The following is a 60,948-nucleotide window of genomic DNA, read 5'->3' as shown; positions in this document are numbered from 1 at the left end:
CTAGTTAGTAAAAACACTTTGTAAAAATGTTCCACAAGGTTGTATCATGCTGGAGAGGTAAGGACAGCTGTAGACCACGTGTACTGTAGAGAGTAGACCACAGCCAAGAGACACAAAAAAAGATTTTCCCCTCATCAACCTCCCCACCACCCATAAGTCAGGGAAAGGGATGTCTCTGATGAGGACACCCATGCATCTCCTGCACAATAGCATCATCATCGTGCCTTAGGGGGATGGATAATGAGATTAGTTGCTGGGGCCAAGCCTGCATCAGTCCAAAGGGGTCAATCGCTGGATTATCACTGCTCTTGCTAAGGACTTAGACATCACTATCACGTACACAACATTTTGTAGTACTCGTTGACTTCTTCTACACCTGACTTTTCTTTTGGAGGGGGGATTATTAGGTGGAAGGTAAGAGTGGAAGACCTCATGTTTGCCTGTTTTGACGTTGCAAAGTTTTGGAATAAGAATTATGGTGCATGACTTTGTAGCCTGCATGGCCATGGGATTCTGACTGTCCCAGGTGCAGAGTGTTGAATGAGGGGTCTGGCTGGGAAGTGAGTGCAGGGGTGACCGGCGGACTGAAGGACGGGTGGGCTTTGTGCTCGCCTGCTGTGACAGGGTCTGCAGCTCTCGACCAGCAGCCCTCATGCCACTCATCAACAACAAAGTGGGTGACGATGGCACTACCAGTTCACCAAAGACTCTGGAAGAGGGGAAGGTTCTTATCGACTCACTCATAAAGGTGAGATGCTCAGGTTGGCAGTTATGGTTTTGTCAAGTTATGGTTTTATCTACAAAGTACTCGTTCAAATAATCTGTCCTCCATTCTTTTCACAAAGGGGTCAGTCAGTCCAGTTATCTTGTGATTAAATGAGGATGATAGACTAAGACTTCTGGAAAAGTTCATGTGTAACAAAGCTTTAATGCATGTACTATCATTTGAATGATTTGGTCTGTTGAGCTCATATTTATTAAGATATCACGATATCTTAGCCTGCTATGTATATAGTGTATATATATCCAATATTTTATTGCAGATAGTTCTTAAATATGTAGAAATATATTCTCCTAAACTGTTACTTGTACTGTATCTGCTTTAGGTTCATTCGTCAGAGGTGAAAATTATTAAAATTCAATTCTAGTTCTGTTAAATTGAAAGACTGAATATGCCAAATGATTTACTGTAATATTCCAAATGAACACTGAGCATATGGTAAACAATGCAAATATGCATTATGTGAGTATTCCGTATTAGTCTGTATCAATATAATAAGGTATTAATGCAATCCCTGTATCACATAACACCCTGAGTTCACTGAGCACAGATTATTGTCATCCTAATGTGGCTATGTTAAGAGCTGAAACCAGGCCAATGAGTTCTAAATACACTTAAGATTTTCCATCCATAGGGCATAGGACATCTTACCTTTCTCATAATAACTGAACATATTACATTCTTAAACTATATACTTTTTTCCAGAAAGGTCTAATTTATAGGATGAAATAAACATTAAATAATCTGCAAGTTCTCATTTGATCTATTTTACTATAAATACAAGGAATCTTAGTTACTGATCCTCCCATGCACTACTTCCTTACAAAGCTGCTGTTATGGTAGACCTAGCAATGTACTGAACCATTAGGCCATATTTTCAGTGAAAGTGCTTTTTTACCCAAAGGGTAAAAGCACATGTTTTTTTTGTCTTGGTCATAGATTGTAGTAAGTGCCTGACATCCTTACACAAGAAGTACAATAGGACAGCCAGGATGGCACTGTGACTACAAAATTATATCAACATGTCAACTTATAACAACTTGTGAGCTCGAGGATTCGAACTTGCAACCTTTCGGTTACTAGTCCAACACTCTAACCACTAGGCTACCCTGCCGCCCATAAATAGCTCAAGCAAGAATTTTAATAGGACTGTCTGGGTCTGTTATTGGCAGAGAGGTTTGGAACTTGCTTTCTATCTAGTGGGCACACACTGGTTGAATCAAGGTTGCTTCCACATAATTTCAATGAAACTACATTGAACCAGCGTGGAATAGACATTGAATTGATGTCTGTGTCCAGTGGGTATTAACTATTTAACACATAGTGATGTCACCATGGAAGGTTCCAAGCTCCATCCCACCAAAACAGGCTGAAATTTCAGGCGGCCTATTCAAACAGCTCTTACACTAAAAGGGCATTATCATCATTTCCACAATTTCACAGTATTATTCCAACCTAATAGTGTGGCAATATATATAAAACAATTGGAAAATCATGTTTCTGACTGCACTGGGCCTTTAAGTCAGTGCATTCGGAAAGTATTCAGACCCCTTCCCTTTTTCCACATTTTGCTATGTTACAGCCTTATTCTAAAATGTATTAAATTGTTGTTGTTTTTTATATCAATCCACACTTATACCCCATAATGACAAAGCGAAAACAACTTTTTAGAATTTTTTGCAAATGTATTAAAAATTTAAAACAGAAATACCTTATTTACATAAGTATTCAGACCCTTTGCTATGAGACTCGAAATTGAGCTCAGGTTTGTGCAACTTGATTGGAGTCCACCTATGGTAAATTCAATTGATTGGACATTATTTGGAAAGGCACACACCTGTCTATATAAGGTCCCACAGTGACAGTGCATGGAAGAAGTTTGGAACCACCAAGACTCTTCATAGAGCTGGATTTTGCCAAAAGGCACATAAAGGACTCTCAGACCATGATATAACAAGATTCTCTGGTCTGAGGAAACTAAAATTGAACATTTTGGCCTTAATGCCAAGCGTCATGTCTGGAGGAAACCTGGCACCATTCCTACGGTGACGCATGGTGTTGGCAGCATCATGCTGTGGGGATTTTTTTTCAGCGGCAGGGACTGGGAGACTAGTCAGGATCGAGGGAAAGATGAATGGAGCAAAGTACAAAGAGATCCTTGATGAAAAGCTGCTCCAGAGTGCTCAGGACCTGAGACTGGGGCGAAGGTTCACCTTCCAACAGGACAACGACCCTAAGCACACAGCCAAGACAACGCAGAAGTGGCTTCGGGACAAGTTTTTGAATGTCCTTGAGTGGTCCAGCCAGAGCCTGCACTTGAACCCTGTGCAACGCACCCCATCCAATCTTACAGAGCTTGAGGGAATCTGCAGAGAATAATGGGAGAAACTCCCCAAATACAAGTGTGCCAAGCTTGTAGAGTCATACCCAAAGAGATTTGAAGCTGTTGAAGCCAAAAGGTGATTCAACAAAGTACTGAGTAAAGGGGCTGAATACTTATGTAAATGTGATATTTAAGTTTTTTATTTTGAATAAATTTGCAAAAATATCTAAAAACCTGGTTTTGTTTTGTCATTATGGGGTATTGTGTGTAGATTAAAAACTATTTAATCATTTTTAAAATAAGACTGTAACATAACAAAATGTGGAAAAAGTCAAGGGATCTGAATACTTTCCGAATGCATCGTAGCATATCATAATGAAAATATCAAGATATTAATACTGATAATAAATATGACAGTGTGTGATTGAAGAGTGGATACTGTGTCAGAAATGCACAGTGTAGTAGTAGGTTGACCTTTGCTGCACACCTGCAACTCTCCCATGCACTCACTCACTGCCTGTAATATCTCCAATCTGGCTCTACCTTACAGATTCCTATGATGACTAGAAAAGCCCCTATACAAAGTCCTTAGGCTTATCCAAAAATAGATCTATGGCAATCAGATTATTAGTCATAGTTGTCATGTAAACCAATCTGTCAGGCTAAGCTCTGAATGCTTATTAATAACCACTCGTATGATTCAAATCAATGAAACTGTCATACTTTGTTGAAATTTGTCTAACCTGGTGTCTCACTCAGAGCTAGTTAGGGGATTCTGATTTTCAGAGAGACATTAGGTAACTAATAATTACCTCAAACTATAGTTGTTACTTTCTAAGTACCATCGCACCCAAGCAGGCTTTGGTTATCATAAATAGTAGAGCCATTGCGCCTCCTGATGGCCAAAAGGGAAATGACAGTATTCATAGAAAGTAGCTTGGCCACTAGCTACATTCCTTTCACAGGTTTGAGAGAGAATAGTTGCTGAACCAATGATTGTTGTTGACATAGTCCTCTCAAATATGCCAAATTACTGGAACTTTGTGTGGAGGACCACAACAAATTAAAAACCAAGTTCCAGGCTTTAAAGGTGCTAGTACAGACATGACAGTATACAGTCAAATGACTTCATTTGTTTAAAGTCGCAGTTCAGAATGTGTGATTTAGCTCAATGGCAGCCCAGCTTCTAAAGCTGAGGGATGAGGTTGGAGAAATGTATGTGGCATGGCCTCATCTAAAGGAGGGAGCGAGAGGGAGTGGGAGTGATTATGAATTATCAAATAAAAATTGAAGTGAATTGTTTACCAGTATTTAATAGTCATTTCTGCTACTTACCTACGCCGATCTTAAGCATCATGTCCGTCAGAAAACTTATATGTGACACAGTATTAGAATAAGGCAACAAAAAAAAGTGCATCTTGTTTCTGGTTTTAAACTGAAACCCTCATACGTTTTTACACAATCGACCACTGTCTTTTGTAATCTCACCCACACCACAAAATTACGCAGTTTGTAAATACATACATTTAACCTAAGACCATTTGCAGACCAGTGGTTTTTACAAAACACACCACATTTTTCATGAAGGACTATTGCTTGTCTCCTGACCTACAGACGCAATGGATTTAGACGATATTGTGTTAATATCCTTGACGACAGATTTTGGTATATGTATCTGTTGCCAGGTGTAACATTGTCATGTCTTTAAAATGGTCAAATCAAATCAAATCAGCAGATCTAAGCAAAGACAACAATTCACCCCCATTGTGTCTCTCTATCTCCTATAGTCCTACAATTGTTTCCAGCACACATGATCTATTCTCACAGATTTAGACAATACAATACAAATGCTGTATATTGTGTCTAATCAGTCAACCCTTTGTAATTGTATGAAAATGATATTACGGTATGAAATGTTTCGTTTTTACTTGAGTGATCTGTAAATAATATTTTTCCCCTATTGGCCAACAGGTGGTGGCATGTTACCGCCACCTGGCCTCGTGTGTGGGTGGGTGCACGGACAGCTTGCACCTGCGTGACGAGCTGCGGCTAACGCGGGAGAAGGCCCAGAAGTTAGCGGTGGCCAGCCGTCACCACCTCACGGCACGGCTACGGGATAAGACACTGCCCCAGGGGGAGAGACAGGAGATGGAACTGCTCTGGGTGGCCTTCACCTCCAGTCTGGAACTCCTCCACGCAGACATGTGCAAAGTCTTCAACATGGGTTCCAACTTCTCCCTGATCAATAACAACACCTTAGTGCAGACTGGCATACAAGGTTAGCAAGTGCCACACTCAGATGGGCAATTTGTCGTATTGTTTCCACACAAACCTATCCTAAACTGCAGTTAATAAAAACCCATCGGCCGCTGACTCTTTAGCTCTATAGCAGGGGTATTCAAATCTTAACCTACGACTCTTTAGCTCTATAGCAGGGGTATTCAAATCTTAACCTACGACTCTTTAGCTCTATAGCAGGGGTATTCAAATCTTAACCTACGACTCTTTAGCTCTATAGCAGGGGTATTCAAATCTTAACCTACGACTCTTTAGCTCTATAGCAGGGGTATTCAAATCTTAACCTACGACTCTTTAGCTCTATAGCAGGGGTATTCAAATCTTAACCTACGACTCTTTAGCTCTATAGCAGGGGTATTCAAATCTTAACCTACGGCGGTCCGAAGTACTGCTGCTTTTCTCTTCTACCTGATCATTACTTGCACCCACCTATTGTCTCAGGTATACATCAGTCCCTGATTAGAGAGGAATAATGAAAAAAAAGCATCCGTATAGTCTACAACCATACAGTCTACATCCATATAGTCTAGATCCTAGTCTGGGCATCCACAAGCTGTGGTAACCTTATTAACATTTGTGGCTAGCTCTTCTTCTCACATGTCTCTTCTCCCACTTTCCAGGGGAAACCATTGAGGTGACAGCGCGGGCCCTCAGCTTGGCAGACCTGACCCGTGCCGAGGACCAGGTTCCCGCCAGCCTGGAGGATCTGGAGCAGAGCCAGCTGGAGGAGGAGATCGCCCATGTGGATGTCATGCTGGAGGACATGGAGGAGAAGGTCAACGTCCTGCGCTGGATGGTGGAGGCCCGCGGTCCCCAGTACGCCGAACCGGCCAGCACGGACAGCGCCTCGTTGGGCCTCTTGTCCACGGACGAGGAGGCAGGTCCCCAAAGCCAGCAGTGCTGCGAGCGCAGCCAGATTTTCATGGTGCTGGTGCTGTGCAGCGTGGCAGTGGTGATGGCCGTGCTGTCCGTCTGCGTGGTCTATCTCTCATGAGGAGGCTTGTCACCAGTGGATTTCACCCAGATTTTGTTGAGCCGCTAAAAGCAGTAGGACCTTATGTTGCCATAAATTCCATCCTCATGTCAATTGATATCCGAAAATATGGTTGTTGGAAGAAACTGGTGTTGTTGAAAGGGCGGGGTACTTGACATATTTCTTTATTTGAATAAAGAGCCCCATTTAGAATGAATACACTCCAGGTTACACAGTTTGACGCTCCCATTTCTGTTAGAAAGTTAATATAAAACACATTCAAAAAGAGTTAGATGCCCTGTGCAATGTAGTTTAGCTAATGTTAATGTATTGTAGTGGAATGAAATTGAACCATTTATGCTCTTTACTAATGTATGCTGACTACTGTATATGACAGTAAGGTTGATGAATTTTTATTGAAATGCATTGAACATAATCTGTTTACACAACTTGACAGTGGTTGACAAAGTACACCCACCACATTTAGGTCCATGTTGTCATTGACACTGAAGGTGTTTGTGCTGCCAGATTACAATGAAGATCTTTGCACATGAGTGCAATGTGTGGGAGCATGTCAGTTTGCTGACCTGTTGTGAACATTACATTCTAATGAAGAATTTCATGTGAATATTCTCAATATTGTGGCTTCCATGTCACTTCAACCAATAGGTTAGCTTACTGCATTACTGATATTGCATCCAGGCTTTCGCAATACAGTAATTATTGCAGGAATATGTGTAGTTCTTGTGGAGTATTCTGTTTATATTCTGTCTTCAGAGTCCTCCGTAACCCAAATACCATAAACCTGACCCGGGTCTGGAACGGCTTCTACAATAAATCAAATGGAACATGTGTTGCTGTGTCCCCAGGTTCAGATTCAGGCTAGCAGTTGTGCCAGCAATGCAAGCAAACAGGGAGACTTTTCCACTCAAGGCACATGAAAAATACAAACATTGTAAGAGACATACAGTAGCTGAGAATGTGTTTCCTAAACACAGTGGACGGCCTGTGCACAATTTCATATATTACCAAGGATACACAGGGCCGGACTACCACATTTGGGGCACAGAGGCGCTGACCTGATTTTTTGTGTTGACATATTTTTCAGTTTTATAGCTAATGCTATTGTAGATATTTTGTCAAGATAAAATGTTGTAGTTTTAAAGTTCATTTCCTGCAATTCTATGCTATTTGCTATGGGTCAGAGAGAAAAATGTGCTGTTTTATAGCTCATCTAATGCTATTGTTCACATTTTGCCATGAGGCTGAGAGAAAAGGTTGCTGGTTTAAAGCTCATTTCCTGCTATTCTACACATTTTGCCAAGAGACTGAGAGAAAATGTTGCAGTTTTTAAGATAATTTCCTGCTATTCTACACATTTTGCTATCATATGCTATCTGGGGGGCCCCCGACTTCCAGCTGGTCCCCATCCCTGTTCGGTAATCCGGCCCTGAGGGTACAGGTCAAGGTATTAACTAATGTCTCTTAATTCCATATTACAAAAGTAAAACCAAAGGTTTGTGTAGCTTCTGCATTAAATGGTAATCTGCTAAATTTGTCAACACACAAGCTGTGGTGTAAAAACTGTGAATACCATATTATATTTCATTAACAGTGCATTACAACTTTTAATGAACTGCAGTAGTATAGTAATAGCTTATGTAATAAATAATATGTACATGTTTATTCATACCCATCAACTGTTATTAGTAAACTCAGCAAAAAAAGAAACGTCCTCTCACTGTCAACTGCGTTTATTTTCAGCAAACTTAACATGTGTAAATATTTGTACAAACTTAACAAGATTCAACTACTGTGACATCAATAACTGAACAAGTTCCACAGACATATGACTAACATAAATGGAATAATGTGTCCCTGAACAAAGGGGGGGTCAAAATGAAAAGTAACAGTCAGTATCTGGTGTGGCCACCAGCTGCATTAAGTACTGCAGTGCATCTCCTCCTCATGGACTGTACCAGATTTGACAGTTCTTGCTGTGAGATGTTACCCCACTCTTCCACCAAGGCACCTGCCTTACAACAGGCCTACAAGCCCTCAGTCCAGCCTCTCTCAGCCTATTGCGGACAGTCTGAGCACTGACGGATGGATTGTGCATTCCTGGTGTAACTCGGGCAGTTGTGGTTGCCATCCTGTACCTGTCCCGCAGGTGATGTTCGGCTGTACTGATCAGGTGCAGGTGTTGTTACACGTGGTCTGCCACTGCGAGGATGATCAGCTGTCCGTCCTGTCTTCCTGTAGAGCTGTCTTAGGCGTCTCACAGTACGGACATTGCAATGAATTTCCCTGGCCACATCTGCATCTCCTTGCAACATGCCTAAGGCACGTTCATGCAGACGAGTAGGGGCCCTGGGCATCTTTCATTTGGTGTTTTTCAGAGTCAGCAGAAAGGCCTCTTTAGGTTACGTTTTCATAAATGTGACCTTAATTGCCTACCGTCTGTAAGCTGTTAGTGTCTTAACGACTGTTCCACGGGTGCATGTTCATTAATTGTTTATGGTTCATTTAACAAGCATGGGAAACAGTGTTTAAACCCTTTACAATGAAGATCTGTGAAGTTATTTGGATTTTTACAAATTATCTTTGAAAGAAAGAATCTGGAAAAAGGGACATTTGTTTTTTTGCTGAGTTTATTAGTGGTGAGTAATTCATACATGTTCTGTGGCAATTATAGCTCAACATTACTTTCCTATCAGTTTCCTCAGTCTTGATCACACATGTGCATTGTGCACTGACTAGACTATTGACCCTTCAGGGACATTAGACATTAAAGAAATGCAGCATACTGTAAATACTGTGTACAACAGCATGGTCAAATCTACTCAAAGACCACTCTGCAATAGAATTTCTAATAAAAATCCAAAGAAAATGCAAATATCATTTATTGATTGTTGACTCAATTGGCCTACAAGAACAGCTGTTTCCATCCTGATCGTTTGTTATCGTTCTGCTTTGGTCATCAATCCCAGAGAGAAGAAAAGTCAGGGGTTCTGCTCTGAGGAGGTGCCTGTCCATCCTGTACCAATATGTCCAGTCCCGCTGTAAATTGAATATAACTTTTAAGGCTTAATGAAGCGTTTATAACCCCTGTATGGCCTGCTTTAGAAATCATACATAAGGCACCACTCATTCTTGCCAGTCACACCACACCTCAAAATAATAATTTTCATAAGAGTAAAATAAGATATGCAACATCCATATGCATTTGCTTCACATACAAAAATACACATATTAATTTGAACAAATACAGGGGAAAAAATTCAGGTGCATCAGGACTAGCTTTTACAGTTGTAAGAAAATACAGTAAACTGTCGCTTTAAAGTCAAACTGACAACCCTAGTTATGTTATCGTGTCAAATTCGGGGGCTTGATTGGTGTCACAGTTTTGCCACAGGCCCAACTAATACACCTGACTCCAATAATCACCTAACCAAGAATGCAATTTGATTAATCAGCTGTGTTTGCTAGGGATGGAGAAAAAGTGTGACACCAATCAGGCCCCGAGGACTGGAGTTTTCCACCTCTGCGAGATCAAGTGAAGTCTCACTACAGCAGAGAGGAAGAGGAAGAGGAAGAGAGAGACACAACTCCATCCAGCAGGTGGTGGGGGTTTTTTCGCTCACAAAGCATGGAGTTTTTGTATGGAGGGCTTATTTGCTATGTGAGGTTTATTTGATCAAATACAAGTTTTGTAACGCTTAAGTTGTTATGAGTGTACTGATATAAGTAGGACACGTGACATCCCGGCAACTTTGAGAAAGAACACCTTATATTGGAGTTGTATCGAGATGGCTATGCATATTCATGGCATGAGGCTAGTAGCATAGCATCTCGCTCCATTGAATACAGGCAGTCGACATCTACAACCCTCATCAAATATATATATATATTTTTTACAATAACTAGATGTATTCACCAATCCAAAGAAAGAATAGGCGGGAGCTAGACAGCCCGTCGTGCCTCTTTGTGGATAACGACTCCCATTGTTAGGGCGGAGAGACGTATCTTGTCAGTATATCCATAATCTCTGACTAAAGTGAAAGTGAAGTAAACTGAAAGGACAGGTTTGACAATGTCATTGAATCAAAGACTTGCATTTCACTCGCAGTTGAACAAATGTACTTTAAACTGAGTATTTTGTATTTATTTTATTTTACTTTTATTGTACTAGGTAAGTTGACTGAGAACACATTCTCATTTACAGCAACGACCTGGGGAATAGTTGCAGGGGAGAGGGGGGGGGGGGGTCAATGAGCCAATTGGAAGAGTATTGGCATACTAGGCGAAAACAAAATGATACGCAGGGACCAGTGGCGGTCGGTGTTGTTTAATATGAGGGAGGACGATTATATTATTTGTTAGCATGGCCTTATTTCTACTACAGCATGACTGTCATTCATATTCCATTCACCCAGTTCAATGTAACATCGATAGGTTTAGGCTACTACATGATACTCAAATTATCCCTATTACCCATCATGAGGTTGCTACAACCTAGCCTATAAATCAAAGTTTACAACTTAGGTGCACACAGATCGAGATAAATATTTGAAGTGACAGACGTTGACACATGGACAGAAAGTGACACATTCAATACCGCCTTGCACGCTCTTGCCTGCATCTAGCTGATATAAGGCTTAATCATTAGTCCAACAGTTGCAAATGAGAACTTCTATTGGACAAATTCAGGTAGGTTAATCAAGGTTTCGTAACGTTTGCAACAGAATCGGCATAATGAATACACCCCTGATCACACGTAAACAGTTCACTTTCATAGCCATATACAAACAGCTCGTTGTATTCCTTCTCGCATCTACACTTTGTCATCCTCTCACCTTTTTCCTTCGCTTGTGGACTTCAACGCAGAACACATCAGCTGTCTGTGACCATGCAAAAAAAACTTTCCAAGCCAAACCTTCATATAATAACTGCTACACACAGCCTACATCGTTGTCACCATATTAGATAAAGTAACATTGTCGTCAACAAAGCTAATAGAACTGACACGTTAGTTAACCCGCTACAATCATGCAGTACAGTGTACAGTCAGTAAGCAATTTAGCAGTTACACCGTCAGGCCCCGGTGGCAATAAATTAGTAGATCCCAAAGCTTACCTTGACTTGGAAGAGTTCCTGTGTTTGATAGTCATAGGCAGGTGTGAGCCGGGTGTTTGAGCCGAGTGTTTGAGTTGGCTATACTAGCTCTATGGATTTGGTAAGTAAGTGAAAGTGAAACTAAATGACGAAATATAGCTAGCCCTCTCTCTCTCTCTCTCTCTCGCTCTTGCTCCTCCTCCTGTACAGGGATCGCAGCCATAACAGGTTTTAAAGATGTGAAGCACCACCTTCTGCCCAGTTTCCCTGATGTTGCTACGGAAATCAAGCTGTTTTTACCATCCCTGAAACTGTCGCTTCTGGGGAAAGATTGTTTTCTAAACTAAAACTAATAAAGAACTACATAAGAAGCATTAGGCTCGGTCTGATATGGGCTTTTGGACACCTGAGTAAGCTCCACTCATTGCACTGGCCGACGTAGCCTTGACCATGGCATTTGTTTGCCGATATCACCCTTTACCTTTCAATCAGTTTAATGTGTTCTTTGTCAAGACCTGGGGCACTTTTTCCAGTCACATTCCTAAAACCCAAGAAACAACCACTTAGCTTTCTAGTACATATGGAAATTAAAGTGGTTTCTGAATGAATGACTTTCGCCTCTGATAGATTATTTATTTTACTTTTAGAAAGCAGAGAATGAGAAGAGACTTCTGGTAAATCAGACAGAGTTTATGGAAATGGTCAGTATATTGTACATCATGATCGAACCATTCCACTTTAGAGCTCTTAAAGTATGCTTCATTCACCATACATGTGTAGCACCCATATTTTCACTATTTATTTGTTATTTATGTCTTATGATCAGAAACATATATGTGGTTATGTGACTAATAGCCAAGTCTGCCTGTTATAGAATGCTGAGCAAGATCGTCATTTGAAGTGGCAGGACTGAAAATCCTCATTGAATTTCACAAACTTGACACTATGAAATAAATACCTTGCAGAAAAGAAGGCTTTGGAAGTGGGAGGGATATTATTATTTATTTTTTCAGATAAACACTCCAAATAGCCTACCTGACCGCTCAGAGGAATCCGCATGGTCCTAAAGCACACCTCTGCTTCTTTTTGTATCACAATCCAATGATAAAACTGGAATGCAATTTCACAATGTAGGGGGAACATGTCCCCCCACGTCCCCGGTGAAAGTTGCACCCCTGCATAATTGTATCCATGGATAATTGTCTTTTCTCATTTGCTCAATAAAAATACACATGGAAAGGGCAATAATATAAATTCTGGATAATGATACGGTGGTCCTTGGATATCAGCTGTAACTACTGATATTTCCTCACTCCTACTAATTGTCTAACTCTGATTTTGGTCTACTAAACGTCACTTTTGGCCATAGGCCATAAACAAGTTCTGACCGATGGACTCCCCCCATGTCTTTCAGGTTCAGTCTTCATTTGTCTCACTGTGGTTCATGGATTCTATCGCGTCTGCATGTGACACCTGAATGTCGTGGAAGAGCTGGTCATCTGTACCACTGCAGCTCAAAAAGAACCCATTTGGACAAAGGGTCAAACACCATTTTGTGTTTGATAAAAGTCAATCACTATAGGACCAAACAACCACTGACCAATGACATGAAAAGCTGGCAGAGAACATGCTTGGATGTGTATTGACATTGACATTTCTAGTTTGAGGACCAAACCATGAAATGGGGAAAGCTGCACTGTCCAACTATCTCCTGTATTTATAATTTGCCTGGTGTCTTTTCATATTACAGAGTACCCTACAAAATGAATGAAATGTAATGTAATTTATAATAGGATGTGACAACAGATATTCACATATTGCAAGTTATGCTAATGCTTTCCTTTCATTCAGAAAGAAACCTGTGTATTTTGTGTTTGAGTATGCTGTAGAAATCCATTGATATATTTGCAATGCTGTCCAAAGTGTGCATTTACGGCTATGTACTCACAGTAAATAAACTTGATATGATGCAGCTCCATATTCTAACTCAGTTGTTTTAAATACTAGGGGAGTCTGGTGAGTCATTGAACACACATTCAATTTCTGTACAGTCCAATGGATGTGTATAATGACAAGATATTACAAAACTGTTTGAAGGAAAGCATCACTTAAGTATTACTTAAGTATATAAAATATAATTTTGCCCGTATCAGATTTGTTAAAAAAAAAAAAAGATTTACTATCCCGAAGGAATAATAATCTTTGCACAGGGGGCCTTTATTGTGAAATGTGACGGAAACAACCCGGAAGTTATTTCCTGTCGTCCTACGCGTGTGTTTACACGCGTCTACACCCGTAAGCTTAGCCTGTCAGATATAATTTGTTATCTGAATTATTGACGAATACTTTATTCTGGTGGTCATGTCTTTATGAGAAAACTTGCATCCAATACTGTCTATGCTTGGGTCACCTCTCTAAAATATTTAATTTGACATCACGTTGGGTCATCATTTACGAGCTAGCTAGCACGCAGCTAGCTAGCTTGATGTACAGTAGCATGTATCGACACACATTAATAATACACAGATAGGCATGTTCTGTTGTAGCAGCATTATTTTCTTGCTACATTTCAACGAAGTGCATCCGGTGATTGTGTGGTCCTTGGGATGACATGTTAATTCCACTAGCTATTTTCTATTCCTAGATGTTACAATGACTGATGCATTCAGCACCAACAGTGAACTGGTTCTTCAGCGCGTGCTGGACGTAACAGCAGAGAAGGATGTTTACTGTGGGAATCTAGATGAGCATTATCAGATAAAGGCGACATGCCATTTCATCAATGATCATCAGTTCAAAAAGGTATGAGGGTTCAACAACGCTGTGTGTGTGTGTGTGTGTGTGTGTGTGTGTGTGTGTGTGTGTGTGTGTGTGTGTGTGTGTGTGTGTGTGTGTGTGTGTGTGTGTGTGTAAAAATGATGAATCATTTGTGCTTTAGGTTGCCTTGCAATTTCCAGATGAGGTGCTGGTTGATTCAATAGCAATTGTTGCAGAGATTGAGAAGGGAACCAAAGCAAAACTATTCATCCTTGGAGACACGTCCTATGGCAGGTAGGAAAACATTGTTGTGTTATTATCAAAAACATGAAAGTGATAGAAAATGTAAATGTATTTAATTATTTCTTATTGAATGAGACTAGTGGATTTTGGGGTTTGGGGTCAGCCAGAATGTTCTGGAGTGGGTGTACAGCAGCTTGGGGGAGCGCATCATCACGTTCAATATGACAGTCTGGTATGGTATTCTGAGCGTGAGGAGCAATAGCAAACTGACCAGAATAGTAAACACAGCCATCAAAGTAATTGGTCGACCACAGGCACATTTGAGCATTCTGTTCCACAAGGCAACCAAAAGGAAGACACTGGCTGTCGTTGGCGACCCCTCCCACCCACTACACCCTCAGTTCAAGAGGCTTTCCTCTGGCCGGCGCTTCAGAATGCCCATGGCCAAGAAGAACGTGTTCTAAAATGAATTAGTTGGATGAAAAGTAAATTGTATCGGTATATGTACTTGTCTATCTAATGCAGTTGGGACAGTGGTCGTTTGTGAGTGAATGTATTGATATCCTCTATGTTGTTAGTGTATGCAGCATGATGGACTGACTGGTTTAAATGTGTCTGATGTGAGAATGTATGCGTTTGATTATTTTAATGGTAGGTGATGCCAAAGAAAAATGTCCATCCGGGATGGACAATAGTTTTATTCTGTTCTATTTGCAAGCATTATTTTGGCCATTATTTGTTTTATCATTTGACATTCGTCACCATATCCTTATTGTCAATACTCTTGATATTTCCAGTTGTTGTGTAGATGAAGTTGCAGCGGAGCATGTGGGCGCAGACTGCATCGTACACTACGGGAGGGCTTGTCTCAGCCCATCCAGAAGACTCCCTCTGATGTACGTCTTTGAGAGGAAACCTGTGGTCCTGGAGACGTGTGTCTCCTCCTTCAGAGAGCTATACCCCAACAGACAGAGTCACGTCATCCTCTTGTACGATGTCAACTATGATCACATTAATGGTAAACCTTTCAGCTTCACACTATGATGTATGTCCCTTTTGTCCCATTGTGTGAATGTTTTTTAAGACGGGTAACTTTCAGTTTGTGATATCCTTACAAAGGAATGTGAGCGATTTATACATTTTCCTCAGGTTGATTTGCGACATAGTTTTAGAAATATATTAAAACGAGATATGCGTTTCAACGTATTTTAGCAACTTACTTAATACTGGTTTATAGCATGATAATGTCTCTCCTCAGACGATCTTCTGGCGCTGCTGTCCTCTGAGTATCCGAACATTTCCGCCTCAACCCTTCACGTGGACGGAGAACTTTGCTACAGTCACGGAGAAACACATGGACAACACAATGTCAGCAGTTCTCAGTGTCAAAACGGTGATCAAGTCGTTCAACAGTTCGGAAGGCAGTTTGTCTTGAAATCTGGACTGACCATTGAGGACTACAGTGTGTTTTTTATCGGCCATGAAGGTGCAACCATGACAAACTTCATGATGACTTGGAACCGCTGCTCTTTCTGCTCTTTTGACCCTGTAACAATGACAGGTCGGACTGAGTCGATCAGTATCAACAAAGCTTTGATGAAGCGATATTACGCAATAGAGAGGGCAAAGGATGCCAGTGTGGTGGGCATTCTTGTGGGTACACTTGGCGTGGCAAACTACCTCACCATCATCGAGCAGCTGAAAGAAACCATCCACAGAGCAGGGAAAAAGAGCTACATGTTTGCCATGGGGAAACTGAATGTGGCCAAACTGGCTAACTTTCTTGAGATTGACATTTATGTACTGATCGCATGTCCTGAGAACTCTCTGTTGGACTCCAGTGAGTTCTACAAACCGGTCGTGACCCCCTTTGAAATGGAGGTGGCCTGCAACAAGAAAAGGGAATGGTCAGGAGAGTACGTCACAGACTTCCGCGATCTGCTTCCAGGTAGGTTCTGATTGACATTGATTTGTTCCTGAATTAAAGTTTTGTGAGCAAGAATAGACCTGGTGTTTTACCCTGGTCCCAGATCTGTTTATGTCATCAAGCCAGGAGTTGGCAAGACAGTACAAACAGCTCTGGGACCAGGCCATAGGTATCAAGACTAATAGTAAAACCTGTTGTAGGTGGATCTAAGCATGTGGCCTTGGCGAACCCTGACGATCTCGAGGACGGTGATGAGACTGATGTCTCCCTCATCACCGGAGCTTTACGAATGACCCGCTTCTCGTCCAGTGAGCCAGTGTCTTCCTCACACGACTCCTCACTCGTCCTACGGAACCAAGCGCTCACTGTGGCCAATGCTAACACAGCTGGTACGATATATCGGAAGAACAAACATAAATATCTAAAAACAGGCAAAATTCACAGAATCGGGACAGGCTCCGTTGGGTTGGGGTTTAAACTCTACTCTGGGATTGCAAGACCATTAATAAAGATGCTGTTGAGTGGTAACTTTTCTTGAGTTACAATTTTCATAATTTCCTCATCCGTTTGTTTTAGCCACGTTCCTGGCGGGTCGTAGCTGGCAGGGACTGGAGCAGAAACTGGGAGAAACACCGGTGGTGAAAGCATTAGAGGGAAGGAAAGGCATTGCCATTGCCTACGAAGAGGAGCCGACGATTGACAGGGACCATTGATCATGAAAGCACTCATCACATCCAGATTATTAGTCCATTGCAAATGTTTTACATATAATATCAATCAATATATTATGTTGCGTCATAGCTCAAGTTTCCCATTTAAGTTATCAATCTTCTGACAAAAATTAAGGCTTTACCAGCTATATCAGGTGCATTATATTCGCGTGAGTCACGTCAACATAGACTTTTTTTTTTTTTTTTTACTGCTACACTGAAGTGTGGAGGGAGAACTGAAAATCACATACCTTTCTGTTATATTGATGCTTTTTCTGAAGCATACGTATATGAAATTTTATAGATCAGTTGCGTCTGAAAAAATAAATGCCTGTCAAGAAATATGCAGCTAGTGTAGCAGTGGTTTGAATGTGATGAATGTCACAGTATAACAGAAGTTTAGCTGTTTTTTAAATGTAACAGATAGAATGTTGAAAATGTGAGACCACATGCTTGGACTTAAATGTACTCATCACTGTTGCGAATACGCATAATTATTATTATTTATTCAACAACTTTTTGCTCTGTAAATCACAAATTAGATATACAAAAGAGATATATTCAAGTTGTCTGATTTTTATATTTTCATTCAAATCATTATAGGCTATATATAGGTCATTTATAGGCTATTTAGATCAGTCATAGTTTAAATTAATTGTGCTCTGTACACGTATACCAAAGATCTTAAAACTGGAACTCAGAATAGTCTATGGCTATATAACCAATGTTTAATTTGTTTAACAATGACATAAGAAAATAACTTAGCAGAACTACATTTTTCCTGAGGAAACTTAATTTCTGGTGTCCGATACATACACATAACAAATAATTAAAAACATACTACTGCATTACATTCATATACGTAGAAAACCAGGGCATGCTTGATTTGTGCCTGCCAAAACAGTTCAAACTTCATACTTTAACAATAACATCACATAAATCAGTAAATATCAGCCTAGTGAAGAAAAGTCCTTACTTAGGTAGACTTTTCTGACCTAAATGTCTTCCCTCAATGTAAATGTAGAAATCTGACTTTGTGTCTATGCTTCTGTATGTTTTTCTTTGATGGTTGGTTGACGGTATCCAGAACAAAGACAAAGTAGAAATAACAAATCCCACAATCTCGACAGTCATTGTTCCTTAGACTTTTGTTCTGATCACATTATTTATCTTTCATGGAAACTTCTTCCACAAAGGATGCTGGGAATATGCCAATCTTCCCATTGCACTGTCCCTCAAACCAGTCTTCATTGACTGAAAAGAAAGTCATGAAAATGGGAGTTCTGTATTTTAAGACAACAGTAGGTTATAGCTCTTCCAATATATCATCTAATAACAGGATAATTAACACTGACAACAGATTTCTGCATTGTTGAAATGGTGCCCTGCATGAGAAAAATTAGCTCACCTTTGGAGAGAAGTAAGATGGTATCTCCTTGATGGAACTCGAGGTCCTCTGGAGTTGAAGACTCGTAGGAATGAAGGGCCATCAGTTGATTCTGGCTTTGCAGCTGCTCACTCATACCCTGTAGTGTAGATTGAAATAAGGGAAACAAGTACCCGAACTTGTCAGTCAAGTTTTATATCCCATACACTCATTTTCTAGGAGTTGACTATTACATTTGTAACTTAAAAGTCTACATATCAAACAACTTATGACATTAAATACTGTATATACTGTTCGACCACATTACCTCTTTGAGATCACACCACAGTGTTAGACGACCATTGTGGACACAGCTCCAAACATCTTCCATCCTCGTGTCCTCATCAATCACTATTTTACCAGAATCTAAGTGGGCATAGCTTGAGAAAGAACATGAAATCCCTGAGCTTGGTTTTGTAACAGTAATGAATGTTGAATTAAAGTTTTGAAGCTAATGTTTAAACAGTGCCATACCTCAAGGTGATTGCCATGGCAGGAAGGCCCAGTTTGTTACTGATTTTCTCCAGAGTGGTTGTGTAGGGAAGTCCAGGCACCATGCACATTGTTATGGTGTATGTGAAGTGCACTTTCACTACACACAGTGATGACTCTTCAATCTGGCAAGACTAGGGAATTAAATACATGTACAATTATATTTTAAATGTGTACACGTAGAGTACTGAAAAACAATTGGTATCTACATTGGATATTACATACTGTACATTTTTTTATGTATTTAAATCTATTTTATATAATTCTCATACCTCCGTTTCTGTGTCCCCAATGCTCTGATTTTCAGCAGCCAAAGCTGTTACAATAATACCCCCCAAAAAGTAAAGTTATTTGTTGCATAGAAAATAATTAAAATGTTAACTATACAACTTCCATTCTGTATTTTTACATAACAGATCTTCACCAGATTTTCTTTGAGGTCTTTTCAGTGGTTCTGGTCTAGGTGGAGCTGGGATGTCATCCTTGTCTGTCCCATCCTACAAGAAAGCAATCAACCCACGTAGGAGGAATCAATTAACATAGCAATTGAAGGGTAGGCTTTATTTACCAGAATTTTGGGGATTGCAACTTAAAGGATTTTCAATTTGTTATAGCTCAGCATTGACACACACAGGTGTTAGTCAATGTCATCTTGTGATGAGGAAAAAACACAAAATAGATGGTAGAAATGTACCTGATCTTGCTTAGATGATAAGGTTATTTCCAAACGCTCCAGGAAATTATAAGGAACAAGTCCCCTCTAAAAATGTCAAGGTTAAATGAATTCACTGAACACATAGTATATATATTTTTCAATCAAGTGTCTATCAGCATAATGAGAACAATAGATGCACATTTTAATTCAAGCATTTTTTCGATGTAATAACTAATCGTACTCTTTCATTGAAGATGACAGATGCCCAGTTGTCTTCTCCGCTGTTCAGCACAAAGACGATATTGCCAGGCACCACAGCTAACTCGTCACTTGTCTCAGGGACAAACTCAAAGAGGACAGTGTGAGGCTCACCCTCCTCCAGTGCCCTGTGGGGGGCGACAGAGATATCCTGCATTGATATCCGGCACTGTTTCTTCATGCTAACGTTTTAGCATTTTTGGCACAAATGCCATTCAAGCCATGGGACCAATATTAGCATTTTCAACGCATAATAAAAAAAAAAATTATAAGTGACTTTGTTGAGCTTTCCAATCAATTTAAAATAATTTCAGATGATTTGGACATGATGCGCAAAAAAATATTCTATAGCTCCCATGACATGAATGGGATTTGTGCCACAAATGCTAAAATGTTAGCATGTGGAAACAATATGAGGGAATCTAAACCAAAGCATGGATTGCCGTCATACTTCGTCCATAGACTGCTTACAGGGTAAGAAAACCAATTTGTAATTTGGGTGAACTATTCCTTTAAACTCTGGCAATCACAACAACCAAGGGCTCAATTCAATCTGTAGAGCTGCGCTACAGCGCGATAGAAATTTAAAGGCAATGTTCCCGAGTTAACGTCGACTGCATTCATGGTATATGTCGTCTCAATCGGAAATTAGCCTAACTTTAAATTTAAATCGCAATATAACACTGAACTTCCGTGATACGGATTGAATCGAGCCCTAAGTGTCAAACCAGCCCCACAGTCTCTGCTAGAACTAACATCAAGAGCACATTAACTTTACCTCAGAACTTCAGGCACCTTTGGTCTGGTAGGAACCTCTTCAACCTATTCTCACCATAAAAAATAGCACATCCCATTACACTGAATATTCCTCAATTCATTTTTCAATTTTAATTGTTGATAGTTTGTATTTTAATTGTTGTTCGTTTAAAAAAATGGTTTATCATTTTTAAGGCACTATTAAAACATCATATCAAATCATATGTTACTTCACCTGTGGCTGTAACGGAGCAAAGCCAGAGAAATCATCCTGAAAGACGATGGAAGAAACAACCTGAGGATAGAGAATAAAACAGGTTCAACATGAAACAGTACTTTATGAAATGCCTACTAATAAAGTGCCAAATAGCTATCCTAAAGAAAAACCCAAGGCTATTCCCAATAAATGTAAATTGCACATTTCAATCCAAGTAATTGACATGCATTTTATATACACATCTACAAAGTTGCAACATTTTGCCTGTTTAAGATAAGGTGCCTATAGAAATTCTACACCCCCTTGAACTTTTTTCATATTTTGTTGCATTACAAAGTGGGATTGAAGTGTATTTCATTGTACTTTTTGGTCAAAGTGAAAAGGAAATTCTGCAGATTTGTACAAATTAATAAAAATTAAAAAACGAAAATATAATCGTAACTATTCACACCCTTTGTTAAGGCAATCATATATTAGTTCAGAACTAAAATTTGGTTTTAAAAAATCACACAAGTAATTTTTTTATTTTTTTTATTTCACCTTTATTTAACCGGGTAGGCAAATTGAGAAAGAGTTCTCATTTACAATTGCGACCTGGCCAAGATAAAGCAAAGCAGTGCGACACAAACAAGAACACAGAGTTACACATGGAATAAACAAACATACAGTCAACACAATAGAAAACATATATATACAGTGTGTGCAAATGAGGTAGGATAAGGGAGGTAAGGCAATAAATAGGCCCTAGTGGCGAGGTAATTACAATTTAGCAATTAACACTGGAGTGATAGATGTACAGAAGATGAATGTGCAAGTAGAGATACTGGGGTGCAAAGAAGCACAAAAAATAAATAACAATATGGGGATGAGGTAGTTGGATGGTCTATGTACAGATGGGCTATGTGCAGGTGCAATGATCTGTGAGCTGCTCTGACAGCTGATGCTTAAAGTTAGTGAGGGAGATACGAGTCTCCAGCTTCAGTGATTTTTGCAATTCGTTCCAGTCATTGGCAACAGAGAACTGGAAGGAAAGGCGGCCAAAGGAGGAATTGGCTTTGGGGGTGACCAGTGAGATATACCTGCTGGAGCGCGTACTACGGGTGGGTGCTGCTATGGTGACCAGTGAGCTGAGATAAGGTGGGGCTTTACCTAGCAAAGACTTGTAGATGACCTAGATGATACTTATCTAATGAAGGTATGTTAGTGGTTTTAGATTTGTATTAATCTTTATAAACAATATAGAATTTTTCTTCTACTTTGACATTACAAAGTATTTTGTGTAGATTGTTGATGAAAAATAACAACTAAATCAATTTTAATCCCACTTTGTAATATAATAAAATGTGAAGAAATCCAAGGGGGTGTTGACTTTCTATAGGCACTGTATGTTTTATTTTGAGAGAGAGATTAAATGGATACCTTGGCCTTGCCCAGGTAGTCCTTCTTCTCCAGTTCAGCCACGTAGTTCTTGTTTGGCTTGAACACAACTTTCGCCGGGACCTCAACTGGCTCAAACACCTTCTGCTTCTAAAGGAGTAACAGAGGATTTACAAACGATCACCAACTTTGTTGAACAATCAGACACAGTGAAAATGCATAATAACTGATACACTTTTCACACTACTGAACCGGGCTGCCTGGCTTGGTTACTCATCCACTATAGTTGCTGAAATGAACAGTGTAAAAAAGAACAATCCAATCCAGCACAGTATGGTTTGGGTCGACATCATAATGTGAAAAAGGCGTAAAGGGCCACTCACCAGGATGCACGCCAGACCTCTGTCAATGTGGCTGAGTTTGGCCTCAGTCCTGAGGTTCAGAGCAGTCAGGATGGTCTCTTTGGCTTTCTCCCACTGACCCAGCTGAGCATGGGCCAGCGCCATGTTGTGCAGTACCTGTGGGAGTGATACCAGTCAGAAAAAGTGTTGTTGTTGTATTAAAACTACAGCTATACAGCACTTCTCCCCCAGGTTTCAAAGTGCTCTACATTGAAACACCCACCTATGCACTGCAGCTATTGTTCTCTGCGTGTACATACTGTGATGTTGGAACAGGTTGCTGTGCAGACACTAAAATACACATAAAATATTCAACATCCAATTATTGTTACACTGGCAAGAATTCCATCATGTCTTTATCTGGACTCACCTCACAAGCATATAATTTGTATCTCAGACCAAGAGGTTTGTAGTCAATCAGCTGGTTCCCCCTCAACTCCCTGAAGGCATGTTGAAAATCAGCTAAAGACTCCTCATACCTGCAGGCAAAATGAAGAGAAATCCATACTTAGAAAAAAGGGTTCCAAAAGGGTTATTTGGCCGTCCCCATAGGATAACCCTTTTGGTTCAAGGTAGAACCCTTTTTGTTCTAGGTAGAACTATTTTGGATTTCATGTAGAACCCTTTTTACCTTGAACCAAAAATGGTTATCCAAAGGGTTCTCTTTTGGGGACAGCTTAATAACCCATTTCAGGTTCTAGATATAACTTGTTTTATAACTTGTGTATGTTTGTGAATTGATTATTCATTTTAAGCCATTTGAAAGTATGGGATTATTTTTTAAATGTGTTATTATAATACATCCAATCACATCCCATCCCTAATATGATAGATTTATCTTGCCTCTCTTTTTTGTAGAATGTCAATGCCCTTTGAAAGAATGCAACAGCCAAGTGTCCATCCTTTCCGATACTGCCATCGAAAGCCTGCGTGATATTCAGAAGAAACTCAGTGACTTCCTCCCAATGAAATAGTAGGCTACCACAAGTATTGTGTACTATAACGGCACTTCCCCTTTTTCTGTGACTTGCATTTTTGGGAAAAGAACATGTTATTACAATGTGATAGTAACTATTAACCTTAATTGCAGTCTGATTTCTTCAGTAAAACAGGGAAAGAGAGGATTGTCTTTCAAGAATGATGAAAGTTGGTAACAACTGGCATACCTTTTCAGCTGCATCTAGGTTCTTATTAATCAAATGTAGACATCCAACGTTGAAAAAGATTTTGGAGTTCTTTTCCTGGATGTCCAGAAATGTTCCAAGGGAAGCAGCAGAGTCCCCCCGTTCGAAACAGGCCACTGCCTCATCCCACTGTTTTAGAGTATTCACAAATGACATTGTTCCAAATCAGGGAAATGAGCTACAGTGATCTGGAGAGATGAGAACAGTGGAACCACTCTTCGTAGACTGACACATTTCTCACAAGGAGGTAGGCAGGAAGTGTGATGATGACAAATTGATTTTTTTTCCACCAGTTCATGGTGTTGGCTACAACATTGCTAAAGATAGTATTTGAAATAAACATGACTAAACCCTCAGAGGTAGTAATCACACCAGTGGGGAGAGAGGCATTCTTCTTACCAAACCACATGACCTTTGTTTTGGAGGTGTTCAGAACAAGGTTTAAGGCAGAGAAAGCTTGTTGAACACTAAGAAAGCTTTGTTGTAGAGCATTTAACACAAAAACCCGGGGAGGGGCCAGCTGAGTATAAAACTGTGTCATCTGCATATAAATGGATGAGAGAGCTTCCTACTGCCTGAGCTATGATGTTGATGTAAATTGAGAAGAGTGTGGGGCCTAGGATCGAGCCTTGGTGTACTCCCTTGGTGACAGGCAGAAGCTGAGACAGCAGATGTTCTGACTTTATACACTGCACTCTTTGAGAGAGTTAGTTAGAAAACCAGGACAAAGACCCCTCAGAGACACCAATACTTTCTGCCGGCCGACAAGAATGGAATGGTCTACTGTATCAAAAGCTTTGTCCAAGTCAATAAAAATAGCAGTACAACATTGCTTAGAATCAAGGGCTTTGGTGACATCATTGAGGACCTTTAAGGTTGCAGTGACACATCCATAACCTGAGCGGAAACCAGATTGCATACCAGAGAGAATAGTATGAACATCAAGAAAGCCAGTCAGTTTTTCCAACACTTTTGATTAACAGTGCAAAATAGAAATTGGCCTATTGGTCTATAACAGTTAGAATCAGTCCTTTAAATAAAGGACGCACCGTGGCTACCTTCCAAGCAATGGTAACCTCCTCAGAGAGGAGAGGCAGGTTAAAAAGGTCAGAGATAGGCTTGGCAATGATAGGGGCTGCAACCTTAAAGAAGAAAAGATCTAAACCATCTGACCCATAAAACGTTTTAAGTCAATAGGCACTGTAGTAGTATGGAGTTAGATATCTGCTGTGGTATATTGGCCATATACCCCCGAGGTGCCTTATTGCTATTATAAACTGGTTACCAATGTAAGGGAATACCCCCCTGAATTGTACAAAAATGAATGTCAAGATATTGGCATTGGACAAACCATGTACACGATGTCCAATACCACCCAAAGCGGCGTTGATTCGTGCAAAGTATATGGCAAATGCCATATGGCAATTGCCAATTGTAACACCTCAAAAATCCAACAGGGGGCGAGTGCGCTCCACCTGGGTTTTTCATATTGGAAATGCAACCCAAGTCAACATCCAAAAGAAACATTTTGAAAAAATGATATTTTTTTCAAAAACTTTTTACCCCTTAAAAAAGTGCTTTCTGGGCCTTTTTTCGAAATTCTTTCGCTTTTTTTGTCAATTACACATGTGTAAGAACTGTATGAATATACTTTTGTCCAATTTTGATATCAAATTTTTTTTTTTTTAATTACATGCGCATAAGGCATATGTTTTGTCCATTTGCAATATGATTTCATAGGAAGTCAAAAGTCAAAAGTCAAAAATGTGCTTTCTGGACCGTTTTTCAAAATTCTTTCGAATTTTGTGTCAATTACACACGTATAAGAACTGTATCAACATACTTTATTCGTATTTTATTATCATAATTTTTTTTTTTTTTTTTACTTGTGCATAAGGCATATGTTTTGTCCATTTGCAATATGATTTAATAGGATGTCAAAAGTCGAAAATTTGATTTTTTTTTAAAACTTTAAAAACTAAAAAAAGTGCTTTCTGGACCGTTTTTCGAAATTGTTTCGATTTTAAGACAATTAATCATGTGTAAGAAGTGTATGAATATACTTTTGTAAAATGTTATTATCATAATTTTATTTTTTTTACTTGTGCATAAGGAATATGTTTTGTCCATTTGCAATATGATGTCATAGGAAGTCAAAAGTCAAAGTCAAAAGTAACGATTTTCCTCCGTGCAACTGGTGATCTGAAATGTGCAACTGGTGATCTGAAATGTGCAACTGGTGATCTGAAATGTGCAACTGGTAACCCAAAAAAAAATAATTTGATTCTATGTTTCCTTACTTTTTCAAAGTCACTGTGCATTTGCAATATGTTTTAATGGGCAGGTACCATCACGAATTTGTCATGCTATAAAAATCCTGCAGGAATGTGAAATTGACTGGCCCGATGAACTCGGGATGGCTTTGCAGTGATTCTGGGTCATCTCAATCGCTCGTTTGGGTTGATTTCAGAATGTCGCTTTTGGTGATGTTTTTTCACTATAGAATCATATTGCAAATGCACGTGCAACTGGTCACCCAAAAAAAAAATGTTTTGATTTTTTTTGTTTATGTTTCCTTACTTTTTCAAAGTCACTGTGCATTTGCAATATGTTTTTTCACTATAGAATCATATTGCAAATGCACGTGCAACTGGTCACCCCCCAAAAAAAATTTTAGATTTTTTTTGTTTATGTTTCCTTACTTTTTCAAAGTCACTGTGCATTTGCAATATGTTTTTTCACTATAGAATCATATTGCAAATGCACATGCAACTGGTCATCCCCCCAAAAAAAATTTAGATTTTTTTTGTTTATTTTTCCTTACTTTTTCAAAGTCACTGTGCATTTGCAATATGTTTTTTCACTATAGAATCATATTGCAAATGCACATGCAACTGGTCATCCCCCCCAAAAAATTGTTGATTTTTTTTGTTTATGTTTCCTTACTTTTTCAAAGTCACTGTGCATTTGCAATATGTTTTTTCACTATAGAATCATATTGCAAATGCACGTGCAACTGGTCACCCCCCAAAAAAATTTTTAGATTTTTTTTGTTTATGTTTCCTTACTTTTTCAAAGTCACTGTGCATTTGCAATATGTTTTTTCACTATAGAATCATATTGCAAATGCACATGCAACTGGTCACCCAAAAATAAAAAAATGTTGTTTATGTTTCCTTACTTTTTCAAAGTCACTGTGCATTTGCAATATGTTTTTTCACTATAGAATCATATTGCAAATGCACGTGCAACTGGTCATCCCCCCAAAACATTTTTAGATTTTTTTTGTTTATGTTTCCTTACTTTTTCAAAGTCACTGTGCATTTGCAATATGTTTTTTCACTATAGAATCATATTGCAAATGCACGTGCAACTGGTCATCCCCCCAAAAAAATTTAGATTTTTTTTGTTTATTTTTCCTTACTTTTTCAAAGTCACTGTGCATTTGCAATATGTTTTTTCACTATAGAATCATATTGCAAATGCACATGCAACTGGTCACCCAAAAATAAAAAAATGTTGTTTATGTTTCCTTACTTTTTCAAAGTCACTGTGCATTTGCAATATGTTTTTTCACTATAGAATCATATTGCAAATGCACGTGCAACTGGTCATCCCCCAAAAAGTTTTTTAGATTTTTTTTGTTTATTTTTCCTTACTTTTTCAAAGTCACTGTGCATTTGCAATATGTTTTTTCACTATAGAATCATATTGCAAATGCACGTGCAACTGGTCACCCCCCAAAAAAATTTTTAGATTTTTTTTGTTTATGTTTCCTTACTTTTTCAAAGTCACTGTGCATTTGCAATATGTTTTTTCACTATAGAATCATATTGCAAATGCACATGCAACTGGTCACCCAAAAATAAAAAAATGTTGTTTATGTTTCCTTACTTTTTCAAAGTCACTGTGCATTTGCAATATGTTTTTTCACTATAGAATCATATTGCAAATGCACGTGCAACTGGTCATCCCCTCCAAAAAAATTTAGATTTTTTTTGTTTATGTTTCCTTACTTTTTCAAAGTCACTGTGCATTTGCAATATGTTTTTTCACTATAGAATCATATTGCAAATGCACGTGCAACTGGTCATCCCCCAAAAAAATTTAGATTTTTTTTGTTTATTTTTCCTTACTTTTTCAGTCACTGTGCATTTGCAATATGTTTTTTCACTATAGAATCATAAAAAAATTTAGATTTTTTTTGTTTATTTTTCCTGTGCATTTGCAATATGTTTTTTCACATCATATTGTCACTGTGCATTTGCAATATGTTTTTTCACTATAGAATCATATTGCAAATGCACATGCAACTGGTCACCCAAAAATAAAAAAATGTTGTTTATGTTTCCTTACTTTTTCAAAGTCACTGTGCATTTGCAATATGTTTTTTCACTATAGAATCATATTGCAAATGCACGTGCAACTGGTCATCCCCCAAAAAGTTTTTTAGATTTTTTTTGTTTATTTTTCCTTACTTTTTCAAAGTCACTGTGCATTTGCAATATGTTTTTTCACTATAGAATCATATTGCAAATGCACATGCAACTGGTCACCCAAAAATAAAAAAATGTTGTTTATGTTTCCTTACTTTTTCAAAGTCACTGTGCATTTGCAATATGTTTTTTCACTATAGAATCATATTGCAAATGCACGTGCAACTGGTCATCCCCCCAAAAAAATTTTAGATTTTTTTTGTTTATTTTTCCTTACTTTTTCAAAGTCACTGTGCATTTGCAATATGTTTTTTCACTATAGAATCATATTGCAAATGCACATGCAACTGGTCATCCCCCCAAAATTTTTTTTGATTTTTTTTGTTTATGTTTCCTTACTTTTTCAAAGTCACTGTGCATTTGCAATATGTTTTTTCACTATAGAATCATATTGCAAATGCACGTGCAACTGGTCACCCAAAAAAAAAAAAAGTTAGATTTTTTTTGTTTATGTTTCCTTACTTTTTCAAAGTCACTGTGCATTTGCAATATGTTTTAATGGGCTGGTACCATCACGAATTTGTCATGCTATAAAAATCCTGCAGGAATGTGAAATTGACTGGCCCGATGAACTCGGGATGGCTTTGCAGTGATTCTGGTTCATCTCAATCGCTCGTTAGGGTTGATTTCAGAATGTCGCTTTTGGTGATGGTACCTCACTGTTTAAACATATTGCAAATGTACAAGAGTCAAGTGGACAAGAGTCCATCAGTCAATTAGATATCATTCTGACACCAAACTGATACAAACTGACACCAAACCCACTTTTTCCAACTCGTTTAGTAGCCAACTATTACATACTTCAGAGCTGGCCCAAAATTCACAACGCCTTGGGTTCAAACCATAAAAAAACCATAAAACACGTAGTTACGTTCTAGCTGCGGGTCCATTTCTTATGTTATGTGTTGGCCTAGCTGAGGCGACCCCGAATCCCAAGTTTCGGCTCGATAGGTCATTTGGTGTCCGAGAAAAACCCTAATTGGTGATGGAAATCCACTATTTTCCATGACTTGCTACGGGGTCCTTGAACGAGCTATCGGACAGAAACGTCGGGGTCCGTCTCTATGGGCCGAGCCGGTTTCAATGCACCTAGCCTTGCGTCTCTGAGACTTTTCTAAACGTCGTCATTTTCGTGATGGTCAAAATGAATTGAAGGTATTGCAAATGTACGAGGCTGTTTCTCGGTCCGAGAACCTTCTAGAGCCACGTAACTCACCACGCACCATCGACCGGAGGTCTAGAACAGGTTTCTAAAGTTTCGGAACTCTAGGTCTGACGGTTCTTTTTTAGCTCGAACAAAGCTAACTATTGCAGCCACTGTCTGTCTCTACGCACCCCAATACGTCCCTCCATTCAAGTTGTGTTTTAGTGTGATTTTTTTTTCCTTTGAATTTTTTGGGGAAAAATGACTGATTTACAGTTCATGGGGGTTGCCTAATCACATATATGAAGTTTTGGACAGATCAGACTTTTTTAACCCTTTGAAACAGCCCCTGAGACACCAATTATGGCACTTCCGGTTGGCACAGGAAGCTATAAATCACCACATATCCTCATTGGGGTATGCTGTTACAGAATCCTGAGTTTTAAGTCTTTACGTTAACAACTGAGTTATTTACGGAGGGTTTAGTATGTGTGTGTTATTTCAGAAAATCATAGAAAATCACAGAAATCTCGCAGAGCTCCGCAGCACACTTTAAAAAGATTCGTATGAACACCCTGCAACTGGATCTGTAACCGTTGAAAAAAAAAACGCCTATTTGTGACCATCGCCAAGTTGTCATTGTTCCGTTTCTCTTAAATGACGATAGATAAATGGCTGGTTCTTTTTTTATTGACACCGGAGGCTCCTTGACTTTGACCTGAAGTGGAAAAATAATTTCTCTATTTCCATTTAGGACCTTTAATCCCAGAAAAACGGCCATAACTCAAAAACCGTCGAGGCCTAGACGCCATCTTGTTCGGGGCCAACTGCCCATTATGCCAAACCTACGCTCACCAAGTTTCGGCTTCGAAATATTTTCCGTTTTCGAGATAAGGCCCCGTCGTGATTCGTGATGTTTTGCCAAATTGCCATATGATTCCGTATGCCCTCTTGTGGGAAATTCCGGGATAGCGGAAAAACGGTCAAAAACTTGTTTATTTTATAAAACGGAAACCGAATGTCCGACAAAGTTCATTTGATGACTTCCCGGTAGGTCTGGCCCTACCGCACGGCCCGACGCCGACCGCGAATTTTACAAACGATTTCGGACGTCTAGTAAGGGACCGTACATTTGCAATATGGACTTTCTCACTGATCATACACGAAATGCCGAAATGTTCCCTTAAGGTATGTAATTAGAAGAGTAAAAATACATGTTTTGTCATACCCGTGGTATACGGTATGATATACCAGCGCTTTCTGCCAATCAGTATTCAGGGCTCCAACCACCCAGTTTATAATAATGTTTAGACAGAGCGTTGGGGCTGTTTACACATTTCTTGTGAGCGTGAGACAGGCATGAAAACAGATGTTGCTGCATACAGTAGAATGCATTGACAGTCCTGACATGGGCTAGGCATCCTACAGCCAGCTCGGCACCAGCTACTGTACCAAGAACAGAGATATCACTCGGCTTTCTTCTTGTAGTAGCCTAGGCCATGTGATCTTCAACTGGTGTTGGAGTAGCCTAGGCCCAGTGATCTTCTGCTGGTGTTGGAGTAGCCTAGGCCCAGTGATCTTCTGCTGGTGTTGGAGTAGCCTAGGCCCAGTGATTTTCTGCTGGTGTTGGAGTAGCCTAGGCCCAGTGATCTTCTGCTGGTTTTGGAGTAGCCTAGGCCCAGTGATCTTCTGCTGGTGTTGAAGTAGCCTAGGCCCAGTGATCTTCAAGATGGATATTGGTAGCCTATGCATGTGGCATGGAGTGGAAAAACAAAACAAATACCTGTGTTTTGTTTTCCTATGTATTTGATCCCCACCCTACAGGCCTCACTTCCCCAGCTCGGCTAATAAATCATTGTGTCTCAGTTCAGTGGGCATAATATGCATAACATATTAAAATCATAATATATGCATCTATATATGCATTCACTTGACAGTTAATTAGGAAGGTTACACCCATCTTGTTAGGAAGGCTACACCAACTGGGTCGGACCCCCCTTTGCCTCCAGAACAGCCTGAATTATTTTGGGCATGGATTCTACAAGGTACCGGAAACGTTCATTGCTCAATTGGTATCAAGGGACCTAACGTGCCAGGAAAACATTCCCCACACCAGTACACTACTGCCAACAGCCTCTACTGTTGACACCAGGCAGGATGGGTCCATGGACCACATGCTGCTTACGCCAAATTCTGATTGCCATCAGCATGACGCAACAGCATTTGTCAGACCAGGTGATATTTATCCACACCTCAATTGCCAATGTTGGTGATCACATGCCCACTGGAGCTGGTTCTTCTTATTTTTAGCTGATAGGTGTGGAACCCGATGTGGTCGTCTGCTGCAATAGCCCATCTATGACAAGGATCGACAAGTTTTGCATTCCGAGATGCCATTCTGCACACCGCTGTTGTACTGCACCTTTATTTGTCTGTTTGTGTCCCACCTGGTAGCTTGCACGATTCTTGCCATTCTCCTTCGACCTCTCTCATTAACTAGCTATTTTCGGCTACGGGACTGCCTCTGACTGGAGGTTTTTTGTATGTCGCAACATTCTCGGTAAACCCTAGACACTGTCGTGCGTGAAAAACCCTGGAGGGCGTCCGTTTCTGAGATACTGGCAACTACGATCATACCACACTCAAAGTCGATTAGGTCACTCGTCTTTATCCCATTATAACGTTTAATTGAACAGTAACTGAATGCCTCGATGCCTGTTTGCCTGCTTTTTATAGCATGCCATGGCCACTTGACTCACTGCCTGTAGGAGTGTTCAATTTTTGTGAATCTGGTGGTGTACCTAATAAACTGTCTGGTGAATGTATGTTATATGCATAACATATTATGTTTGTCAGACTGATAGTTGTTTGAGTAGGACACAAAGTATTCTCTCTTGGGTTCAGATATAGTACCGTATGCTCCCCTGTTTGTGTTGAGGCTTGTGTGTGACCCTGCGGTAATTGCAACGGCTGACAATGGAATCGTAGACGTCTGGCATGTGCAGATATCTATGGTTTCAATACATGGCATTTCCTGTCAACTTAGGGGTAACTAGCATACTAGCTAGCAAGGAGCTAACATGGCTGCGCGACTGTTCATGATAGCTAGCTAACCTCAAAGTAAACTAAACAGAGCCATAAGAAAATTATAGGTTACATGACAGAACAATGCATAGCTAGCAGCAACGGGTGCGTTCATGCTAATGTGTCGTGAGTTTATAAGCTAACATGGACCTTGGATCAATGCTGTACAACAATTTGAAAGATGTATCATGGAGCACGACGTCTTTACCCTTAGATCGACTTGTCAGTGTTTATAGACTGCCGCAAATTGTCAAATTGGACAGTGGTAAGGCTATTTTTTTGAGCAATTTAATGTTTTTAGGAGGGGCTAACCAGTTGATTTGCTGCATAAAATGCCAGTTAACTAGCCTCCAACCTAGCTAAGTTGACTGGCTAGTTAATTAGCTAGCTAGCCTAGTTGCATAGCCATAGCGTCTCTGTAACGTTACTCTGTCAATGTTGACATCAACTAGCTACGTTACTGTAGTAAAAGCTTAGCTAGCCTTTAACTAATTAAAGTTTCCAAAATACAATAAATGTATAACAGCTTGTAGCTAGCTAGCTATCTAGATGCACTCCTTGCTATCTTGTTAAGTCTTTATTGTTATCAAGCTTAAACACAACAAGTTAGAAAGTTGGAATGCATCGCAGGAGCCTTTTCTGAAATGGCATAGCTAGCTACCTACCGTACTTGGTACAATGCATGCATACAGAAAAAAAGAACGTTACACTCACTGTAAAATGCAGTCCACCAAGAGTGGGCTGCCTACTAAACTATTGAGCATATGCAGACATTTTCACATTCAAATGGAATTTGGTTTAGGCCTTAATGATATCCATATTTATAGTGCAAGGAATGACATTCCACGAGAGCAATATTTGTTATTATTTTTAGCTAGCTACATAGGTAGCTAGGTACACTGCATGACCAAAGGTATGTGGACACCTGCTCGTCGAAAATCTCATTCCAAAATCATGGGAATTTAATAAAGAGTTTTTTTACTAGATGTTGGGACATTGCTCCAGGGACTTGCTTCAATTCAGCCATAAGAGTATTGGTGAGGTCAGGCACTGATGTTGGGCGATTAGGCCTGGCTCACAGTTGGCGTTCCAATTCATCCCAAAGGTGTCGATGGGGTTGAGGTCAGGGCTCTGTGCTAGTAAGTTCTTCCACACCAATCTCAACAAACCCTTTCTGTATGGACCTCGCTTTGTGCATGAGGGTATTGTCATGCTGTAGCATTAGGATTTCCATTCACTGGAACTAAGGGACCTGAACCATGAAAAACAGCCCCAGACCATTATTCCTCCTGCACCAAACTTTACAGTTGGCGCTATGCATCGGGGCAGGTAGCGTTGTCCTGGCATCCCTCAAACCCAGATTCGTCTGTCAGACTGCCAGATGATGAAGCGTGATTCATCACTCCAGAGAATGCGTTTCTACTGCTCCAGAGTCCAATGGCGGTGAGCTTTACATCACTCCAGCTGACGCTTTGCATTGCGCATGGTGTTCTTTGACTTGTGTGTGGCTGCTCGGCCATGGAAACCCATTTCATGAAGCTCCTGAAGAAACAGTTCTTGTGCAAAGGCGGTTTGGAACTCGGTAGTGAGTATTGCAACCGAGGACAGATTAATTTTACGCAATTTTACGCCCTTTCTGTGAGCTTGTGGCCTACAACTTCGCGGCTGAGCCTTGGTTGCCCCATAGACGTTTCCACTGCACAATATCAGCACTTACAGTTGACTGGGGCAGCTCTAGCAGGGCATACATTTTAGTAACTGACTTGTTGGAAAGGTGTCGTCCTTTGACTTGGTTTCTCAAATGACTGCCTCACCTGGTTCACCAACTACTTCTAGGAGTTCAGTGTGTCAAATCGGAGGGCCTGTTGTCCGGACCTCAGGCAGTCTCTCGGGCCGATTATTTTCTCTGTACATATCATTGATGTCGCTCTTGCTGCTGGTGATTCTCTGATCCACCTCCCTTTGGACACTGTTAACAAACCTCCAAACAAGCTTCAATGCCTTACAACACTTCTTCCGTGGCCTCAAACTGCTCTTAAACGCTAGTAAAACTAAATGCATGCTCTCCAACCGATCACTGCCGCACCCGCCCGCCCGACTAGCATCCCTACTCTGGATGGTTCTGACTTAGCATATGTGGACAATTACAAATACCTAGGTGTCTGGTTAGACTGTGAACTCTCCTTCCAGACTCACATTAAGCATCTCCAATCCAAAAGATAATCTAGAATCAGCTTCCTATTTCGCATCAAAGCCTCCTTCACTCATGCTGCCAAACATACCGTCGTAAAACTGACTATCCTACCGATCCTTGACTTTGGCGATGTCATTTACAAAATAGCCCCCAACACTCTACTCAGCAAATTGTATGCAGTCTATAACAGTGTCATCCGTTTTGTCACCAAAGCCCCATATACTACCCACCACTGTGACCTGTATGCTCTCGTTGGCTGGCCCTCGCTAGATATTCGTCGCCAAACCCACTAGTTCCAGGTCATCTATAAGTCTTTGCTAGGTAAAGCCCCGCCATATCTCAACTCACTGGTCACCATAGCAGCACCCACCCGTAGCATGTGCTCCAGCAGGTATATTTCACTGGTCATCCCCAAAGCCAACACCTCCTTTGGCCTTCTTTCCTTCTTGTTCTCTGCTGCCAATGACTGGAACGAATTGCAAAAATCACTGAAGCTGGAGACTCATATCTCCCTCACTAACTTTAAGCATCAGCTGTCAGAGCAGCTTACCGATCACTGCACCTGCACACAGCCCATCTGTAAATAGCCCACCCAACTACCTCATCCCCATATTGTTATTTTGGTTGTTGCTCTTTTGCACCCCAGTATTTCTACTTGCACATGTATCACTCCAGTGTTAATGGTCAATTTTAATTATTTTGCCACTATGGCCTATTTATTTCCTTACCTCCCTAATCTTACTACATTTGCTCACACGGTATATCGTTTTTTCTATTGTGTTATTGACTGTACATTTGTTTATCCCATGTGTAACTCTGTTGTTGTTTTATCTTGGCCAGGTCGCAGTTGTGAATGATAACTTGTTCTCAACTGGCCTACCTGGTTCAATGAAGGTGAAATTAAAAATAAAATGACGGTACTATATTGAAAGTCACTGAGCTCTTCGGTATGGCCAATCTACCTACTGCCAATGTTTGTCTATGTAGATGGCATGTCTGTGTGAGCGATTTTATACACCTGTCAGCAATGGATGTGGCTGAAATAGCAGGATCCACTAATTTGAAGGGGTGTCCACATACTTTTGTATATACAGTGTACGTAGTTATTTTTTACGCCTCCATAAAAATAATAGTGATATGCAAATCATGTCAAATATAATATTAATGGTGGACTGATAACTAAAGTTCTACATTTCAATGATTGTGATACTACTGTAGTCAAACATTTTGTAAAAATGTATTTTAAAAAAAATAAAAAATACAAATGATGGAAGTGATATCATTTGAATCAGTGTCTCTCTTCTCCAGGTGAGTTGGTGGACGGCTTACGAGACCATGACTACCTCTTGATTCATTCCTGTCGGCAATGGACAACAATCACTGCACACAGTCTGGAGGAGGGCCATTATGTCATTGGACCCAAAATAGAGATCCCAGTGCATTATGAAGGTTAGTCAAATCGCTGTTCCATTATGAAATCTACTCTGTCAGAGGTTCACATGGCAATGTTTATTCAGATGTATGTGAATGTCTTACAGAGTAATATTAATCAGTACGCTGCTACCCACTCAACCTAACATCGACTATGACTCTCCTTTGCCACATTCTAGCATATAATTTAACCAACCTATTTTATATCACACAAATAATCCATTATGAACTTTCTAGAGGCTATTCATTTTGGAGTAATACTCACTTTATGTGGACTGATTACAGACAGACTTACAGACTTACAATGCCGTTCTAAAGCCATTTCAGTTAATCAAGAAAAAGACATCTGTACAATCAGTGCTTATAAATCCTGTGCTAGTATAACATTTGCAACATGCAAACATGCGCATAGTACTGTTTGCTCAGGGAAATAGGTTTAGAACAGGCACAGGCCTGTTTCACTGATCTTAAAAGCCTCTCAGGCTCAAATCAATGATTACACAGATGGGTCCATTTTACATCAATGACTCGCTGCTGCGCCTGCGCCAATCCAACTGTTCTGGCTGATGAATACTCACACTCTGACATATGATCAATGCTCTCGCCTCACTTACAGCATAGGGGAAGTGTACTTAGTCAGTGCACCAAACTGTAAAACTGATTCACGGAAACACTGTACGTAACACTGGAACAGTGGGGTTGCAATGAAAACTTGGCCTGGTGCAGACTCAGACTTCTGTTGGGAACCAGGGGTATTCGGATAGTAATGTTCAGTGAGAGATTTCAGAAAATGTTTCCTTTCAAGCACAGACTAAACTAAAACAAGGGCCTATCCTTTCCAGGAACAGAAACAAGGTTACATGCAAGCAAGTTCTGCCATCTTATTCTTTCCACCCCCTCCTGTAGGTCAGTTTAAGCTTCTGGAGCAGGACAGAGATGTCAAGGAGCCGGTGCAGTACTTCAACAGCGTGGAGGAGGTGGCCAAGGCATTTCCCGAACGGGTTTATGTCATGGAGGAAATTACGTTCAATGTGAAGGTCAGTTGCTATTGGTTGATAGTTAATCAAAATATGATTAGTGTTATAAAGTGACTTGCAAATTATGTACGTTTCCCAAATTCTACAGATGTGACATTGTCATAGTAGGAGTTCAATTGGAGTGTTTTTAAGGGGTTAGAGATGTGATTTTTAGGCAATGAGACTACAATCTAACACGTTCTTGTCTCACAGATGGCTTCAGGCGAATGCAACGAGGACACGGAGGTGTACAACATCACACTAAGCACCGGTGATGAGCTCACCCTCATGGGCCAGGCAGAGATCCTCTACGCCAAAGCGTCCAAGGAGAAGTCGCGCTTCAACACAATCTTCAAGAAGATCAGCAAACTCAACTCCATCAGCAAGATGGCGAACCGTGGCAAGATGCCCTGCCTCATCTGCATGAACCACCGGACCAACGAGAGTGTCAGCCTGCCCTTCCAGTGTAAGGGCCGCTTCAGCACCTGCAGCCCGCTAGAGCTCCAGATGCAGGAGGGCGAGCACACCATCCGTGACATCGTGGAGAAGACCCGTCTGCCCGTCAACGTCACTGTGCCTGGCAGCCCGCCGCGCAACCAGCACGACCTGCACCTGATCCGCGAGGGCCACCGCTACAAGTTTGTCAACATCCAGACCAAAACGGTGGTGGTGGGCTGCGTGCTGCGCAGTAACAAGATCCTCCCTGTCCACTTCCCGCTCCACATGGCCTCCATGCCCAAGTTTATCATCCCTGAAGGACTGCTGCAAAGTGAGCTGTGGCTGGACACCATGGTGCACCGCTGGTTCACCTTTTGCCAGGAGCAGTTTGACATTGACGACTATTCCCGTGCTGTGCGCGATGTCAGGACCGACTGGAACGACGTCGACGGGAAGAGCCCCAAGAAGAGCAGTGGGAGCGGTAGTAGCAACAGCAATGGCTGCCCCTTCCACATGCACGTGCCCAGCTCTCTCACGTACGCCCGTGACGAGCTTACCCAGTCATTCCACCGACTGTCTGTGTGCGTCTACGGCAACAATCTACACAGCAACAGCGAGGTCAACCTGCAGGGCTTCATGACGCTGTGTGGGGACTGGGCGCTCCTGCCGCCCGAGGGCGTGCCGTTCGACTCGGTCGACACAGAGTACCTCTTACCTGAGCTGCTGGAGAACATGAGCCAGTCCGTCCTTAAGTCGGATGTGCCCTACGAGGAGCTGTGGCTGGACCACTTGAGAACAAGTCGGGGAGGAGGGCACAGTGTTGGCGGCGAGGACCCGAGAAGCACCAGCAACACGATCTGCACCTCCATGGCGGTCCTATCGTACCCCGTCTCCTCCAGTCATGTGGGCCCAATGATCAGCTCTGAAATCTGTCTACCTCCGCCCCCAGTCCCTCCAAAGTCCGATGCTGTGAGTACACATGAATTCCATCACCATGTCTACATTTACCAACTAATATGAAATTATTATTATTATTGCTAAGCAAATTTAAGAAAATATTTTAAATTACTGATATAATTTCAGATGTAGTGTTTGAGACATTACATTGTAACAACAATTTAATATTCTTTCTGGTGTAAACAGCTTCTCACAGCTAAAAACAAGAAAATGATGAACGCTGTAATCATTTGTAATGTTAGTTGATTTTCCTTCACCTTCCTCTCCAGGTGAAGGAAGAATGTCGTCTATTGAACGCCCCTCCCATTCCCCCCCGAAGTTCCAAGCAGATGATGTCCACCCCAACGATGTCCACCACAACGCCGGCTGGAGCTAAGGCGCGGCAGACGGAAACGCGCTCTCCAAGCCCTACTCTCTCCTACTACGCCTCAGGCCTACACAGCATGTAAGGACTGGGGGGCAAATCCCAATATGTAGCCTCATCCTTTGCACACACCTCCCATTGAGTTCAATGCATGATATAAACTAAGGTTCCATGTCTCACATACGCCGCTTAAGGATTTGGCCCTGCACAATCTATAGTTTTTATTCTGGTCCTATATTATACATTGAAATGCCAATAAATAGTACTAATGTACACACTTCCTTACATATTGCTGACTAGTTAATAGCTTTTGTTTCCCTCCCAATGGTCTGGAGTGTTGGGCTTTGTAACATTATTTCAGAATACTTTAGTAGTGTTTAATCTCAACTTGTACCTAGTTCTTTTCACTAACTTTGTTATTTTTATTTTGCTACCAGCAGTGGAGGAGAGAATGAAGTGACCGAGGCGGAGGAGCAGAACCACGTGTGTTACCCCTGTAACTGGGTCAAGACCAACGAGGACAGCCCGACAACGTCTCACGTGAGCCCACCGTTCGACAGCGTCCCTTCTAGACTATCGTGGCCCAACGACTTCTGTGGAGGGGCTTCTCAAGGCATGGAGGAGTTCCTGCCCATCCACTGTCAAAGTTACTACAGCTATCCCCGAAAAAGACCCCTGGGCACGCCTAAGTCGCCATGCACTTCCAGCCTTTTTGACTTTGACGGAAGAGAGCAGAGCAGTAAAGCCATCCCCTTCAAAGCCTCGTACACTAATCAGTTTTGCACCAAGTCGTCGAGCTACACCCTGGAAATGTACAGAGATAATACTATTGAAGAGTGTAACACTAAACAAAGCCTGTCGTGCCCCATCTTGCCCCCGAGGACCCCCAAATCAAACGAGACAAGTAAAGGTACAGATGCAGTCAAAGGTACGGAGCAGGACACTCTAAAGTGCCTGGTCAGCCAACAACACGATCAGGTCACAACGACAGACATATTCTCTATTTCCTATCCGCCCCTCCCCCCACCGTCACTATCCTCCCTCTCTGCACCAGCCCCCGAAGGACCTTGGCAACCACCCACCAACCTATCTGGACTCTCCATCGAAGAGGTGTCCAAATCGCTACGGTTCATTGGCCTCTCCGACGACATTGTGTCTTTGTTCGTCACGGAGAAAATCGATGGAAATCTTCTGCTGCAGCTTACGGAAGAGATTCTGTCGGAGGACTTCAAGTTAAGCAAACTCCAAGTGAAGAAACTTATGCAGTTTATTAACGGTTGGAGGCCTAAAATATAACCTAACCCTTTAACAAAAGTACTAGTCTAGGAAGAAAAAAAAACATGCAATGTGCTGTGAATGCCGGCGTAAACTTTTGCCTTCAGTTTTGTACTCTGGGGGTTGTTTCATAGCATGAGTTGGCCAGACGATTTTCCTCAACATTCTGAAACAACTCTGCATATTCTAGTTCTTCGAGAAAGATAACACTTGAATTGGGCATGGTATATAACTGACTATATAATCTCTCTCAATAACCCATAGTCCACTTTAAGCTTTCTTGTGGAACCAGAAAACCAAGAGTAATCTCAGTGTATCTGGAAGTTGGCTGCTTAACTTGTTGATCCAGCTCTCCGAAGTCCAACCCTGGTAACCATTACAGTTGTCTAACTATGTCACAGGGATGTGTTGTGTATTAACTCTTGTCATGTTCTATTATGTTTGATTTCCTCTTTGTCCTCTTTAGGGACATTTTCCCTCAACTCTGTTACTACCTGCTTTAACCCAAAGCCCTTCCACAGAAGTAATTGGAGGTTATTAATGAAAGTTTGCGATAGCAGGCACAGCTGCTAAATCCAAGCGATGGCATTTAACTCATAACAGTGTGCACTTGTTGCCTTATTATAATACTGACTTAATATGCAAGTAACAACAACCAATACAATGTAACTTCAGATTCTGCAAGATGCACTTGTCAAAAAAAAAAGACTTTACCAGGTCAAATGGACTGTACAATCAACTCATGATATTGTGAAAAACCACAAAGTTTTTTAGCAACGTTGACTTTACGTGTAATAGCTAAAGAAGGGGAAGCTTTGGGGATCAAGAAGGAACTATGTACCATTACAGAAGGAACATGTATTTGACTAAATGAAATGGAGAAATTGTTATATAGACTGCAAGAATATGTTACATTGAAAATATTGAATTACTGAAATAGCTATTGATTAATTTGATATAAACTGAACTAACAATATTTTCCCTTTTTATTGTGCACATTCACAAATACAGACTTTCTCAAACTTGAAACAGACCAGACTAATCTGCCTTAATTTAACCCACCACAGAACTTTAACTAAACTAAATTTAACTTGGGGCCGTTCAAGAGGGTGCTGCATTATGGAACGTTCAGATAGATCGATATATATGTATTCTATAGCACAGATGATTGTCATGTATAGAAAAGAGAATCATGTTGCCTCTATCTATTACATGTATATCTGCTATGTTCTGAATGTTTCACCTCACTGAATACACCTCAGGTGTAATTTTTACTTTGTGTTTTTGTGTCATGAATTAGTATAATGTTATGCAAGTGATAAAAGGGTGGTAAGTAATTGTAACTGTAAAATGACCAGTAGCACAGGACTAAACTGTAAAATGCTCATCGACAAACTCTGTTGTCATGGAAAAACTGACATTGTTTATGAACAACACCTATTATATTTTGACTTAACTTTCTATGGTTGTGTATGATCAATAAAAATGGACACATTGTCTTGTCTTTTGGCTGAGTTACAATGACGACAACCTTTACGCCTGGAAAGGTTGTTGGAAGGAATGCTGGTAAGTGATAAGGCTGTGTAGTAATGAAGGGCCATGTAGTGCATCCCAAACAAATTGAAAAGCTTGTTAAACAATATAGAAGTGTAATTTGAGTGTGTGTTTGGATTCATTAACTGAATTTTTGCAAGCATAAATTACTGACGAGCCTAAGGCAATAAGGTTGTCCCGTGTGGCTCAGTAGGGTAGAGCATGGCACTTTCAGCGTGTGGGTTCGATTCCCACGGGGGCCAGTACTAAGAAGAGAAAAAAAGTCTGAAAGTCTATGCACTCAGGTCGCTCTGAGCGTCTGCTAAATGACAAACAAAATAATGCTTCATGTACCAACTTCATAATCTGTAAGAAACGACATTGGCACAATAACATGAGCAACAGTCATTGACCCTGTGAATACTATAGGAATGCATGCTTTGTTTCTCCCTTGAAGAAATCTCTGATCCAGAATCATTTCTTGTACCTTTTAATGTTTTGTTGGGTCAGTGATTACTTCAAGGAAGGAAGAGCGTGTTTTTGAAGTATTAGAACACAGTTAAGTTTTGTCTCGGAGGAGCATTTTATTAGTAGGTGTGTGTGTGTGTGTGTTTCAGATCATGGGTTCCCAGCCCACCAGAATGTTGGGGTCCATGGCCTGGTCCAGCAGACAGTCCACCTGGCTCTTTACCGACAGGCCCTAGGGCCCCAGAACGTTGGGGTCCATGGCCTGGTCCAGCAGACAGTCCACCTGGCTCTATACCGACAGGCCCTAGGGCCCCAGAACGTTGGGGTCCATGGCCTGGTCCAGCAGACAGTCCACCTGGCTCTATACCGACAGGCCCTAGGGCCCCAGAACGTTGGGGTCCATGGCCTGGTCCGGCAGACAGTCCACCTGGCTCTATACCGACAGGCCCTAGGGCCCCAGAACGTTGGGGTCCATGGCTTGGTCCGGCAGACAGTCCACCTGGCTCTATACCGACAGGCCCTAGGGCCCCAGAACGTTGGGGTCCATGGCTTGGTCCGGCAGACAGTCCACTAAGGGCTCTATTCAATGGCTGAAGGGTTACAGATTTCACAATAGAAATGTAAAGGTAATTTCCGGTTGAGCCGACATGAGCAGCGTTTTCCGTGAACGCCTTCCGTCTCCACTAACGCCTTTAAATTTCAATTGCGCTGTAATGCAGGACTTCAGCGATACAGATTGAATAGAGTCCTAAATGTCCGGTTCAGCCATCCTGCCATAGAAATGTTTAAGGCTGGAACGCAAACAAACGCAGATAAATTACTTGTGCACTGCGATTAACAGATAGGTGATTTCTGCTTTAGCCGACATCCGTGGAGTTCACGGCAAATGGATCTCAGCAAATGTCTGGAAAACTGCCTTTAAAAGGGAATTGTTGTGCACAGGTCGTTAATCTGCATTAGATTGAATCCTGGTCAAAGTGTTTTCATTTTCTTTACTCTGATACTGCCCATGCAAAGCTGACAGTCTGCACTTTAACCTCAGTCATTGTATCATTCCAAATCCAAAGTGCTGGAGTACAGAGCCAAAACAACAACAGCAAAAATGTGTCACTGTCCCACTCCTTTTGTTCTTCTAATACACTATGGGGTGATAGGCGTACAGTAGTTAATGAGTAACATCTACTCCAGGACCAGCAAACTTAAAAACATTGAAGCACTGTGACTTGTTGGATAGTAGTCCTGGTGTTGTGTTTATTTAGTATTCTTTTTTTTATTAATCAGCTGGATTTTATCAACATTCTTCTCAATGCATGGCCTTGTTGTAAAGCTTCACTGTCTTAACATAGTCTACAACTAATTTATTGTATTATCATACCGTATGCAATACTGGTTAGTTATAGCCAACCCACAATATAGTAGAGATAGCAAAAATGCAAGTGTTACAAATGCAGATATCAGTATTTCAGGAACATTCCACGATACTACCAGTGGAAAAAAATGTCAAAGGCTCCAACTCGCAAGATGGAGGGTGCTCTTGTCTGGGTAGTAGCCTAGCGGTTAAGAGGTTTGGCCAGTAACTGAAAAGTTGCTGGTTCGAATCCCAGAGCTGACTAGGTGAAATCTGTCGATGTGCCCTTGAGCTAAGCACTTAACCCTAATTGCTCCTGTAAGTCGCTCTGGATAAGAGTGTCTGCTAAAGTGACTAAAATATAAACCTCATGAACCTGTTCACATCCCTCAGTAGCTCCTCATGGATCCTCTTCTTCTCCCTGATAGACTTGTGGCCTTCATTTCTTGCAGGACACCAGCAACCAAAAAATAAAATAGAGTAGAATACAACTTTATTAGTCCAGCTCTGATTAGATGGAACTGTGCCTTCTGCTCTACTACAACAGAACACACACCTTGGGAAGACCACAGGATCAGCTGCAGTGCAGTGCCCCATGGAGCTATTTTAGGTATTAAGTATCTTGCTCACGGGCACAACAGTACAGTAGATGATACCTGGGATCGGAAACCAGCAGCCTTTCAGTTTCATAATCATCTCTTTTTATTTTGATGTGAGGATACAGAATCAATAGACCATTTATTTCGGTATTGCCCTCAGGTAGCATGATTTTGGTCTCAGGTTCAGGAATGGCTGAAAATGCATAACATTGAAGATATGATGCCAAATCTTTTCAGTCTCCTGATGCGAAATAGGTGTTGTCGTGCCCTCTTCACGACTGTCTTGGTGTGCTTGGACCATGTTAGTTTGTTGGTGATGTGGACGCCAAGGAACTTGAAGCTCTCAACCTGCTCCTCTACAGCCCCGTCGATGAGAATGGGGTTGTTCTCGGGTCCTCCTTTTCCTGTAGTCCACATTCATCTCCTTTGTCTTGACCACGTTGAGGGAGAGGTTGTTGTCATTGTACCACACGGTCAGGTCTCTGACCTCCTCCCCATAGGTTGTCTCGTCGTTGTCGGTGATTATCGGCAAACTTAATGATGGTGTTGGAGTCGTGCCTAGCCGTGCAGTCATGAGTGAACAGGGAGTACAGGAGGGGACTGAACACTCACCCCTGAGGGGCCCCCGTGTTGAGGATCAGCTTGGTGATGTGTTGGATGTGTTGTTACCTACCCTTACCACCTGGGGGCGGCCTGTTAGGAAGTCCAGAATCCAGTTACAGAGGGAGGAGTTTAGTCTCAGCTTAGTGATGAGCTTTGAGGGCACTATGATGTAGAACGCTGAGCTGTAGTCAATGAATAGCATTCTCACATAGGTGTTCCTTTTGTCCAGGTGTGAAAGGGCAGTGTGGAGTGCAATAGAGATTGCATCATCTGTGGGTCTGTTGGGGCGGTATGCAAATTGGAGTGGGTCTAGTGTTTCTGGGATAATGGTGTTGATGTGAGCCAGGAACAGCTTTTCAAAGCACTTCATGGCTGCAGACGTGAGCGCTACAGGTCGGTAGTCATTTAGGCAGGTTACCTTAGTGTTCTTGAGCACAGGGACTATGGTGGTCTGTTTGAAACATGCTGGTATTACAGACTCAGACTTGGAGAGGTTGAAAATGTCAGTGAAGACACTTTCCAGTTGGTCAGCGCATGCTCGGAGTACACATACTGGAAATCCGTCTGGCCCTGCAGCCTGTTTAAAGGTCTTTCTCACATTGGCTGCGGAGAGCGTGATCACACAGTCATCCAGAACAGCTGATACTCTCATGCATGTTTCAGTGTTACTTGCCTCCAAGCTAGCATAAATGATTTAGCTCGTCTGGTAGGCTTGTGTCACTAGGCAGCTCTCGGCTGTGCTTCCCTTTGTAGTCTGTAATAGTTTGCAATCCCTGCCACATCTGACAAGCGTCGGAGCCGGTGTAGTACGATTCGATCTTAGTCCTGTATTGATGCTTTGCCTGTTTGATGGTTCGTCGGAGGGCATAGCGGGATTTCTTATAAGCTTCCGGGTTAGAGTCCCGCTCCTTGAAAGGGGCAGCTCTACCCTTTAGCTCAGTGTGAATGTTGCCTGTACTCCATGGCTTCTGGTTGGGGTATGTACGTACACTCACTGTGGGGACGACGTCATCGATGCACTTATTGATGAAGCCAGTGACTGATGTAGTGTACTCCTCAATGCCAGAATCCCGGAACATATTCCAGTCTGTGCTAGAAAAACGGTCCTGTAGTTTAGCATCAGCTTCATCTGATCATTTTTTTATAGACCAAGTCACTAGTGCTTCCTGCTTACATTTTTAATGTAAGCAGGAATCAAGAGGATAGAATTAGAGTCAGACTTGCCAAATGGAGGGCGAGGGAGAGCTTTGTACGTGTCTCTGTGTGTGGAGTAAAGGTGGTCTAGAGTTTTTTTCCCCTCTGGTTGCACATTTAACATGCTGACAGAAATTAGGTAAAAACTGATTTAAGTTTCCCTGCATTAAAGTCCCCGGACACTAGGAGTGCCGCCTCTGGATAAGTGTCTTCCTGATTGCTTATGGTGGTATACAGCTTATCGAGTGCAGTCTGTGGTGGTATGTAGACAGCTACGAATAATACAGATGAAAACTCTCTAGGTAGATAGTGTGGTCTATAGCTTAACATGAGCTACTCTACCTCAGGCGAGCAAAACCTTGAGACTTCCTTAGATATCGTGCAACAGCTGTTCTATCCTAGAAGCAGCTGCTGTTCTATCCTGCCGATAGAGTGTATAACCCGCCAGCTGTATGTTATTAATGTCGTCCTTCAGCCATAACTCTGTGAAACATAAGATATTTCACAATCATTCCATCCGTATTTTCCAAAGCATCAAAATTAAAGCAATTATGAACGCATAGTGGTGACTAGGTCAAAATGTCCAGGTTAGGACAACAGGATTCTAATATCCCACTCTTTGCATAATTGCGGAAGAATTCTAAACAAACTTACCAGTAGTGCAAGCAAAAATGACTGGAAGGTTTGCAATCAAAGTGGAAAATAAACACAAACCTAGTGAATTTCTGCTACCTACTCAGCAAATACATAGCGTAACTGCTTTACAGTCATTCTATTATTATTATTATTTTTTTTACAATAATCTACAGTCACTTTATTACTTAATTTCCTGACCACTGGTGTCACGCTTGTGATTAAAGATGGACCAAGACGCAGCGTGTGTAGAGTTCCACATGTTTATTTTGGTGAAACTTCAAAACAAAACAATAAACCACACGTGCATATGCACAAACACAAAACAATATCCCACAAACACAGGAGGGAAAAATGGCTACCTAAATATGATCCCCAATTAGAGGCAACGATTACTAGCTGCCTCTAATTGGGGACCATACAAAATACCAACATAGAAATATTGAGCTAGAACACCCCTAGTCACGCCCTGACCTACTACACCATAGAGAACCAAGTGAGAAGCAAATGTGACCAGCGTGACAGCTGGTCACATTTTCAATGCTAACCCTGTAGAATCAGTAACGACGTCGGTCCCATGCATGTGTTCATTTTCGAACGCTTCCTCAAGGAATTATTATGTTGTCTTAACCTGTATATTTTAGACCTAGAATGATGGGGGACAAATAGGAGCCAACCTGTGGTTAGGTGTGAGGGTGAAGCGTGGCCATTGACTCAATGCAGGGTGAGGCTATAGGTCTAGGCTGAGGGTGTCCTAAAATGAGCACCATACCAACCAACCAGTTATCCTGAATCCACATGATGTTGTACATCCTTCCTGCAGGCTGGAGAGGGATGGGAGATGAAGGCTATGCGGGATTTCCAAAGAAAGTTCAGTAACCCATCTTCTATTGAGAACAACAAAGATGTCTGTAATGCTTCAAGAGAAAAATCAATCAATCACTTGTTGTTACATTTACATTTACATTACTTAAAAAATATAAAAGGTCATTCCTTATTTCACAAAAATCACAGCATTTATAGTTCAACCCAAAAGTATGAATTTGACTAAAATCCTAGATCACTGTGATTCAAGTCAATCTAGTGTGTACCAGCCTGACGTTGCTGGCCATAGCCTCAGATGTAGCTGGCCTTAGAACAAAACAAAGCTGAGAAAACACGCTAATGTAGGTTCTTATAGCCTAGTTAATGCAACCAGTGGTGTAAAGTACTTAAGTAAAAATACTTTAAAGCACTACCTACTTAAGTCGTTTTTTGGGGGTACCTGTACTTTACTATTTATATTTTTTACAACTTTTACTTCATTACATTCCTTAAAAATATTGTACTTTTTACTCCATACATTTTCCTTGACACCCAAAAGTACTCGTTACATTTTGAATGCTTAGCAGGACAGGAAAATAGTCCAATTCACACACTTATCAACCGAACATCCCTGGTCATCCCTACTGCCTCTGATCTGGCAGACTCACTAAACACATGCTTAGTTTGTAAATTAAGTCTGAATGTTGGAGTGTGCCCCTGACTAACCATACATTTTAAAAACAAGAAAATGGTGCCATCTGGTTTGCTTATAAGGAATTATAAGGAATTTGAAATTATTTATAATTTTACTTTTGATACTTAAGCATATTTTAAACCAAATAATTTTAGACTTTTACTCAAGTAGAATTTTACTGGATGACTTTTACTTGAGTCATTTTCTATTATGGTATTTTTATATTTACTCAAGTATGACAGTTGGTTACTTTATCCGACACTGAATGCAACCAAATGAATGGAAAAAAGTAAGGAGAATTTAGGATAGATGAAATGCGCATGCGTAACATTGATTTGGACACAACAAAAATATGTAAAAACAGGTGTCCACAGTTTGTGCTTCTTTATCAGAGCCAGGGTTAATTCATAAGGGAATTTCAGTCTGCTCAAAAGCTTTAGCAAGCCAAGGGGCAAGGTGGAAATCTATACTTGCTATGCCGTTTGGGTCTGACAACAACAGAACCTGCAGAGAACCTTACCCAGCTTCTTCTCGCTGTTCGTTAGCATGCATTCTTGCCCCAAGTCCCCAATAATGTCATGACACCACCGCTAACTAGGTAGCCATTTCACATTGGTTACACTCAGCCCCCTTTTGACCTCCTCCTTTTCCTCAGCAACCAGTGATCCGGGTCAACAGCATCAATGTAACAGTATAGCTTCCGTCCCTCTCCTTGACCCTATCTGGGCTTGCCACCTTGCTTTACACTGAGTCATCCCTGTTTCAGTTAGGGGGGCTTCACTAGAAGCCAACGACAAGCCCCCACCTGCCCCTGATGAGGAGCCATGTTCATCTCTAGCCACTGGTCCTCCACTTGGCCCTGGCTTCCAGACACTGGCTGCACATGCAGTGCGGTTCCCACTTACCTCAGTACAAAGAGTCCAGCCCAGCTACGTTGGGGATCTCCCACCTGGTTTTGAGTGGGAGTCCATCATGGCTTCCTCCACAGGGGTTGCTTCAGCCTCCACCCTGAGGTCCCATTCAGTCCTCGCCAGCAAGGTCCTCTCCGATCCTGTGGGGGAGCCTCCGCCTGCTCCTTGTCTGAGACTTTCAGCGACGCCTCATGAGAGGCCAGAGCTTGACCCTGACTTCTGGGCCCTTCAGTCCTCTGCCCTGCAACCTCCACTAGTCCCTGCCTGTGAGGTCCATCCTGGCTCGGTCGGGGAGCCGCAATCTGCCAGTCGTCGAGAACCCTCTGCAGCACTAGCCCATTGTCCACAGTCACACCCTGCCTGGGGAGCTCTGCTGCCTTTTCTGGAGAACACGTCTGTCCCTGCTGTGAGACCTCAGCTCAGCCCGATTATCAGCTCAGGTTTAGCTCCTGACCCTAAGACTCAGTTTCTCCTCGTCTGGAGGTCCCTGCCTGATCCGGTTGGGGAGTCTCCACCAGAGCCGGAGCCCTTTACGCTGTCCCCCATAGAGCTACTACCTGGCCCTGCTCTAAGGGTCAAGGCAGCTCCTGCCAATGGAGCCCAGAGCCCTCCCTCATTCGAGTTTCAGACTGTGTCAGCCCCAGAGACTGCTTCCTCTGACAAGTCTTCTTCCCCTAGTACAGATACCCTGCTGGTAACCCCAACTGCCTCTGATAATCAGTTACTGGAGACCTGTTGGACCATGTAGTAGGACTTGCCTGCCAGCCTTTACTTGCCACGGTGTCCTGCTCTTAGTTATTAGTCAGGCCATGTTGCCAGTCCTTTACGTGCCCCTGTCCTTAGCTCCCCAGTCACTAGACACTCAGGTGTCCCTGGTGCCCTATTAGCTAAGCAGTCAGGTGTTCCCCCTAGTTTCCTGCCAGCTGACACCCTAGTAGTTTGAACTGTTTCTTGCTGTTGGAACAAAGCAGCGTTCCATCAGTTACATTCACCCCTAGACACTGGTCTTATGTCTGTTAGGTTTGGGTAAGACATGTAAGAATTAAGATAGTCAAGTTAAGTATGGACCCTTTCTTAGGAGTGAATTAACATAGTGAATTCAGGGGCGTCTGTACAAAAAGCTGTGAAGTTTTTGTAGTTAATCATATCAGTAATGTTAGTTCAATGTTAGCTCCGCCCACCGAGGAAGTGGAGCAGAGCACGCTGGGCGATTTCCAGCTTAGAGAAGAAGATCAGCTCGGGAGAAGTCAAATGAGAGAAAGTTCCAGCCATCCTTGTGTTTTCCCACCAGTTAGCTTTCATTGTGTTAGCCAAGACCAGTGTGCATCCTTGTTGATATACCATACACACACGCACACGCACACACACTTTGGTTGAAGCAAGTTGCCAGACCACAAAGTGCCTTAGCCCATCCGTACTACATACACTGTGCGTTGCTGTTCTGTGCCTGTGCATCTTCAGCATTATTAAACCATCTCAACTGGAATCCTACCTGTCTGTCATCTGCACCCTTACCAGCACATGGGAGTTAACACATGAAATAAAACCTAACCTAAAGAATATACAGTCCACCAAGTCCTCACTTGGTGCTGTTTTGAAGCCACAGCTCCTCCATCTTGGCACCCCCACCATTGTAAACAATATTTTGTATGCTATAGAAATGTATTCATGAATGTCTACATTTGTTTTTGCCACATTTATTGAATTACAGACACCTGCATGCATACTTTTAAATTATATTATGTGAGGTAAACATACAAATAAAATGTATATAAAAACAAGATCCTTAAAGTACACTGAGCAAAAATATAAACGCAACATGTAAAGCGTTGGTCCCATGTTCCATTATCTGAAATAAAAAATCTCAGAAAGGTTCCATACGCACAAAAAGCTTATTTCTCTCAAATTTTGTGCACAAATGTGTTCACATCCCTGTAGGTGAGCATTTCTCCTTTTCCAAAACAATCCATCCACCTGACAGGTGTGGCATATCAATAAGCTGCTTAAACAGCATGATCATTTCACAGGTACACCTTGTGCTGGGGACAATAAAAGGACACTTTAAAATGTGCAGTTTTGTCACACAACGCCACAGATGTCTCAAGTTGAGGGAGTGTGCAATTGGCATGCTGACTGCAGGAATGTCCACCAGAGCTGTTGCCAGATAATTGAATGTTAATTTCTCTACCATAAACTGCCTGCAATGTCGTTTTAGAGAATTTGGCAGTACATCCAAACAGCCTCACAACCCAGCCCAGGACCTCCACATCCGGCGTAAGGAGTATTGCTGTCTTTAATAAAGCCCCATTTGCGCAGAAAAACACATTCTGAATGTCCCTCCAAGGACCACCAATAGTTACACCCCTGCCCAGTCCTGTGAAATCCATTGATTAGGACGTAATACATGAATTTCAATTGACTGATTTTCTTATATGAACTGTAACTCTGAAAAATCTTAGACATTTTTGCATGTTGCGTTTATATTTTTGTTCAGTATATATATATTTTAAATTAGTAATGTTATTGTCCCTATTACAACAATAACAATACTTAAATACATGTAATAAATACATGTAATATAGAATGTAACAATGTAATATATAATTCCATTCATTCCTGGATCCATATGCTTGCAACCAGAAATAACTCTCAACAGTGATGTTCTTGACACTCCCACCAAAGGTATATTCACAACCGTTGCATGATGTTCAAAAACTTTACAAACCCGGGATGTTCAGATCAACTGTTTAAAATGTAGCAATCTCAATCAAACTCAAATGTACATGGCAATTTATTTTCTTCCTAGCATGGACCTAGCCTTTCAATAGACAGTATTAAAAGTAACCTTACATTTATTGTTGTTTTCAAATGCTCAAGCAACACTGAAAGCATCCTGAATACACCCCAGTAGTCAATGAGTTTGATCCATGGGTCGCCACCCTTTTGTAGGCCCGCAGATCAATTTCCCCCCCAAAAACAAACAAAAATATGTTTAGGAACTCAACTTAATGTTCAGAATTAGAATACACACGGTGCAACTTCAAAATGTGGTTATGCATCAGCAGTTGTTCTCATTATATCAGTCACTCAATTAGCCCATGTTACCTAAAAAATGTTTGATTGCTAAATTAGTCTAGCCAGCTAACTAAATGTGTAGTAATCATGGTACAAATTACCAACCGGGGGGGGGCACATTTAGTTTATTAGTCACTCTTGTTAGTCACCCTCACTCATATATTTAAAACTGCAAACATTTCTCTCCACCCTATGGCAACATGAACAGAATTACAGGAAATGTACTCTCCGCTGTCAAGGGGAGGGCGCTAAAATGTTTTGCTAGCTACAAATGTTCACTTGGGGCCCCCAAAAGCCTAGGGCCGGCTCTGACTGGTATGGATGTGGGTACACAGACCAGTGAGCCACTGCGGCCCCTCATGATGAGATTAGTTTTTGTGGCCCCCACCCCCATCAAAGATGCCCATCCCTGATCAAAGCGGGATGGAGTGTTGAGTCTATTCCTATGGGGAAATATATGAATTTCTTTTGAAAACCATCATACATAAAGTTGAGAGTTAGTGTGGACTCAGTCTGTAGAGAACAATGTGTAGGTCGGCTGCAGTCGTAACTCCAACAAAAGAAAACACTATGTCCATCTTTTCATGGGTTTTAATAATGACAGTTCAGCCATTCACATTCATCATCAGACTAAAACTGACTTACTTTGTTCACACACAAATCATGAAACCTTGTACAAGAAAACATATTACAAAACTAACAGTAGTGAAATGGTAAAGAAGAAAAAAAGAGAAAGGCAGAAGGAAACATTTTTTTTTTTTTTTACAAATAAAAACAATCTTCCCTCATCATTCTGGCAAACCAGAATTCCTCCCACCTCTTACATCATCAACATGTGACAATCTTAATCGCAGCCTCAAAATGTTATCTCCCAAATACATTAAGACATTACGGGTCAATTTCCCAGACACAGATTAAGACTAGTCCTGGACTCAGAAGCATGTTTAATGGAGATTCTCTTGATGTACTTTTTAGTTCAGGACTAGGCTTAATCTGTGTCTGTGAAACCGTCCCTGAAGTTCTCTTCTCACATAGTACATCCTCAGTGCCCAAAAGTCTTGATCTCAGTTTAAAGGCTTTCATCTCCCACATCCATTAAGACATGCCTAGGTCTGTTCTCTCTTAGTACGCGCCCACTTCCTCTACTGTTTCTCCCCTATAGGTCAGCAGTTGGCGTGACAGCCCTGTTGCCATGGCAATAAATGATGGCCGCACATCACGTTGTGCTCTGTCGGTAAGCAGCAGGGCGCTGGGCATGGGGTCGCCAGCCCATGGGGATCCCTTTCGGGGGTCTGTGCTGCAGCGTCCTCTCACACGCAGCAGTGCTCTGGAACGCTGGCGTCCAGTAGAGTCTCTTCACACCTGGGCTATAGGGTCATCTCTGACCTCCTATACCGTTTGGTCCTCAGTCGCAGCGTGGTGTTGTTACCTCTTGTTGGAGGTGCGCACCTGGTGTCGGACCCAGCCTGTAGGAGCTACAAGGACAGAATGATTACCATCAGGGCCGTAACCAGGGTTTGAGTTTTAATGAGGTCCAGAAGGATTAGATTATTATTTTTTGAAATTAAAGCTAATTTACTGAATTTCTATACAATTAAAATACTTAAAATGCTATTTGGAGAACAGCAAAAACAAGCAAAATTGACCCCAGCCATTATCACCTTGGCTGATGTAGGTTCATTACCCTCATTCAACCTACAAACACATTGCCTACTAGCTATACAGTTGTAATCTTATACCCCTGAAAAGGGGTGGAATATGACACATTTTTCACACTGACACATAGCATCAGTCAGTTGTAATGACGATTTGCATAAAATCATAAACTCTTGAAATTACATAGCGTTCACATTTGTATTCCTAGGCATTACTGATCAAGCTCTGCACAAACAAACATCAATGGAGCACAGATGATTGTATTATCACATTCACATGAATTATTAGAATATTACTATCGATTCTGTATTAATATCAGTGATGTATTGGTCAAAAAAAAAAAATGTGTGAAACGGACAAGATGAACAACCACCGATATAAAATGAAAACGTGACATTTTTAGAATTGCATAGTTTGCATTTTAATTATTTTATTTAACCAGGTAAATTGACTGAGAACACATTCTTGTTTCAATGACCCGGGGAATATTTAACATTTTTTTTGTACTTGTACCCCTTATTTTGTGATATTCAATTGGTAGTTACAGTCTTGTCTCATAGCTGCAGCTCCCCTACGGACTCGGGAGAGGCGAAGGTCAAGAGCCATGCATCCTACGAAACAGGACCCTGCCAAGCCGCACTACTTCTCGACACACTTGCTCGCTTAACCCGGAAGCAAGCCGCACCAATGAGTCGGCCGAAACACCATCCAACTTGAAAACCATGTCAGCAAGCAAGCACCCGACCCACCACAAGGAGTCGCTAGAGCACAATAGGACATAACCCTTAACCCGGACAATGCTGGGCCAATTGTGTGCCGCCTCAAAGGTCTCCCGTACACAGCCGGTTGTGAAACAGCCTGGGATCGAACCCAGGGCTGTAATGACACCTCAAGCACTGTGATGCAGTGCGTTATACCGCTGTGCCACTCGGGAGGCCTGGGAATAGTTAAAGGGGAAAGGAATACGCCAATTGGAAGCTGGAGATGATTAGGTGGTCATGATGGTATGAGGGCCAGATTGGGATTTTAGCCAGGGCACCGGGGTTAACACCCCTACTTTTACCATGTGTCCTTTTGCCAAGTGCCATGTGATCTTTCGTGACCACAGGCACCCGTTTAACGTCCCATCTGAAAGACGACACCCTACACAGGGCAATGTCCCTGGGGCATTGGGGGGAAAAAACAAAAAAGATTTGACCAGAAGAAAGAGTGCCTCCTACTGGCCCTCCAACCACTTCCAGCAGCATTTGGTCTTCCATCCAGGACCAACCCTGCTTAGCTTCAAATGTAAGCCAGCAGTGGGATGCAGGGTGGCATGTTGCTGGTTGTAGGCCTATAGGGAAGATAGGCCATGTCGAGATGCTCATTTAGAAACATATAATTTTTAAAGTTCCTAACTTGTTTGATAAAATTTTCTAAGAGGACCTCGCATAGGGCCCCAACTCTAAGTTTGGGAACCACTATACTAACCTCTCCGCTTGCTTCCCCTCTCTCTACGTCTTCTCTCCTTCCTCCTGCATGCATTGCAGACTGCCTCAGCCTCACCACTGAGCGCCACATCACTGTTTGTCTCAATAGCCTACTTTCTGTAAAGCAAAGTTATTATGAGAACTTAGTAGCGTATTTTTTATCCTGCCGAGGTAGACGCCGTGTAAAGTTAGGTTCTTACTTCATCCTTCTAGCTGGCTAAGAAATAGTCCCTGACATATCTATAAGCGACTACCAATTGTGCACTCATTCTCCGAGTCGGTCTTTATTTAGCTGACTCGGAGCCGGGGTGGTTCGTCTGGGTTGTTAACTTGTAATATTGGATTTGGACGCCATGTGTCCTGCATCTTGATTAGGGGTGTGTGACGTCATAACACTCACAGCGTGGCTGTCCTGGCGGTCTGGGGTTGCTGGCACTGCTGCCAAAGGAGGACTGGAAGTTGTGGATGGTCTCCTGCAAAATCTGCCTCTCTCTCCCCTGCAGCAACAATTCAGATGAATAATAATAATACATTGTATTTATACATTTTAATTGGATGTATCAAGCTGTGATCCCTCTTTGGTAACTAAAACAAATAGATAGGCACGGAACACAGAGAGGGGGTTGGTAAATATTGAACACACCTTCCCAGCATTGAGTTCAGAAATAGCTGCCAGTATTTGTTGTCTAGGCCCGTCTGTCTTAATCCCCAGTTCCTTTAAATCTCCATCTGTTAGAGTAAGGAAAGCCTCCATATCCACCTGTATTGGATGCACATTGACTGAGTGAGTAGATGACATGAGATGTAAACCACAGCTATGAACATTTTAGGATAAGTAGCAAATACACAACGGCTAAAGCTACAGTGAGGATAACGCATACCTCTTGCTCTTCGAATATGGGCTGGTATTTCTCCAACGAGAGTTTCTTCAGGATACTGGACAGCTCATCTGGGTGTAGTGAGAGATCAGCAGAGATAAGCAGAGGAAGGGATTGTTTTTAAAGTATTTACATCAACCAGAGATGCACTGTCTCACCCTCGTCGGTGATGGTGCCACTGCTGGAGCCGCCGCTGCTCTTGGAGCGCGGGTGGGAGGAGGCAGAGGACAGGGAGTCCCCTGGGGGAGGTTTGGGGGTGGGGGATGGAGACGGGGTCAGGGTGGGAGAGGTGCTCTTGGAGGTAGAGGAGTTCCCAGACTGGGGTCTCTTCTTTAGGTCAGCTTTCTGTAAAGAAAATAGATGGGTGTGAATCACTTGGTTCACTAGTTAACACTGACATGTTGTAAGCATGTATGAGCCTTTATAATGTCTTATAACAAGGTTTGTAATAGGTTGTCCTTCTACGTATCAATATTATATCTGACCCGTCTGGAGTGGACGTCGCTGGACACCAGGCTGGGGGTGCTGTGGATGTCTGGGAGACTGATGTCAGGCACGGTGGGGGCAGGAGCAGGCACAGGGGTGGGGCTTGGCACCTCTGCTGCCTGGGCCTTTGGATCCAACAGGCCTGCAGCTCTCTTCCTCTGGGCAGCAATTTGTGACAGGACGCTGTCTGAACTGCCCCCTTTGGGGAAGAGAAGAATCACAGCCCGTGAGTAGCACTACCACTGAGTAGTACTAGCACTAGCCGTCTGCTCAAATCTCACAGATAAAATCAAACCAAATAACATTTTATTGGTCACGTACACATGGTTAGCATATGTTAATGCGAGTGTAGCGAAATGCTTGTGCTTCTAGTTCTGACCGTGCAATAATATCTAACAAGTAATCTAACAATTTCACAACAACTACCTTATACACACAAGTGTAAAGGAATGAATAAGAATATGTACATATAAATATATGGATGAGCGATGGCCGAACGGCATAGGCAAGATGCAGTAGATGGTATTGAGTACAGTATATACAGTATATATATACAGATATGATGAGTAATGTAGGGTATGTAAACATTATATAAAGTGGCATCCAATTGAGTTGAGTCAGTATGTTGGAAGCAGCCACTCAATGTTAGTGGTGGCTGTTTAACAGTCTGATGGCCTTGAGATAGAAGCTGTTTTTCAGTCTCTCGGTCCCTGCTTTGATGCACCTGTACTGACATCGCCTTCTGGATGATAGCGGGGTGAACAGGCAGTAGCTCGGGTGGTTGTTGTCCTTGATGATCTTTATGGCCTTCCTGTGACATCGGGTGGTGTCGGTGTCCTGAAGGGCAGGTAGTTTGCCGCCTGGTACGACAACTGCTCCGCCCACAACCGTAAGGTTCTCCAGAGGGTAGTGAGGTTTGCACAACACATCCCCGGGGGCAAACTACCTGCCCTTCAGGACACCGACAGCACCCGATGTCACAGGAAGGCCAAAAAGATCATCAAGGACAACAACCACCCGAGCCACTGCCTGTTCACCCCGCTATCATCCAGTTGCACAGGGCGGGGTCGAGACCCAGGATCTTGAGCTTAATAACGAGTTTGGAGGGTACTATGGTGTTAAATGTTGAGCTGTAATCGATGAACAGCATTCTTACATAGGTATTCCTCTTGTCCAGATGAGTTAGGGCAGTGTGCAGTGTGGTTGCGATTGCGTCGTCTGTGGACCAATTGGGGCGGTAAGCAAATTGGAGTGGGTCTACGGTGTCAGGTAGGGTGGAGGTGATATGGTCCTTGACTAGTCTCTCAAAGCACTTCATGATGACAGAAGTGAGTGCTACGGGGCAATAGTCGTTTAGCTCAGTTACCTTAGCTTTCTTGGGAACAGGAACAATGGTGGCCCTCTTGAAGCATGTGGGAACAGCAGACTGGGATAAGGATAGATTGAATATGTCCGTAAACACACCAGCCAGCAGGTCTGTGCATGCTCTGAGGACGCGGCTAGGGATGCGGTTCGGGCCGGCAGTCTTGCGAGGGTTAACACGTTTAAATGTTTTACTCACGTTGGCTGTGCTGAAGGAGAGCCCGCAGGTTTTGGTAGCGGGCCGTGTCAGTGGCACTGTATTGTCCTCAAAGCGAGCAAAGAAGTTGTTTAGTTTATCTGGGAGCAAGACATCGGTGTCCGTGACGGGGCTGGTTTTCTTTTAGTAATCCATGATTGACTGTAGACCCTGCCGTCACGCCCTGGGTTTTATTCTCTATTTTGGTTAGGCCAGGGTGTGACTAGGGTGGGCATTCTAGTTTCTTTATTTCTATTTCTTTGTGTTTGGCCGGGTGTGGTTCTCAATCAGAGGCAGCTGTCTATCGTGGTCTCTGATTGAGAATCATAATTAGGCAGCTTTTTCCACCTGTGTTTTGTGGGTAGTTGTTTTCTGTTTGCACCAGGCAGAACTGTTTAGTTTTGTTCCACTTTGTTATTTTTGTTTCAGTGTTCAGTTTGAATAAATAATCATGAACACGTACCACGCTGCGCTTTGGTCCTCTTCTTCAGATGAGCGTTACAGAACTACCCACCACCAAAGGACCAAGCAGCGTGGTAAGGAGGACTGGACATGGGAGGACATCCTGGACGGCAAAGGATACTACACGTGGGAGGAGATCCTGGCCGGAAAAGATCGCCTGCCATGGGAGCAGGTCGAAGCAGCAAGGAAGGCAGAGGCAGCTAGTAAAAGGGCCAAGGATTACACGGGGACAAGGCTGACACTAAAGACCGGGAGGCCACTCCCCAATTTTTTGGGGGGGTGCACACGGGGAGATTGGCTGAGCCAGGTTGGAGACCTGAGCCAACTCCCGTGCTTACCGGAGGGAGCGTCGTACTGGTCAGGCACTGTGTTATGCGGTGGAGCGCACAGTGTCTCCAGTACTCGTTCTTAGCCCGGTGCGCTACATCCCAGCTCCCCGCATCTGACGGGCTAGGGTGAGCATCCAGCCAGAAAGGATTGTGCCAGCTCTGCTCTCCAGACCTCCAGTACGTCTCTACGGCCCAGGATATCCTGCGCCGGCTCTGCACACTGTGTCTCCAGTGCGTCTGCACAGCCCAGTGTGTCCTGTGCCCCGCACGTGCCGGGCCAAAGTCACCATCCAGCCAGCATGGGTTGTGCAGGCTCTAAGCTGAAGACCTCCAGTGCGCCTCCACGGCCAAGTGTATCTGGTGCCTATCCCCAGAAGGACAGGGCCTCCTGGATGTCTCCCCAGCCTGGTGAGCCCTGTGAATGCTCCCAGAGCCAGGCCTCCTGTGTGTCTCCTCCCTCCAGTGATGATCCATGGCAAGAAGCATCCAGTGATGATCCATGGCACAAAGCCACCAGTGATGATCCATGGCACGAAGCCTCCAGTGATGATCCATGGCAAGAAGCCTCCAGTGATGATCCATGGCACGAAGCCTCCAGTGATGATCCATGGCACGAAGCCTCCAGTGATGATCCATGGCACGAAGCCTCCAGTGAGGAGTCATGGCACGAAGCCTCCAGTGAGGAGTCATGGCACGAAGCCTCCAACGACGGCCACCAATCCGGAGCCTCCAGCGACGGCCTCCAGTCCGGAGCCTCCAGAGACGGCCTCCAGTCCGGAGCCTCCAGAGACGGCCTCCAGTCCGGAGCCTCCAGCAACGACGGTGCCCAGTCCGGAGCCTCCAGCAATGACGGTGCCCAGTCTGGAGCCTCCAGCAACGACGGTGCCCAGTCCGGAGCCTCCAGCAACGATGGTGCCCAGTCCGGAGCCTCCAGCAACGATGGTGCCCAGTCCGGAGCCTCCAGCAGTGTTCAGTTTGAATAAATAATCATGAACACGTACCACGCTGTGCTTTGGTCCTCTTCTTCAGACGAGCGTTACACCTGCTACATAAGTCGTGTCTGAGCCATTGAATTGCGACTCTACTTTGTCTCTATACTGACGCTTAGCTTGTTTGATTGCCTTGCGGAGAGAATAGCTACACTGTTTGCATTCGGTCATGTTTCCGGTCGCCTTGCCATGATTAAAAGCAGTGGTATGCTCTTTCAGTTTTGCGCGAATGCTGCCATCAATCCATGGTTTCTGGTTGGAGAAGGTTTTAATAGTCACCATGGGTACAACATCGCCGATGCACTTGCTAATAAACTCACTCACAGAATCAGCGTATACATCAATGTTGTTGTTCGACACTATCTGGAACATATCCCAGTCCACATGATTGAAGCAATCTTGAAGCGTGGAATCAGCTTGGTCGGATCAGCGTTGAACAGACCTGAGCACGGACATTTCCTGATTTAGTTTCTGTCTATAGGCTGGGAGCAACAAAATGGAGTCGTGGTCAGATTTGACGAAAGGAGGGCGAGGAAGGCTTTGTAGGCGTCGCGGAAGTTAGAGTAGCAATGATCCAGAATTTTTCCAGCCCGGGTCACGCATTTGATATGCTGATAAAATCTAGGGAGCCTTGTTTTCAGATTAGCCTTGTTAAAATCCCCAGCGATAATTAATGCAGCCACAGGATATGTGGTTTTCAGTTTACATAGAGTCCAATTATGTTCTTTCAGGGCCATCGAGGTGTCTGCTTGAGGGGATATACACGGCTGTGATTATAATCGAAGAGAAATCTCTTGGTAGAAAATGCGGTCGGCATTTGATTGTAAGGAATTCTAGGTCAGGTGAACAAAAGGACTTAAGTTCCTGTATGTTGTTAGGATCACACCACGACTCGTTAATCATAAGGCATACACCCCCGCCCTTCTTCTTACCAGAGAGATGTTTGTTTCTGTTGGCATGATGCGTG

General features: G+C 42.2%; 5 protein-coding genes across 6 annotated transcripts in view; 3 read left to right on the top strand and 2 right to left on the bottom strand.

Annotated features, from left to right (window-relative positions):
• The first annotated feature begins 298 nt into the window (after positions 1 to 298).
• LOC139366723 (regulator of G protein signaling 9 binding protein) lies at positions 299 to 6,805 on the top strand. Its single transcript, XM_071104413.1, has 3 exons — positions 299 to 748; positions 5,076 to 5,382; positions 6,023 to 6,805. Exons 1-3 carry the CDS (start codon positions 653 to 655, stop codon positions 6,394 to 6,396), a joined length of 777 nt encoding a protein of 258 aa, XP_070960514.1. The 5' UTR covers positions 299 to 652; the 3' UTR covers positions 6,397 to 6,805.
• Positions 6,806 to 13,742: 6,937 nt separating this feature from the next.
• Positions 13,743 to 18,254, top strand: LOC139367003 (diphthamide biosynthesis 2). The gene is made up of 7 exons (XM_071104848.1): positions 13,743 to 13,785; positions 14,135 to 14,292; positions 14,429 to 14,541; positions 15,288 to 15,508; positions 15,749 to 16,438; positions 16,618 to 16,806; positions 16,994 to 18,254. Exons 2-7 carry the CDS (start codon positions 14,143 to 14,145, stop codon positions 17,128 to 17,130), a joined length of 1,500 nt encoding a protein of 499 aa, XP_070960949.1. The 5' UTR covers positions 13,743 to 13,785; positions 14,135 to 14,142; the 3' UTR covers positions 17,131 to 18,254.
• LOC139367002 (neutrophil cytosol factor 2-like) lies at positions 17,684 to 24,140 on the bottom strand. The gene is made up of 15 exons (XM_071104847.1): positions 23,876 to 24,140; positions 23,553 to 23,635; positions 23,080 to 23,188; positions 22,692 to 22,826; positions 22,351 to 22,458; positions 20,950 to 21,009; positions 20,737 to 20,780; positions 19,942 to 20,086; positions 19,740 to 19,805; positions 19,470 to 19,542; positions 19,318 to 19,361; positions 19,028 to 19,179; positions 18,822 to 18,933; positions 18,536 to 18,653; positions 17,684 to 18,381 (listed from the first exon to the last, which is right to left on the bottom strand). The coding sequence occupies exons 1-15, from the start codon at positions 24,047 to 24,049 to the stop codon at positions 18,290 to 18,292; spliced, it is 1,515 nt and encodes a 504-aa protein (XP_070960948.1). The 5' UTR covers positions 24,050 to 24,140; the 3' UTR covers positions 17,684 to 18,289.
• Positions 24,141 to 32,553: 8,413 nt separating this feature from the next.
• Positions 32,554 to 41,789, top strand: LOC139367000 (GRB2-associated and regulator of MAPK protein 1-like). Of its 2 annotated transcripts, none has more exons than XM_071104845.1 (6): positions 32,554 to 32,882; positions 36,120 to 36,260; positions 37,149 to 37,279; positions 37,472 to 38,665; positions 38,923 to 39,098; positions 39,455 to 41,789. In XM_071104845.1, the coding sequence occupies exons 1-6, from the start codon at positions 32,762 to 32,764 to the stop codon at positions 40,311 to 40,313; spliced, it is 2,622 nt and encodes an 873-aa protein (XP_070960946.1). In that variant the 5' UTR covers positions 32,554 to 32,761; the 3' UTR covers positions 40,314 to 41,789. The 2 variants fall into 2 exon arrangements, with proteins under 2 accessions (XP_070960946.1, XP_070960947.1); XM_071104846.1 differs by having other exon boundaries at positions 32,584 to 32,882; positions 39,458 to 41,789.
• Positions 41,790 to 52,739: 10,950 nt separating this feature from the next.
• Positions 52,740 to 60,948, bottom strand: part of LOC139366999 (ankyrin repeat and SAM domain-containing protein 6-like) — a 21,942-nt gene continuing 13,733 nt past the window's right edge. Inside the window, exons 11-16 of the mRNA XM_071104844.1 lie at positions 56,643 to 56,842; positions 56,316 to 56,502; positions 56,161 to 56,228; positions 55,923 to 56,039; positions 55,680 to 55,776; positions 52,740 to 53,629 (exon numbers count right to left, since the gene is read on the bottom strand). Of these exons, the coding sequence (XP_070960945.1) occupies positions 53,580 to 53,629; positions 55,680 to 55,776; positions 55,923 to 56,039; positions 56,161 to 56,228; positions 56,316 to 56,502; positions 56,643 to 56,842 (719 nt within the window). The 3' untranslated portion in view covers positions 52,740 to 53,579. The remainder of the gene's footprint in view (positions 53,630 to 55,679; positions 55,777 to 55,922; positions 56,040 to 56,160; positions 56,229 to 56,315; positions 56,503 to 56,642; positions 56,843 to 60,948) is intronic.

This window comes from Oncorhynchus clarkii, chromosome 15 (genome assembly GCF_045791955.1).
Source record: "Oncorhynchus clarkii lewisi isolate Uvic-CL-2024 chromosome 15, UVic_Ocla_1.0, whole genome shotgun sequence".
Taxonomy (NCBI): Eukaryota; Metazoa; Chordata; class Actinopteri; order Salmoniformes; family Salmonidae; genus Oncorhynchus; species Oncorhynchus clarkii.
This window is presented reverse-complemented; position numbering and strand designations above follow the sequence as displayed.

Coding starts and splice junctions, on each gene's coding strand:
- LOC139367002 (XM_071104847.1), bottom strand. CDS start 24,049: ATGTCATTTGTGAATACTCTAAAACAGTGGGATGAGGCAGTGGCCTGT. Junction 23,189..23,552: donor ACATTCTACAAAAAAGAGAG/GCAAGATAAATC, acceptor TTTTGCCTGCAG/GTATGAGGAGTCTTTAGCTG. Junction 18,934..19,027: donor GCCATGGCAATCACCTTGAG/GTATGGCACTGT, acceptor TTCTTTCTCAAG/CTATGCCCACTTAGATTCTG.
- LOC139367003 (XM_071104848.1), top strand. CDS start 14,143: ATGACTGATGCATTCAGCACCAACAGTGAACTGGTTCTTCAGCGCGTG. Junction 15,509..15,748: donor CAACTATGATCACATTAATG/GTAAACCTTTCA, acceptor GTCTCTCCTCAG/ACGATCTTCTGGCGCTGCTG. Junction 16,439..16,617: donor CTTCCGCGATCTGCTTCCAG/GTAGGTTCTGAT, acceptor AACCTGTTGTAG/GTGGATCTAAGCATGTGGCC.
- LOC139367000 (XM_071104845.1), top strand. CDS start 32,762: ATGGACCTTGGATCAATGCTGTACAACAATTTGAAAGATGTATCATGG. Junction 36,261..37,148: donor GATCCCAGTGCATTATGAAG/GTTAGTCAAATC, acceptor CCCCTCCTGTAG/GTCAGTTTAAGCTTCTGGAG. Junction 37,280..37,471: donor AAATTACGTTCAATGTGAAG/GTCAGTTGCTAT, acceptor CTTGTCTCACAG/ATGGCTTCAGGCGAATGCAA.
- LOC139366723 (XM_071104413.1), top strand. CDS start 653: ATGCCACTCATCAACAACAAAGTGGGTGACGATGGCACTACCAGTTCA. Junction 749..5,075: donor TTATCGACTCACTCATAAAG/GTGAGATGCTCA, acceptor ATTGGCCAACAG/GTGGTGGCATGTTACCGCCA. Junction 5,383..6,022: donor AGTGCAGACTGGCATACAAG/GTTAGCAAGTGC, acceptor CCCACTTTCCAG/GGGAAACCATTGAGGTGACA.